Below are 72,089 nucleotides of genomic sequence, written 5' to 3'. Positions count from 1 at the left end.
AATTTTTTCACATGGAGAAATTATTAAATCTGGCAACAACATTTGTCACACAATTTCTGCTGACTGTATAGTACCCCATTTGTGGCTGTACAGAACTGCTTAGCGAAACGGCAAGACTCAGGAGATGAGCGCTATTTTACTCATGGAGAACAAATTATACAAGAATAGTTTGCAGACTCTATATACAGAGATCATAAGTGCCAGAGCAGAATCCACCCTCAAGCAACCCCATTTTGAAAATTACACCCCTCTGAGAATTTATCAAAAAGTGTAGTGACGATTTTGACTTCATGTGTGATCTTCAAAAGCAAGCATCAGTGGATGTTGCTGAGTGGGAGTGCAGAATTAGCTGGATTTCATTTGGGAGGTGAGAAGCAATAGTGCTTTTCCAGAGCCTTTTTTTATTACCAGTAATGTGGAAACCCCCTATATTTCCATTGACAGATGAATGACCTGAGTGGAGACTTGTTTTTTTTGTGGATTGTTTGGCTGCTGTCACACAATAAAAAATGCTTTTCATTGTAAAAACACATTATTACATTGCCATATTTTGAGAGCTCTAATTTTTCTATGTTTCTAGCTACAAAATGATTTAAGGGCCTGTTTTTTTCTATTGGTATTATTTTAGGGCACATAAAAATGTTTGATTGCTTTCTATTCCAGTTTTTCGTAGGCAGAATGTAAAAAATAAAGCATTTCACAAAATGTTTTTTTTTTCATGCAGTTCACCGTATGGTAAAAGTGATGATAGCTTCATTCTTCGGTCTACATTTATATCATTTTGTTATGTTTTAGCACTTTTACACACTAAATTCTATTTTATTTCCATTTGACTTTTTGTTCCACTTTTTGTTCAGTGGTGTGATGAAAAGCATAGGTTTTTTCAACTTTTTTTTGCTCAATTTTTTATGCTGTTTACTGAAGGGATTAACTAGTGTGACAATTTAAAATTAGTGCACCAGCACTGCAAAGAATTATGCCTGTCAATTCTTCACTTACAGAAGTCTCTTAGACCATGCTCTGAGCTTGGTTTAACAGGCTTGCTGAAGCTGGGTGAATCGGATGTCATCATAAATACCTCAGGTTGCCATGGCAATGTTCAGGCTATCACAATGGCCAAAATCTGGGACATTATGTTTCATTTGCAGAGCCTCAGACATAACAAAACACTTAAAGGGAATCTGTCACCCCATTTTTCGCTTATCAGCTGCCGACACAGACATCAGGGGCTTATCTATAGCATTCTGTAATGCTGTAGATAAGCCCCTGATGTAACCTGAAAGATAAGAAAAAAGATTTAGATTATACTCACCCTGGCATTCGGTCCGGTCCGATGGGTGTCGCCGCCCCGTCCGGTTCCTCCCATCTTCTAACCGTGACATCCCCTTCTTTGCTGCCTGTCATGGCTCCTGCACAGGCACACTGCTTTACCCTATTGAGGGCAGAGCAGAGTCCTGCAGTTCACTGGCGCCAGACAGTGCGCCTGCGCAGGAGCCACGACAGGCAGCAAAGAAGAAGATGTCACCGTTAGAAGAAGGGAGGCACTGAACCGCAACACCTATCAGACCAAGAACGGACCACCCCCCAGTGAGTATAATCTAAGTCTTTTTACTTATCTTTCAGGTTACATTGGGGCTTAACTACAGCATTACAGACTGCTGTAGATAAGCCCCTGATGTCGGTGACGGCAGCTGATAGGCGAAAAATAGGGTGACGGATTCCCTTTAACAAGCGATCTAATTTTAGAAATTATATGCCTCAAGACATTCACTATTTTTGCCTCCTCACCTACTTAAAAAGTGTAATTAAAAGAAACATTGTATGTACCTCCAAATAGTATCAATAAAAACATTAGATCTCCACACAAAAAACATACATCTACAAACATAAAGATTAAAAATGTTGTGGGTTTCAAAATGGCATCAACAAAACAAAATTTTATTTTAACAAATATCTGAATTATTTTTCATTACTAAAATAAAAAAAATCAGAAAGAAGTGATGAGCTGGTGAATTTGCTGTTCTTCCTCCATCTCTTGTAGCATCATTGCATTTTTTCCTTTACAAATACTAGACAAATGATATTGTTGATGACACAGGTGACCTTTGTGAACAATTTGGTAGCTCTTTTGAATGGCCTCAGTAAGTGACTCACATCTATCATCAGGTGAGAATGCCTTATTTTTTAAGTAATCCCAGCTCGACTTTGCCCACTGCATAATAATCAGTCTCTGCTTTACAATGCTAATAAAGAAAGTCCACTATATGCAGCATTGACTTCTATTGTGTTGCAATATTAGAGAACTAGTGGTGCTTGGGCAGATCCCTTTTTGTATAGCTCTTCTGAGTAGTTTAAAAGTGCACCAAAAATTCAGTAGAGCGATCGATAAAGAAAAAAAGGACAAACACTATTCCAATTAATCTCCATACATTGTGCACCTGCCTACCTCCTTTTAGCACAATACCCCATTCAAAAAAAGTCTGACTAAGAAATGTTATATACATGTGCTAGAAGCCAGTAGTGACAATAAGCCTCAGTAATAGATGTGACATGTATAAATGCCAAATTTGACATATTTTGATTTAAATAGATGTACAGAAAACAATAATTTGTGACATATGCTTTGAGAGGTAGTCAGTTGCATTTAAACGTCCGCATAATGTAAGGTATGCAAAAACACAATTTCTCTGACAGACACTGAGTTTAGATTTTTCTTCTTTGGGAATTAATGTGTTGGCTTGATGATACCCTCTGCATAAAAAATCTATATTAAAAAATTGTGTTATTGAAATACAGCAGATGAGAGCTACACTAATTCAAGGTTTGATTAAAGTCAATCTGTCACCTCATTTTTGGCCTATAAGATGCGGCCACCGCCATCAGGGGCTTATCTACAGCATTCTGTAATGCTGTAGATAAGACCCCAATGTAACATGAAAGATAAGAAAAAGGAGTTAGAGTATACTCACCCAGGGGTCCGTTCTGGTCCGATGGGTGTCGCGGTCCGGTCCGGTGCCTCCCATCTTCCAGCGATGACGTCCTCCTTCTTACTTCTGCCGCGGCTACTGCGCAAACGTACTTTATGTTCCCTGTTGAGGGCCGAGTAAAGTACTGCAGTGCGCAGGCACCGGACCTCTCTGACCTTTCCCGGCGCCTGCACACTGCAGTACTCTGCTCTGCCTTCAACAGGGTAGATATAGTACCTTGCCCAGGTGCCACAGCAGAAGTAAGGAGGAATACGTCATCACTAGAAGATGGGAGGCACCGGACCGCGACACCCATCGGACTGGAGCCCCTGGGTGAGTATAATATAACTCGTTTTTCTTATCTTTCAGGTTACATAGGGGGCTTATCTACAGAATTACAGAATTTGCATTTCTATATTAAATGCAAACTACTGCAGTAATTTTCTTCAGTGCAACAGTTGTACAACACACATTTGTTTGTCAAATGTTTCATGGCTTTCTCTCCATATTTGGATTGCTAAGCTGTGAGCTATGACATCCTCTCAATTCCTGGATTCATCTCAAATTAGCTGTGATTGTTTTTAATTCAATCTATTATAGCTCCTCTTGATTGGTTGTGCTATAACAGCTTAAATACGTTATGCAGAAGCTCATTATGCCAGGCTTGTGAGCCTTCTCTTGCTGCTTTTGCAATCTCTGTATTTGTGTAAAATCACATTTCTGCCTACTCCAGTGAATCAAATCGAAAATTGTGAGATTCCGCAGGGTCTAGAGAATTTTAAAAAATTCAATATGATTTTGCTTTGCATTCAATTCATTTGCTCATTACTAGAGCTATGTAATTGTCACTATCCATTTTCTTATTCTGCCAATTATGTTTTTTCTATAAGTAGATTAAGCATGCCCTATGGGACCCATGTAAACTGTCTTGTCATGTTACCATTATTTTTATTTGAGCTATTTAGGTGGACAATAAAATAGACAGACCTTAAACTAACAGCTTGATGAACTAAAAGTTCACTTAAACTGCCTTGCGCAAACATAAATTGATAGTGATGTAGCAAGCATAAAAAAAATCTCTTTAACTGAGAAAACCTCTGTGAATAGTGGCATGTAGCACTATTTGCAAGATTTGCCTGCTACAAGGGGAATGGACAGACTTGCTATGCAAATTACGGAAGCATCTTTAATCAATTGTGTGCAACTATCATTTATTGCATGCTACTATTACATTGTTAAATGTATGTACCATTCAGCGACTACACAAACGCAATAGAAGAAAAAAATAAGTCTATGCTCAAAAAACATAAACATCTGCACCTAAATGCCCTGTATGAACTTTGCCTTAAATGTAAAAATTATCCATTGGTATTATTAGTTATATCCAAGGTATTTTCAGATCCTTAGCACATGATGCAGTATTCTCTCTCATTTAAATCATTATATTAAAAATGCTTCAGTTGCAAGGCCTTGCCGACCCTTGCAACGCTTATTTACATAGTAAATGTATTAATGCTCCCTTCTCACAACATGTAATTGACTGATATTCCTAGAAAACTTGTGCACTGGGTCATATTCACAGGAAACAACTCTATAAATGTCAAAAATAATTGCCAAATAATTGATTGCTTGAGTGACAAATTCATGAATAGTTTAATTGTATGAAGCCATCAAAAATAGTGCAATAAAGCTATTACTCGGCATCTTGTCTTCTTGTTTTTTAAGCTTAAAAATTCTTGCTCAATTTGTAGAATCATATCCCATTTAGTTAAAGGTGCTTCTTCACATACTCAGATGAAAGTAAAAAAAAAGATCTCCTCAGGTAAATACGCACTGCAAAGAGTTTACTCTTAAGGTCGGGGTCATACTAGCGTATAACACGGCCGAGTGCTATCCAATGTTTTATAGCACTCGACCAATGTTACACTATTGGTCATCTTTTGCTCACTGCCTTATTTCTGTTTTTTTATTTTGTTCACTGGTGCTTTTGTTATTATTTACACACAGGTGTTGTTTCATGGATTATTATTATTGGCATTTTTGTGAACTCTCATTTATTACTGGCATTCTTGGATTTATATTACTTGCCTCCTACCTGCGGTTCCACTCATTTGGTGACGTTCATTGTCGGTTTACCCTCTCTCAGGTTTATACTATGTATCTTGTATTTGACATTTAATTATGTTTTAACCATTGATAATAAATATAATCTTTTATGACTACTTTTTGGTTCTAGTAGTGTTTTTTCCTCTATATGGTACTATGGGGAAGAGCAGATCATTTTCTCATGCTGATTCGGCATGAAAGAATAATCGCAGCATGCAGCAATTGACTGCAAGACTTGGTTCACACATACTCAAACAAGTCTATGAGTGCGTGTGAAACATTGGACTGCACTTGTCATCCCAGTGCGAATTCCACTAAGACAGGCAATGGAGGAGATGGAGAAATCACTTTCTCCATCTCGTACAAACCTGTGTTGCGATTCCCTCATGCAAGAGGATCAGAGCACAGAGCACTGACACTCGGTTCCCGCTCTCAGCAGAGCTGGAGCCGAGTGCCATTAGCCTATTGCATCCGATGCGCTTACATCGGATGCCATATGCTAGTGTGATTCCAGCCTAAGTGGATTTATTTTCTCAATTTTGTAACTCACTGGAAGAAAGTAGGATAGATTTCTCTCTTAAAACACGGCATACTCAGTTTTTATGCATTTTTCCATAGATTTCTCTCTAGGCACTAAAACAGAAAATTTTCAATTAAAAATATCAATAAACAAAGTATTCTTACTCTAAACAAGGTCTTCTAAAAAATGCTTCAAAACAATGACAATTTTACAGCCTCAAAAATTAAAGCCACAGTCTAATAGACATTGGTCAGAGAGGTGTACTGGTTTCCTTCATCATAAAGCTCCCTTTTATTTAGGGCCCACCTGACCTCTTCCTAAATCCTAGGTCAGGTGAGGAAGAGGCCATGTCATTGTGCTATCATCTTCAATGCCTTTACTTCTTAACCAAGCACTGAAGTACTTCGAAGCATATAGTGGAGCATTATCCTCATAAAAAAATCATGATTTTATTGAAAAGATGCAGACATTTTCTTTCTGCCACTGTTTGAAGAAATTGACTACTAGAAGTAGGGTTGAGACTTGATTTTCAATCCATATTCAATTCCAAAATGTTCAGCTAGCTCATATTTAATAATATCAGTTGATAGCAGTACCTCACCAGTTGAAGTAAAGTTCACTGCCCATTATTAAACCAGCCCCAAGTGCATCCACCTGGCCCATCAACAGTCAAACTCACCTCTTAAATCCACAAAAATGTAGTAAAATCAAATTTCAAGTATTTCTAGGCTCATTCTTGACATTTTAACTTATGTGTCTTGTTCAGCGGTGGTTAGGTTTTAGGCTTCCATGCGTTGGCTATGTCTCTGAGCATTGAACAAATTGTATTCCTGGCCACTCCATGAAAGTTTCTTTTTTGGAATATGACAGCACTGGAGGATGGCGAATTCCTGGTCATTCCACGTTTAGTTCAAAAGTATTGATACCCCTGCAATTCTGTCAGATAATACTCAGTTTCTTCCTGAAAATGATTGCAAACACAAATTCTTTGGTATTATTATCTTCATTTAATTTGTCTTAAACGAAAAAACACAAAAGAAAATGAAGCAAAACATTGATCATTTCACACAAAACTCCAAAAATGGTCCAGACAAAAGTATTGGCACCCTCAGGCTAATACTTGGTTGCACAACGTTTAGCCAAAATTACTGCGACCAACCGCTTCCGGTAACCATCAATGAGTATCTTACAATGCTCTGCTGGAATTTTAGACCATTCTTCTTTGGCAAACTGCTCCAGGTCCCTGATATTAGAAGGGTGCCTTCTCCAAACTGCCATTTTTAGATCTCTCCACAGGTGTTCTATGGGATTCAGGTCTGGACTCATTGCTGACCACCTTAGAAGTCTCCAGTGCTTTCTCTCAAACCATTTTCTAGTGCTTTTGGAAGTGTGTTTTGGGTCATTGTCCTGCTGGAAGACCCATGACCTCTGAGGGAGACCCAGCTTTCTCACACTGGGCCCTACATTATGCTGCAAAATTTGTTGGTAGTCTTCAGACTTCATATAGCCATGCACACGGTCAAGCAGTCCAGTGCCAGAGGCAGCAAAGCAACCCCAAAACATCAGGGAACCTCCGCAATGTTTGACTGTAGGGACCATGTTCTTTTCTTTGAATGCCTCTTTTTTTCCTCCTGTAAACTCTATGTTGATGCCTTTGCCCAAAAAGCTCTACTTTTGTCTCATCTGACCAGAGAACATTCTTCCAAAACGTTTTAGGCTTTTTCATGTAAGTTTTGGCAAACTCCAGCCTGGCTTTTTTATGTCTCGCTGTAAGAAGTGGGGTCTTCCTGGGTCTCCTACCATACAGTCCCTTTTCATTCAGACGCCGACGGATAGTATGGGTTGACACTGTTGTACCCTCGGACTGCAGGGCAGCTTGAACTTGTTTGGATGTTAGTCAAGCTTCTTTTTCCAACATCCGCATAATCTTGAGTTGAAATCTCTTGTCAATTTTTCTTTTCCGTCCACATCTAGGGAGGTTAGCCACTGTGCCATGGGCTTTAAACTTCTTGATGACACTGCGCACGATAGACACAGGAACATTCAGGTCTTTGGAGATGAACTTGTAGCTTGAGATTGCTCATGCTTCCTCACAATTTGGTTTCTCAAGTCCTCAGACAATTCTCTGGTCTTCTTTCTTTTCTCCATGCTCAATGTGGTACACACAGGGACACAGGACAGAGGTTGAGTTAACTTTAATCCACGTCAACTGGCTGCAAGTGTGATTTAGTTATTGCCAACACCTATTACATGCCACAGGTAAGTTACAGGTGCTATTAATTACACAAATTAGAGAAGCATCACATGATTTTTTGAACAGTGCCAATACTTTTGTCCACCCTCTTTTTTATGTTTGGTGTGGAATTATATCCAATTTTGCTTTAGGACAATTCTTTTTGTGTTTTTTCATTTAAGACAAATTAAATGAAGATAATAATACCAAAGAATTTGTGTTTGCAATCATTTTCAGGAAGAAACTGAGTATTATCTGACAGAATTGCAGGGGTGTCAATACTTTTGGCCACAACTGTAGATTACAGAGCATCCTCCAAAATCGAGATGCGAACTGGGGACCTCGGTCACTGACAATCTTGTCATGCATCCCATGCAGGCAGAAAATATATTTTAAAACCAATGCCGCCAAGTCTCATTCAGAAGGTAGGCGCAGAAGGGGGACCAAATGCACCATTTTAGAAAAAGGATTGGAGATGTCACAGATGACTGTATTATTACAGGACTTAGGCAGGTCCACAATGAAGTCCATCCCGACCATCTCCCAGGGCCTGTCCGCTACTGGGAAAGGATAAAGCATGTCCACGGGTCTCTGCCTGGATGACCAATTCCTGGCACATGAGACACAGGCTTGCACATAGTCCCTTATGTCCCGCCCCATCTGAGGCCACCAATACGACCTCACCAGTAGTTCAGTAGTCCTTTTGGTGCTGAAATGACCACCTAATTTGGACATGTGTGCCCACGAGAGAACCTCCGACTGCAGATCAGGGGGAACATAAGACTTGCCATGGGGTACCTGCTCTAACTACACTTGTGCCACAGTCTGAAGACTCTCCAATGGGACAATGAGACGTGGCTTGTCCCAATCCTCACATAAGACTACCGAACAGGAGAGAGCATCAACACATACGTTCTTCTCCCCAGACAGAAAATGGATGGAGAAATTAAACCGGGAGAAGAACAAGGGCCATCTAGCCTGGCAAGAGAATGTTTTTATGGTCTGTGAAAACCTTGAAGGGATGCAGAGCTCCTTCTAGGAGGTGTCTCCACTCTGAGAAGGTCAACTTCATGGCCAGTAACTCCCTGGCTGGTTGGCTGGTCATAGAGGGGTACAGAAGACACATGAGTTCCTGAGCTGTTACTTTTGGTGGCCTACCTGTCTGAGGGATGTGAAGAGCTACGTTCTGTCTTGTGAGGTAAGTGCACATTTAAGACTCCTTGTGTATCACTGGATTGCTACAACCACTACCTGTCTCCTCTTGTCCTTAGGGTCTATTTCGATGGACTTTATAGTGGAATTGCCCACCTCTGGGGGAAGGAATTCTATTCTGGTCATGATAGATCATCTTACTAAAGCTGCCCACTTCATTCTGTTCACTGAACTTCCCTCAGCCAAGGATGAGGGAGTGCAGTTTATGTCCAGGTTCTGGAAGGGATTCTGTTCTGTGCTTGCTGTTAATGTTTTTCTGTCTTCTGTGTATCATTCTCAGACTAATGGGCAGATGGAACAGACTAATCAGACTCTGGAACACTATCTTCGATGCTATATTAGTCATTCGCAGGATAACTGGTTGGAGCTGTTTCCCCTAGCAGAATTTTGTTACAACAACTCACAGAGTTCATCTACTAAGGTAACACCCTTCTTTGCCAACCTTGGTTATCATCCCAGTATTCTTCCCAGATCCCTGATTCATGCACCGTTGTCTGCAGTTCATGAATGGTTGTCTGCAATGAGATAGAATATGGAGACCCTGAAGGAATCACTATCCACTACACAGGAGAGTTATAAAAGTTCTTTCGATAGGTTTCGGAGGCCTACGCCTATGTTCAAGTTATCCACAAAAAATTTGAGATTGAACTTTCCGTCACAGAAACTGGGACAAAAATTCATAGGCCCTTTTCAGATCTCTGGGATCATGAGTTCCGTTGCCTGTCATCTGAAGTTACCAAGGACCTTGAAGGTACATCCTGTGTTTCATGTCTCCCTATTAAAACCATTGTCTCCACATACTTTTCAGGGTCGTAATATGTCTCCTCCTCAGCCTGTGTCGGTGGAGAGACAAGAACAATTTGTCATTGAGAAGATTCTGGACTCCAGGATCTGCTGGAGTCAGCGCAGTGTCTTATCAAGTGGCAATGATATCCTTCTCAGGAGAACTCTTGGAAGCTAGTGAGTAATATCTGTGCTCCTCAAAAATTACTCTATTCCATTACTCTATTATTACTCTTGGATCATCCTGAGGCTACTTCTGAGGTGGGAGTAATATAAGGAATCCTTAGCTTCCTTTGTGCCTGTTTGCCCGTATTCGAGATGGAGTCTTGCATCTCGTCCTGTCAAGGAACTTCCTGTCTGTTTTGTGATTTAAGTCTGGGTTGTGTGTTCCTCTTTGCCTGATGAGTATTTTGTTGCTGTTGGCTCTTGAGCTCCTGTCTACTGGTGGACTCCCTGCTTCTGCTGCTCATTCTTCGGTGCTTCACCTCTCCATGCTGTGCTGCCTACAGTCCCCTGTTCGTCTCCCCTATAAACTGCTATTTGGACTTCTAGTGAGGAGCTGCTCACTTCTGGAACTGCTGTGGCCAGCATGGAATTCTGACATCACCATCTCCTCTAGGTCTGTGTTTGTGTGAACTGCGGTGCTGGACTTTCAGCTCAAAAGGTACATGTGGTGACCTTCCGCTGTTAATGCTACTCCTGTGAATTGCTGGTCTTCTACATCTTGGTGCTGCTTGCATTTTCACCTATATGATTGCTGGACTTCTACACGTTTGTGCAGTGTTCGTGCTCATCTATAATATCGCTGGACTTCCTCATTAAGGGCCATGTGCTTCCTCTCGTATATACTGCTGGACTCTCATGTTTTGTGCCTAGTGCACAGCTGCGTCACATTACAGTTGAACTTGTTCTTATTAGCGGTCGTGCCCCGCTCTTCAGTTTCACTGGACATTACTATATTGTTCTGTGCTTTCATTACTATTCTTAATATACTTATTTACATCAGCATTAGTCTCAGTCTTGTGTTATCACACGCAATCAGATTCCGTAGTAGCCTTATAATGGTTACAATGTGCTCCAATCAATTTCAAAATGCGATCTCCCCTACTGTATGACGTTAGTAACAGAAAAAAAATGTATTTTTGCGTGGATGAGGCCTGTCTAAAATAGACTAGATGCTCCAAACTATTTCAAAGTAAGATGTACCCTAATGTATGATGTTAGTAACAAAAGAATCTTTCTTTGGTTTGTGAATGAGGCCTGTATAACATACACTGGATGTTACAAGCAATTTAAAAGTGAGAGCTCCACTACTGTAGAATGTTAGTAACGGAACAAATTTGTTTTTAGCGTGAATGAGGCCTGTATAACCTAGAAGATATGCTCCGAACAATTTTAAACTCGGATCTAGCCTGCTGTATCACGTTTGTAAAAAAAAAAAAAAAAATTGATGTGCAACAGCTCTGCACACACAACAACTTCACCTCCACAAAATTACAAAGTGAGATATGGCAGGCTCTATCAGATTTAGCAACAGATTTTTTTTAATGTGCATGAGCACTGCAGACAGATTCTTTCTACTGCCACAAAATTACAACATGAGAAATGGCGGACTGTATCACGTTTAACAACAGATTTTTTTTAATCTGCATGAGCTATGCAGTCAGTTAAATTTCACCGCCACTAAATGACAAGGTGATATATGATGTGCTGAATCACGTTAGCAACTGTCAAAAAAAGTTTTACTCTACAACAGCTCTTCAAACAGAACAATATTACTGCCACAAAATTACAACTTGGATATGACGGCCTGTATCATGCTTAGCAACAGAAAAAAATATTTATTTTAACGTGCATGAGCTCAGCAGACAGCTTCATTTCACCGCCACAAAATTACAATGTGGGATATGACATTTAGCAACTGAATTTTTTTTTATCTGCAATTCTGCATAAGCTATGCAGTTTCATTTCACCACCATTAAATAACAAAGTGAGTGATGACATCCTGAATCATGGTAGCAAATGCCAAAAAAAATGTTTTCATGGCCAAAAGCTCAAATCACAGTACAATATCACCACACCACTAAATGACAGGGTGACATATGCCTTGCTGTAACACATTTAGCAACTGAAAAAATAAGATTTAGAACAGTCTACTTGTGCATGGAGCATAATAGAAGCAGAGCACAACAGACTTGTATGGAATTTGCCCTGCTGTCTTTGTCTGTGGACCTCAGTAATGGCACAAAAAAATCTGTGGAAGAATGATTTCACAGCCACACAGGACACTAGCTACCTACACTATCTGACTAAGAAACAACCGCCTAGCTAGTAACTAGCTAAAATTGAGCAGCAAACAGTCCCAGCTTCAGGAGCAGCCTCTCTGCACTGTTACAGTGTCCAAATCTTGCTAAAACAAGATGTCCACTCTTAATATGGAGAGGGACATGTGATCTCAGCAGCCAATGATACAAGCTGCTGTGTCAGGACATTGTGGATATTTCCTGTGCCCTGATTGGCTAACCGCAATGTGAGCACTTAAGGTTAAAAAAAAAGTTTACAAGCATGCTGCTTCTCTGATAAATGTGAGCTAGATCCTTGACTAGCTTTGATCTGTATGCTATCAAGTTTGCATACAGATAGCACAGAGACATATAATACGCTCATCTAAACAGACCCTGAGAGAAAAGCACAGTTTTTTCCAATGAAGCTAACATTAAATAAGTCAGAAATACACTCTGTACATTGTTAATGTGGTAAATGACTATTCTAGCTGCCAATGTCTGGTATGTAATGCAATATCTTCATAGGTGTATAGAGGCCCATTTCCAACAACCATCATTCCAGTGTTCTTATGGTACTTTGTGTTTGCTAACTGTGTAAGAAGGCTAATGGATGGTTATAATACCCTTGAAAACCCTTGTGCAAGTATGTTAGCACAGCTGAAAACATTTTGGTTGCTTAGAGAAGCTATAAACCTGACTTCCTTTGAGCTAGTTGAGAATCTGGAGCATTACATTTGGTGGTTCCATTAAATTCTCAAAATGGCCAGAAAAAAAGAACTTTCATGTGAAACTTGACAGTCTCTTCTTGTTCTTTGAAATGAAGGCTATTCCATGCGAGAGATTGCCAAGAAACTGAAGATTTCCTACAATGGTGTGTACTACTCCCTTCAGAGGAGAGCACAAACAGGCTCTAACCAGAGTAGAAAGAGAAGTGGGAGGCCCCGCTGCACAACAGAACAACAAGATAAGTACAATAGAGTCTGTAGTTTGAGAAATCAATGCCTCACCGGTCCTTCATTAAATAGTACACGCAAAACGCCAGTGTCAATGTCTACAGTGAAGTGGCAACTCTGGGATGATGGCCTTCAGGGCAGAGTGGCAAAGAAAAAGCCATATATGAGACTGGCTAATAAGCGGAAAAGATTAATATGGGCAAAAGAACACAGACATTGTACAGAGGAAGATTGGTAAAAAGTGTTATTGACAGACGAACCCAAGTTTGAGGTGTTTCAATCACACAGAACATTTGTGAGATGCAGAACAACTGAAAAGATGCTGGAAGAGTGCCTGACACCATCTGTCAAGCATGGTGGAGGTAATGTGATGGTCTGGGGTTGCTTTGATGCTGGTAAAGTGGGAGATTTGTACAAAGTAAAAGGGATTTTGAATAAGGAAGGCTATCACTCCATTTTGCAATGCCATGCAATACCCTGTGGACAGAGCTTGATTGGAGTCAATTTCATCCCACAACAGGACCCAAAGCACACCTCCAAATTATGCAAGAACTATTTAGGGAAGAAGCAGGCAGCTGGTGTTCAATCTGTAATTGAGTGGCCAGCGCAGTCACCAGATCTCAACCCCATTGAGCTGTTGTGGGAGCAGCTTGACCGTATGGCACACAAAAGGTGCCCATCAAGCCAAACCAACTTGTGGAAGGGGCTTCTGGAAGCATGGGGTGAAATTTCTCCAGATTACCTCAGCAGATTAACTGCTAGAATACCAAAGGTCTGCAATGCTGTAATTGCTGAAAAATGAACATTTTTTGACGAACACAAAGTTTGAAGGAGAAAGTTATTATTTCAAATAAAAATCTTTTTTTAGAACTTTGTCAATGTCTGGAAGAGATTTTCATGGAAAACTCAAAATTGTCTGGGTGACCCCAAACTTTTGAACGGTAGTGTAGGTGAATTAAGTGCTGCATGGCATATAAGTCTTATGAGTGACATATTCACTACTTATCGGATTAGTTTTTGCTTTTTTTCTTTTGTCAAATAATTATATTAAAATGGTATTAACATTTCACAATTGTTGCATACGATGATTATTATTAACCAACAGGCAGTTTTAACATCCTATGATAATGTTAGAAGTTTTCTCAAAGCATTTACGGTACTTTATTGTTCAGTGAATTTTATTGAATGCAATTATGCCACCCTTTTCTTCTAAGAAATTTGTACAGACATCATGCAAGATTCTTAATGTATATTAAGAGGATCAGCAGCTGGGATGTTACCATGTGAACCTAACTAGAACATTTATTGCAGTACATTTTTCTCTTCAGGGTGGTTAATTATTTTAATTACTTGCATTATCTGCCTAGATCCAAAAGTATTTATTTCTTTATGTGTTGACAAAAGTAGGATTTTTCAGAAAGATCATGCTAAGAAAAGGTGCTGGTGGATTGCTAACAGTTTATTTGCTGCTTTTGTTTCATCTAAAACAGGGATTGTCTACTTAAATTTTCTAATAAATTTGGCTACAGAGCAACCATGGAGACTTTAGTCCCATACAATTAGTATTAGGCTGGAGTCACACTACTGTAGAATACGTCTGATTACTATGCAAGAAAACATTGCATAGCACTTGGCCCAGTGTTAATCTATGGGGCAGCTTGCATCAGTGTTTATTTTCTCAGGCATATTTGGTGTGCATGTGAAATCGCAGCAGGCTGTGATTGACACCGAGATTCGGCAGAGACTTGCCAATGCAAGCCTATGGGTGAAGCCTATGGGTGCAAGAAAAAAATCATACAACATTCGGACCATGGAGGTGCTGTACAATTTTTAAGCACCAAAATAAGAAGAGGAAGGCTAAGTGTCAGAATTGAGATGCTCCTTTTCTGGAGTGGATGAGAGCTGATGTTTTTATCCTGGGGGTCAGTATCCACGGCCCCTTCCTAGGCTATTAATATCAGCCCTCAGCTGCCTGCATAGCCTTTGCTCGTTATTAATTATAGGGGACCCTACATCATTGTTTGGGGGGTCCTCCATTTCAATAGCCAGTAAAGGCTAAGTATACAGTTGTGAGGTGATATTAATAACCTGGGAAGCTCCATGGGTATTACCCCCTTCCCAGGATATAAACAGCGGCCTCAGCCATCGGCTTTCCCTCTGCTGGGTAAGATAATTACATGGGAGCTCATGCCATTTTTTTCAGAAAAATAATAATTTATTAATTAATTACATGTACAGTAAGCTGCACACATATTGCACTAATTGTATGTCACTGACATCTATATTCAGTATCTACCTATTCTATTTGTATTACCTGTTTATAATGCATCTATTCAATGCTGTTTGCTCCTGCTGCAATTTTACATTATGCGGCTGCTGAATTGCGGGCTTTTCTTGTATCTATCTATGTAATACACAGTGGACATGGAAAGTATTCAAACCCCTTCAATTTTTTCACTCTTTGTTTCATTGCAGACATTTGGTAAATTCAAAAAAGCTAATTTTTTCTCATTAATGTACATTCTGCACCTCATCTTGGCTGAAAAAAACAGAAATGTAGAAATTTTTGAAAATTTATTAAAAAAGAATAACAGAAATATCACATGGTCATAAGAATTCAGAACCTTTGCTCAAACACTCATAATTAAGTCACATGCTTTTCATTTCCTTGTGATCCTCCTTGAGATGGTTCTACTCCTTCACTTGAGTCCAGCTGTGTTTAATTAAACTGATAGGACTTGATTAGTAAAGGCACATACATGTTTATATAAGACCTCACAGCTCACAGTGCATGTCAGACCAAATGAGAATCATGAGGTCAAAAGGAACCGCCAAGGAGCTCAGAGACAGAACTGTGGCAAATCACAAATCTGGCCAAGATTACAAAAGAATTTCTGCAGTACTCAAGGTTCCTAAGAGCACAGTGGCCTTCATAATCCTTAAATAGAAGAAGTTTGGGACCACCAGAAGTCTTCCTAGATCTAGCTGTCCAGCCAAACTGAGCAATCGTGGGAGAAGAGCTTTGGTGAGAGAGGTAAAGAAGAACCGCAAGATCACTGTTGCTGAGCTCCAGAGATGCTGTAGGGAGATGGGAGAAAGTTCCACAAAGTCAACTATCATTGCAGTCCTCCAGCAGTAGGGCCTTAATGGCAGAGTGGCCCGACGGAAGCCTCTCTTCAGTGTCAAACATATGAAAGCCTGCATAGAGTTTGCTGAAAAACACATGAAGGACTTCCAGACTATGAGAGCTAAGATTCTTCTGTCTGATGAGATGAAGATAGAACTTTTTGGTGAAAATTCTAAGCGGTATGCGTGGAGATAACCAGGTACTCCTCCTCACCTGCCCAACTGTCAGAGAAAGTGTGCAGTCCAGATATGAATACAGTCATGGTCCAGTCAAAGTATAAACAAAGCTGGTTGTCATGGTGGTGTTTGTGCAAACATGCATCTGCTTTAATGTTCGTCAGATTGATGCTGGGACTAGATAAAAAATCTGATCCATCAAGTCATATATTCTTTCATCACTGCCAACTGCTTTGTGTAACATATCCATATATACAAAAAAATTAAAAGAACAGGGATTTCCACTATACTTTCACAATCATAGAGGGTGACCGCATGCCAGAAACACGTCAAATATTTCCTATGCAGTATATGCAATAATACTTTAGGCTGCTTTTTATTTCTTAAAACAAGATGGAATAAAGTTTGGATTTTTTTTATACCAGGAATTGGGACATGCCATTTTCTCTGCCTTTTTGTTAAGTTTTATGGTAGTTTCACTGGCACAGAAGGAATATATCAGACAAATTTACATGTCAAAGAGCAATCGCAATTACAATATTTTTATCCATTACATAATGTTGTTTCACCATAAAGCATATTTATCACCAAAATACAAAAATCTCATTTAATAAATAAGAAAATATATTTGAACTATGTTAATTTACTGTTACCTACTCTCGCAACCAAATTCGACAGTGCCTAAAATCAATTAAGGTGCAGACACTCGAACATATGAATTCACCACAATGCAATGTCAGAATTTAGGTGGCTCTCAGGTAGACAATTGCTATTTATGTCTGAATCCCTCGCTTTGCCACTTCAGTAAAGTTTAAATGTCCAGACACTCACATGGCTATGGACAACACCTTCTTCAAGTGGGTATGTCAGTTAAAAAAAAATTAGCATGTTAAAATTTGAAGGGAATTTATTCTGATTGTAAATGGAATTAAATTGCTGCCAAGATGCCTCCTTAAAATACAGTGACTGGGAGAAAAATAACTTATTTCCTCTCCAGAGCCACTAGTTTTCTGTCATATGAGCGTGACCGGAGCAGTTACAATCACTGCACACAGCATCACTCACCATACTGTGACCAGCAGCTTTAAGCACTTTAATTGACTGCACATTCTGCAACATGTATGCACCAAACAAGCTGTCAATAAAAGTGGTGGGACGTGCTTACAGCCATAGGACTGTGAGCAGTGACTATAAGTGTTCCATGCACAGCCCTATGACTAAAAACTGGTGGCTTTCAGGAGAAAATAAGTATTTTTTCCTCGGTATCACTTTCAGTAAGGCCGCCAGGCAGCACTGTAAGAATATCTAACTGTAGATTAACCGAATATATGCAGGTAAATAGTTTTTTGTTAAGTGACATGATCCCAATATATTTGATCCAAAGGCACAGGATCCCATGAAGACCTGTGTTAGGCGGGGAGCATGTTTTTCTTTGCTTATAGACAGTTCTGGGAATTCTTGATTACTAGCTAAAAATGCTGAGTTTCAGTTGATGAGGAATGATCACGACAACTCTTGTTAGCTGGCAATTGTGCAACTACTCCTAGATTATTGAAACTGATTACAATCCCTTAATATACATCTCTCACTCTTGAATAGTCACCTAAACCTGCCGGCCCGACACTAAAGTTTGCCTCAAAAGCTTAAGTTACTCTTACTTCTCAACACACAATCAAGCATAGTACATTAATTTGTTTAAAGGGGTTGTCCACTACTAGGACAACCCCTCCTTAAGGTAAATGTTTTTCTAAACTAAATATTCTGCTGTGATAAAATAATAAAGCATACACTTACCTCCTGTGCCGGTGCTGTTCCCGTGGTATCGGCACTCACTATCCCTGAAACTGTGATGCGGTGCTATGGCACATGATGCCGGCACCCAATCAGCACTGTCACCACTTTCTCCACTTCGGACAAACTGAACATGAAGAGGAGGTCCGGGATCAACTGCAGCCCTGACTTTCTCTTCATGTTCAGTTTGTCCAAAAGGCAGAAACAGTAATGTCATCACTGATTGGGTGCCAGACATCACTTGTCATTCCACTTCATCACAGCCTTAGGACCGCTAATGCTGACTCCACTGGAGCTGGCATGGGAGATGAGGACATACTTTATTATTTTATCATGGTCGAACAGTTAGCTTAAGATGGAGATGTCCTAGTAGTGAACAATCACTTTAACATCAAAAGGCAGAACTTATTAAATGTAGCTAATATGACAAAAACAGTTACATTACTTTACCAATATTAAAAAAGATAGTAAATAACCAACAGAAAAATAGGTGCAAACAAATCTAAAACTAAAAAAAATTATGATTTGAAATCAATATTAAAAATCAGCAAAAAATAATTAACTTCCAAAGTGTTACTCATATTTTAAAACTAGGTATTTTAGTGCTCATTCCCCTATCCTGTGATGACACTGATAGGATCTGGGTCTAATTCCCTTTAATTTCTCTTGTTGTTGATGCTGTATTATTAAGCTATCAGTTGTGATGCTTAATTATAAAAACAAACAATTCCCAGACCCAGTGTGAAAAGCAAATATTATTATTATTTACAACATTATTACAGTTCAATTATATCAGTGTCAGTTCACAGCAAGGAAAAGTTTGAAGTGCGGGGAGTAGATGCAGCAAATTATGTGGCTTAGGGAGCAAGGCATCTAACTAGACTTAAGAAAAGGCAGAGATGTCATTGATGGAATTAAACTTACACATTCAAAAAGTTTCATTGAAGTGATGGAGGAGGAGGAATACTAACTTAAACCAAAGGTGTCACTGTCAGAAGTAACATCATCCTATTGTTACTGAAATTAGTAAAAAAATACTTCAAATAGACTTATGAAACAGATGTACAATTAATCAATAAAGTGTGTAATGCATACTTTTTGATGCAGTCAGCGTTAAGTTTATTTTTTTAGATTTATTTTTTATTTTCTAACACAATTTTCTATGTGCATCAAATTAGATTAAGAAATCATTTATGTAAAAAATAAATACTATTTGTGACAAGCACACTGTGAAGGAGTCAAGAGTTAAACTACTGTGTTTTTTTTACTTCTTTTATTTTTTTACACAATTTCTGATAGTCCATCCTAATTGACTGTGTTATACCATGTGATGTGATAATTGAAAAGGCAAAATGGGGAAGCCTGCCCATTACAAAATAGCAAATATATTCAAGTGAAATTAAATCCTAATCAAATATTATAAAAAAATCTGCATTTGCCAAATGCATGATTCAGCGCATGTGTGTACAAGGTATTGGGGTACATTGTGACGTTATGAATTTGTGACCTTGCTACCACTTGCACCTCATAGTCTTAGGCTTAGCGTGACGAGTCTTGAGAATTAAGTGCTCATGGTGAAGATTATAAGATGTACTGAGGACTGGACATATGATGTTGATATGTGAAGGGACTGGAAAGGTGAGCAAAAAATGAGTGTAAGGACTGGTGGAATGCATCAAATAGGAAATAATAATAAGGTGCATTTGCAACCCGGGGTCCACCGTGCGGTGATGGAGAACCCGCAGCTAGCACAATGGTGGGGCAAGGTTGTGAGAAAATACTTTCAGCGCACTGAGTTAAATGTCACTCAGTGTGCACAAAGCGCAAAGTGCCAAGCTCTGTTACACCACAGAGCCTTACTAAAATGCAACACACAAAGGACTATACCCTATTAGACTGCACAGGCTTACAGAAAAAATACTAATTGGGGTTCCTATAACTTAACCCCCCAAGGAAGACAGCTGATGGTTGAACCTGTTCTGACACACAGTGTGCTTTAGCATGCATGCCTGTGGACACCCGATGCAGATGCTAAGTTCAAGTGGGAGTTCCCATCCTACACTGCCTGTCAAGAAAAACACTTGCAGTGCTATTATTAGTACACGTGCACACGGTGGCAAAGCAACCACCAACACAACAAACACACATGATACTAGCGCACAGGCATGCACCATTGAGAGCTTTTTATTCCTTGCTCAAGTCCAGACAGACAGGACCTTGCCTGTGGACCAATCTGAAGCTGCCACATCACCAGAGCACCTAACGTCTGAGCACCAATGGGAAAGCGGCATATCATGGACATGCTCAGTAGGATGAGATCTGGACTTAGGCTCCATAGCACAGCACTGCACGTGTAAACTAAACACCTTTAAACAAATCTTTATGCATTGCTATGTGGCACAATACTTTTTTTTAGTTTTAATACTGAAATATTATAGTTGCTGCAGCAGAACCTCTTGATTATTATAACTATTTCTTCGTTATTTCTTATTAAATAACATTTTCTAAAGTTATTTTTACCCAAGAAGCAAAGTGTTGATTGACAGCTGACTTTTTAAATATGGCATTGATGGTATCAGATTTTTCATATGATAGACAAGGAGACTTAATGAAACATTTTTTCCATACCAGCCTTTATGTAGATAATATAACATGCTCATTGTTTCCATCTGAAGTATTTGCAACTTTTCTCGCACAGTATTTTACTTATTACCATTACAATGTGTAATAAAACCGCTGTCTGCATAAATGTTTTAGAAATTGCAATATCTATTTAGAAGGAGCAAGAAGGAATCACCACAATACCTGTTTTACGTACAGTGGGGAAAAAACTATTTAGTCAGCCACCAATTGTGCAAGTTCTCCCACTTAAAAAGATGAGAAGAAGAAAGAGGCCTCTAATTGACATCACAGGTAGACCACAACTATGATAGTCAAAATGAGAAAGCAAATCCAGAAAATCACCTTGTCTGGGGTATAATAAGTTAGATCTATACAGTTAAAATCTGTCTTGACAGCTTTCCTGCAAAACATTCTTAACCCCTTCTATATAAGTTCATTTTCTTTTTCTTGCTTTTGTTGAGTGCAGTGAGGGTTTCATTTAATTGTGAAGAAGCAACTAAATGCATCATTTATCTCAATAACATAGCTTAATAACTAAGGATTTCCTTTATATGTTTTTGCATTCTTGATATTGTCTGTTTAGTTTGTCTCCATTTAATATGTATTCCATGGACAATGCAACTGATTGTGTATGTTGAAATTATAAAGACTTAAAAAGTTTTTATCAATTACACAATAAAAGAAAAACCAGACAAATAGGACATAATACAATACCATAAAATGTCATAATGTAAGAAGGTAGTTACATAGTGAACACATAAGCCATGAGTAATTATGGTGATCATAAAAATTCCATCCGCAAAAAAGTGCAAATAGTGAGCAGACACAGAGTCCGAAAACTCAAATAAAGTGCATAGGAGATGTAATAAGATCATAAATACCCGTGATTAATGGCTCAATGCGTCTCCAGCTCCCTCCATCGTACGTTTCGCCTACCGTGGCTTTCTCAAGGAGTGAGGTAATGGTGCAAAAGGGGAAGCATTTATGTGTAAACCAAACCAATAGAAACTCTTGGTTCCCATATGCAAGTAATCAAAAGAATAAATAGAAATAATAGTGATGAAACCCCGTATTCAATGTAATATCTCCCAACCTAATCGCATATATCAGAGATCAAAAAGAAAAAATAACTACTTGAGATAATAACCATGTGCGTTCCAACCTGGAACACACGCCGCAGCCGCCATAAAAATGGCCGGAAATGCAGCAAATAATGCGCCCAATTATGGAGTGTGTACTGCCGACAAGAAGCCGGACCAGGAAGTGACGCGTCCAGACCCAACCGCTCAGATAGATCAACAGAGCGGAGATAACTACGCCCCTTCAGCAGGGAACAGTGCGTCACCATCCACGTGCTACAGCACCAAATATAAACAAGGATAACTCCTCCCCTACAAAGGGAGGGGGAGTGAGATGTCACAGAAGCACGCTCCAGCATGGCAAATGCAGAAAAATATACATATTCCATTATGGCGATCATTATATGCTCTAATTGGAAATGCAAACACCATAATATAACAAAGAATAATTATAACAATTAATAACATATCCATAAATGATGTATACAGCCCAAATATAAATATTGCAAGCATAATATAAATGACCGCGGCAAACGACAATTTATATTGAAAAAAATGGGGGACTATAGAATATACAAAATCCAATCACAATATATATCAATAAAATAAATCATTAACATATATACATACAACCATATGAATACATCCATACATTATAATAATAATAATAAAACGTAAAAGTGCAGTGAGACACATGTGCGATCGAGTGAAAAAAGTGAAAAAATATATATATAAATACATATATGTATATAAATGTATACAGATATCCCATATTATAAATAGTGAAAATTATGTAAAAATATAGTAAGATCTAGGTAATCAGATGGATGATCAGATGGATGAAAGAATTCCAAGGATCGGGTACAAACTAAAAGCAAAAAGAGAGAAAGAAAATAAATCTAAATAATAAAACGTTTATAAAAACGCATTAAAAGATAACTGTTCGTTGAGGCCCTTGGGTGCAACAGTGTCCAATCTAAAAATCCACTTGGACTCAATTTGCGCGAGACATTTCTTAATGTCACCTCCTCTAGAGTTCAGTATAACATGATCAATCCCTCGCACCATTAATAATGATTCATTACATTGGTGGAATAACTTAAAATGCTTTGGTAATGTCTTGAGAGAGTCGACATCAGAGACATTTTTGGCTGCTTTAATATCCAAAACATGTTCTCTCACCCTACGCCTAAACTCCCTAGATGTTAGGCCAACATATTTTAGGTTACAAGGGCAGCTCGCACAATAAATTACTGCAGTGGTAGTACATGATATATGATGCAAAATTTAAAAAGATCTACTCTCATCAGCATTAGAGAAATCCTCACACCTCTCTATATTCGGACATAGAATCATAGAATCGTAGAGTTGGAAGAGACCTCCTGGGCCATCTGGTCCAACCCCCTGCTCAAAGCAGGATTCGCTAAATCATCCCAGTCAGTTGTCTGTCCAGCCTCTGTTTGAAGACTTCCATTGAAGGAGAACTCACCACTTCTCGTGGCAGCCTGTTCCACTCATTGATCACTCTAACTGTCAAAGAGTTTTTTCTAATATCTAATCTGTGTCTCCTCCCATTCAGTTTCATCCCATTGCTTCTAGTCTTTCCTTGTGCAAATGAGAATAAAGTTGATCCTTCTACAATGTGACAGCCCTTTAGATATTTGTAGACAGCTATTAAGTCTCCTCTCAGTCTTCTCTTTTGCAAACTAAACATTCCCAAATCCTGCAACCTTTCCTCATAAGACAGGGTTTGCAGACCGGTCACCATTCTGGTCGCTCTTTTCTGAACTTGCTCCAGTTTGTTGATGTCTTTTTTAAAATGTGGTGCCCAAAACTGGACACAATATTCCAGATGAGGTCTGACCAAAGAGGAGTAGAGGGAAATAATGACTTCACGTGATCTAGACTGTATGCTTCTGTTAATACATCCTAGAATTGCATTTGCCTTTTTTGCTGCTGCATCACACTGTTGACTCATATTCAGTCTGTGATCTATTAGTATACCCAAGTCTTTTTCACATGTGCTGTCACTTAGCCCTATTCCTCCCATTCTATATATGCTTTTTTCATTTTTATTGCCCAGATGTAGTACTTTGCATTTCTCCCTGTTAAAAACCATTCTGTTAGTTGCTGCCCACTTCTCCAGTTTATTTAAATCTTTTTGAATCCTCTCTCTCTCTTCTCTAGTATTAGCTATCCCTCCTAGCTTTGTGTCATCAGCAAATTTAATCAGTTTACCCTCAATTCCTTCATCTAAATCGTTGATAAAGATGTTGAACAATACAGGGCCCAGGACAGAGCCCTGTGGTACCCCACTTGAGACATTCTTCCAACTGGATGTGCAGCCATTTATGACCACTCTTTGGGTCCGATCACTAAGCCAGTTATGAATCCACCTAACAGTTGCCTTGTCCATTCCATACTTAGTCATTTTTTCAATAAGGATTGTATGAGAGACTTTGTCAAATGCTTTGCTGAAGTCAAGATATACTATATCTACAGCATTTCCTTGATCCACCCAATCAGTGATACCGTCATAGAAGGAAATTAAGTTAGTCTGACATGACTTATTAGTTACAAACCCATGCTGACTCTGTTTGATCACTTCATTCTTATCCAGGTATTGACATACATGTTGTTTAATAATTTGTTCAAAGATCTTTCCTGGTATAGAAGTCAGACTCACCGGCCTATAGTTGCCTGGGTCCACCTTCTTCCCCTTTTTGAAGATAGGAACAACATTTGCTCTTCTCCAGTCTTCTGGCACTTCTCCTGTTCTCCAAGAATTTTCAAAGATTATGGAGAGGGGTTCAAAAATTTCTTCTGCTATCTCCTTCAGTACTCTGGGGTGTAATTCATCTGGACCTGGAGACTTGAATTCATTTAGGTTAGCTAAGTGTTTCCTCACTATCTTTCTGTTTATAGATATCCTGGATTCTTCTATTCCCTTAATAGGACAGTGAATAACAGTTGGTGTTACATTTCCTTTCTGAGAGAAAACAGATGCAAAATAGGAATTTAAAAGTTCAGCCTTCTCAACATCCTGTCTTACCATTTCATCATTTTCATCCTGTAAAAATCCTATAGCATCTTTGACTTTTCTTTTACTTTTGACATATCCCCAAAATCCTTTATTATTGCTTTTGACATCTCTTGCAAGCCTCAATTCATTTTCAGCTTTAGCTAATCTGATTTGTGCCCTGCAGGTTCTGCAGACAGCATTATATTCTTCTTTAGATATGCCTCCCTCTTTCCATTTTATAAACATTTTTTTCTTCCTTTTTAGCATGTGCTTAAGTTCTGTGTTCACCCATCCTGGTTTCCTTAAATGCTTCCTATTCTTCCCTCTTTTCGGAATTGTTAACAACTGTGCTTTGAGAATTTCATTTTTCAAGATTTCCCATCCTTCCTGGACATTTTTGTCTTTAAGGATATCCAGCCATTGGATCCCTCCAATTATCTTTCTGAATCCCTTAAAATCTGCCTTTCTGAAATCTAACCTTGACGTCTGAGTCTTCACAGGTCTTCCGCCTCTAGTTATCCAAAATTCTAAAATAGCATGGTCGCTACCTCCTAGGGTTCCAGCCACTTTTACCTCCTCAACCATTTCCTCCCTGTTTATAAGGATTAGATCCAAGGTAGCAGTTCCCCTTGTTTTCTCCCCTACCTTTTGGAAGATAAAGTTGTCAGCAAGAGAGGATAAGAATTTCCTTGACCTGTTAGTTTTGCCTGAGAGAGATTCCCAACAAATGTCTGGATAGTTGAAATCTCCCATAACAACTATGTCATATTTTTTGGAGAACTTGGCCATTTGATGCATAAAGAGTTCATCCATATCTTCAGCTTGCACAGGCGGCCTGTAGTAAATGCCTACAATGGTGTCCTTTCCATTGTTCTGTCCTTGTATTCTTACCCAAACAGTTTCCACAGAACTCCCAGTCTCTGAAGCTTCAATCTCTGTGCAGATATACGCGTTTCTAACATACAATGCAACACCCCCTCCTCGTTTATCAAGTCTGTTTCTTGCAAATAAGTTGTATCCTTCTAGTCTTGTATTCCAATCATGTGTATTGTCCCACCAAGTTTCAGTGATTCCAATGACATCATATTTCTTTTCCTGTGTTAGTAGTTCCAATTCTCCTTGTTTGTTGCCCATGCTTTGTGCATTAGTATAGAAACATTTTAGTTTGTGATTGGTTTCTCTTTCTCCAATATTTTTATTTATTAGATTCTTTCGTCTTTGTTCTTCCTTTCCACTTCTAATAGCAGAGTTCTCAATAGCATTTGTCAGGTGTATGGCTTTTTCTGGTCTTTTGCTTCCCTTCCCATGTTGTTCTAGTTTAAAGCTCTCCTTACAAGTGTAGCAAGGCGACTTCCAAATACATGCTTTCCAGTCTTCGTAAGGTGCACCCCATCTCTAGCAAGTAGTCCATCGTATAAGTAGTTCACTCCGTGATCCAGAAATCCAAATCGTTGCTGACGGCACCATCGACGTAGCCAGTTGTTCACCTGCAGAATCTTATTCCACCTCCTTGTTCCATGGCCATCCACTGGGAGGATGGAAGAGAAGACCACCTGCGCTCCCAGTTCTTTCACTTCCTTGCCTAAGTCTTCAAAGTCTCTGCAGATGGTTTCCAGGTCGTGTCTTGCGGTGTCATTTGTCCCCACATGTAGTAGCAGGAATGGGTAGTCATCTGTAGGTCTGAATAGTCCTGATATCCTGTCAGACACATCTTTAATTTTTGCACCTGGAAGACAGCACATTTCTCTTGAAGTTATATCCGGTCTGCAGATAGCGGCCTCTGTTCCTCTCAACAGGGAATCCCCCATGACCACCACTCTCCGTTTCTTCTTCACAACATTTTTCTTTCTCCATCCAGGAGGACTCTGAAGGCGTACAAGGTTGCTGTTTGTTGGCAAAGTCTTATCCTGATGTATTTCTTCATCGTTTTCCTGCGTGAGAGCCTGGTACTGGTTTCTGAGCAGTATGGGTGCTGACTGCCTCCTGATCCTCCTGCTTCTCTGGGTCACATGTCTCCATTCCTCTGTTTCTTCAGGTGCACTTCGAATTTCTTCTCTTTCTGTAACATGAAGAGATAATTCTGCTCTGTCCAAGAACTCTTCACCTTCCTTAATGATCTTCAACATAGCTAACCTCTCTTCGAGATTTTGCAACTTTTCCTCCAACAGGGACACAAGCTTGCATTTGTGGCATGTGAAGTTTGGCTTTTCCACTGGTAAATCTGTGAACATGTAGCAAGAAATGCAGCTCACCAAATGGCTCCTGGCCTCTTCCATCTTGAGATTTCTTAGAAACGATGAAAGATGAGCCAAAATTCGCGCGCCGAGAGGCGCGCGGTTTTTCCGATTTCCTCTTTTCAGCTGCAACAGCCAAAACCCAGTGATCGTTGAGCTCGCGGAGACTCTTCACTTATCCCAGAAGGCACTGGGAATATGCAAATGATCTCCTCAAGACTCTTCCCCTGGTTTTCCGATTTCCTCTTTTCAGCTGCAACAGCCAAAACCCAGTGATCGTTGAGCTCGCGGAGACTCTTCACTTATCCCAGAAGGCACTGGGAATATGCAAATGATCTCCTCAAGACTCTTCCCCTGGTTTTCCGATTTCCTCTTTTCAGCTGCAACAGCCAAAACCCAGTGATCGTTGAGCTCGCGGAGACTCTTCACTTATCCCAGAAGGCACTGGGAATATGCAAATGATCTCCTCAAGACTCTTCCCCTGGTTTTCCGATTTCCTCTTTTCAGCTGCAACAGCCAAAACCCAGTGATCGTTGAGCTCGCGGAGACTCTTCACTTATCCCAGAAGGCACTGGGAATATGCAAATGATCTCCTCAAGACTCTTCCCCTGGTTTTCCGATTTCCTCTTTTCAGCTGCAACAGCCAAAACCCAGTGATCGTTGAGCTCGCGGAGACTCTTCACTTATCCCAGAAGGCACTGGGAATATGCAAATGATCTCCTCAAGACTCTTCCCCTGGTTTTCCGATTTCCTCTTTTCAGCTGCAACAGCCAAAACCCAGTGATCGTTGAGCTCGCGGAGACTCTTCACTTATCCCAGAAGGCACTGGGAATATGCAAATGATCTCCTCAAGACTCTTCCCCTGGTTTTCTGATTTCCTCTTTTCAGCTGCAACAGCCAAAACCCAGTGATCGTTGAGCTCGCGGAGACTCTTCACTTATCCCAGAAGGCACTGGGAATATGCAAATGATCTCCTCAAGACTCTTCCCCTGGTTTTCCGATTTCCTCTTTTCAGCTGCAACAGCCAAAACCCAGTGATCGTTGAGCTCGCGGAGACTCTTCACTTATCCCAGAAGGCACTGGGAATATGCAAATGATCTCCTCAAGACTCTTCCCCTGGTTTTCCGATTTCCTCTTTTCAGCTGCAACAGCCAAAACCCAGTGATCGTTGAGCTCGCGGAGACTCTTCACTTATCCCAGAAGGCACTGGGAATATGCAAATGATCTCCTCAAGACTCTTCCCCTGGTTTTCCGATTTCCTCTTTTCAGCTGCAACAGCCAAAACCCAGTGATCGTTGAGCTCGCGGAGACTCTTCACTTATCCCAGAAGGCACTGGGAATATGCAAATGATCTCCTCAAGACTCTTCCCCTGGTTTTCCATGCTACACATGATCCACAAGGACGACAGCCCCATTTCGGGCCTCGTGATCCAAACGCATTAACCTCCTTCTTCTTGTAATGACTTTGTACAAGTGTATCACGAACATTCCTTGATCTCCTAAATGTGATGGCAGACCTTGGAGGTAAATATTGTGCAAGGACCGAATCCAACTGAAGAACCTTCCAATGTTTTGTCAGAATGATACTGACTTCGCACCACTTACAATTAAAAGTTTGAATATAGCGTACCTTATCCAAGGGCTGAATGCTGGATTTGCGTTTATGAAGTGCCGATAGACGTTCGGTTCTTTTCGCTCGCCAACAGCCTTGCTCAATATATGCATCAGGATATCCTCTTTCCCTAAATCTCTTACTTAGATCTCTGTTCTGCTTTTCAAACAATTCTTCCTTTGAACAAATATACGTAGCATACGTAAAAATTGTCCCACAGGTATACCACGAATAAGACTACGTTGATGGGAAGAAGAAAAATGTAAGAGACTATTTGTCGAGGTAGGTTTGCGGAACACATCAGAATAGACAAAACCAGCATCATCAACTTGGAACAAAATGTCCAAAAATTCAACATTGGATCTTCCCGCTTTATAGGTCAGACGCAGATTCAGATCATTTTCATTTAAATGGTCCATAAATGTGTGTAGTTCATCCAAGGAACCCTGCCAAATGCAAAGGATATCATCAATATATCTCACCCAGTATTGCACTCTATTCACCATAGGTGTAGAGTCAGTCGTAAAAATTCTTCTCTCCCACAGCCCCAGGAACAAGTTAGCATACGAGGGCGCGAAAGCTGCCCCCATAGCTGTGCCCTGGAGCTGTAGGAAAAACTGATCAGAAAAAATAATAAAATTATGGGTTAGTGCAAACTGGAGGAGACACATGATGAATTCGCAAAACTCACCATCTTCATTGGACATCAACAGAAATTGATTGACAGCAAACAGTCCATCCTCATGTCGTATGGATGTATAAAGGGATTCGATGTCACAAGTCACCAGGATCATATCCTCTTCCAATTGTAAACCATCCATTTTTCGTAAAACATAATTTGTATCCTTCAAATAAGAAGGTAGGGTTTCTACCAAAGGATGGAGAACATAATCAATTAGTTTACAAATAGGTTCACAAAAATTATTATTGCCTGCCACAATCAGGCGGCCAGGTGGACACAAGGCATTTTTGTGTACCTTGGGAAGTATGTAAAATGTCGCAATAGTTGGATGTTCCATAGTCAAATATTCCATCTGTTTTTTAGTAATGACTGAGGAGTCAGCTGCTTGAGTCAAAATATCTTTTAACTGTAAACAGAAAGAATTAAGGGGATTAAAAGTAAGTCTCCTATAACACTTGGTATCCCTCAATAGTTTATACACCTCCTTCTCATACATAGTGCATGGCCAGATTACAGTATTACCACCTTTATCTGATGGTTTTATAACCACATCTGTTCTTGTGGAAAGTTCTTTGATTGCTTTCATCTGAGCCAAGGTGCAATTGTAAACAGGAATACTAGTTGGTACATTTTTCAAATCCAAACTAACCAATTTAGCAAATAGATCAATATTTGCATTTAAAGTAAGAGGTGGAAATTTTTTGGATTTGGGAACCAGAGCTCTAGGGAACTTACCCTTTTCTGTGGGCCCTTGTTCCAAAAGTAGTTCATTTAAAGTTTCCAACGCCTCTAACTCTTCCTCAGTTTCAAAGTCCTTATCCATCTTATCATTTGTCCTATGATGTAATTTTTTAAGAAGGAGTCTACGAGCAAAAAGATGTAAATCTTTTATTGCTGAGAACGTATCAAATTTAGCAGTAGGTGAAAAATTAAGCCCCAGTTCTAAAACTTCCATCTGCTGTGGCGTCAAATCAATGTTGGATAGGTTTATTACCTTATTAGACGACACACCACTCGAACCTAGGGTATCTTTTTTTCGGATCGGGGACACCCGTGTAGGGTTGTTCTTCCGCTTACGATTCCTTGTGTTATAGGTTCTTCCAAAGCCAGAATCAGAGGATTCCATAGATGTAGATGAAGTCATAGAGGTACTCCTCTTCCTATTCTGTCTTGAAGGGAGCTTCCATTTATACACCCTATTGTTCTCCGCATCTGATAGGTCCCTAGTGTATTTTTTTGTTTTAATCTCTTTAATTTGTTTTTCCCAGGTTAAATGTAAATCCTCCAATTCTTTTCTAAATTTCTCAGTCTCAACAGGTGTAATCAATTTACTGAGGTCCATATTAAGACCCTCAATCTCAAGTATAGGTAAAGACTGAGAATTATACTCAATTATCAATGACAAAAAGGAACGAGAGCAGGTATTACAAATATTCTCCCATGCTGATGAGAATTTAGCATCATCTCTTCCATAAGAAGGAAACATCTGCACCCTTAAACCTCTAGGAATAAGATTTTTACTTAAATAATTTTCTAAAAAAACTTTATTCCACCAAATTTTTATTCTACGGTGGAAACAATTCTTGAGTTTGCTTTTAAGCTCACGTATATTATTATGGTTAGAATTGTCCTGTACTGGTTCCCCTTTGAAAACATTTTCTGCCTGTAAGAGCCAATTGGCCTTAAGAGAACGGAGATCCATCTTAAAGAAAGCAGAAAAAACACAACTTAGTGGTTAAATTACCCCAGAAAACTAGGGTATATAAACAAGCCAACAACCAGTGAGAAACACTCACTATATAGCATTTACGGATATTCATGAAAGACAATAGAAACCTTCTCAACTTATGAATAAACCAAATTAAAGTCCAAATTATAAAGACTTAAAAAGTTTTTATTAATTACACGATAAAAGAAAAACCAGACAAATAGGACATAATACAATATCATAAAATGTCATAATGTAAGAAGGTAGTTACATAGTGAACACATAAGCCATGAGTAATTATGGTGATCATAAAAATTCCATCCGCAAAAAAGTGCATATAGTGAGCAGACACAGAGTCTGAAAACTCAAATAAAGTGCATAGGAGATGTAATAAGATCATAAATACCCGTGATCAATGGCTCAATGCGTCTCCAGCTCCCTCCAACATACATTTCGCCTACCGTGGCTTTCTCAAAGAGTGAGGTAATGGTGCAAAAGGGGAAGTATTTATGTGTAACCCAAACCAATAGAAACTCTTGGTTCCCATATACAAGTAATCAAAAGAATAAATAGAAATAATAGTGATGAAACCCCGTATTCAATGTAATATCTCCCAACCTCATCGCATATATCAGAGATCAAAAAGAAAAAATAACTACTTGAGATAATAACCATGTGCGTTCCAACCTGGAACGCACGCCGCAGCCGCCAAAAAAATGGCCGGAAATGCAGCAAATAATGCGCCCAATTATGGAGTGTGTACTGCCGACAAGAAGCCGGACCAGGAAGTGACACGTCCGGACCCGACCGCTCAGATAGATCAACAGAGCGGAGATAACTACGACCCGTCAGCAGGGAACAGCGCGTCACCATCCACGTGCTACAGCACCAAATATAAACAAGGATAACTCCTCCCCTACAAAGGGAGGGGGAGTGAGATGTCACAGAAGCATGCTCCAGCATGGCAAATGCAGAAAAATATGCATATTCCATTATGGCGATCATTATATGCTCTAATTGGAAATGCAAACACCATAATATAACAAAGAATAATTATAACAATTAATAACATATCCATAAATGATGTACACAGCCCAAATATAAATATTGCAAGCATAATATAAATGACCGCGGCAAACGACAATTTATATTGAAAAAAATGGGGGACTATAGAATATACAAAATCCAATCACAATATATATCAATAAAATAAATCATTAACATATATACATACAACCATATGAATACATCCATACATTATAATAATAATAATAATAAAACGTAAAAGTGCAGTGAGACACACGTGCGATCGAGTGAAAAAAGTGAAAAAATATATATATAAATACATATATGTATATAAATGTATACAGATATCCCATATTATAAATAGTGAAAAATTATGTAAAAATATAATAAGATCTAGGTAATCAGATGGATGATCAGATGGATGAAAGAATTCCAAGGATCGGGTACAAACTAAAAGCAAAAAGAGAGAAAGAAAATAAATCTAATTAATAAAACATTTATAAATGATTTATTTTATTGATATATATTGTGATTGGATTTTGTATATGCGATTAGGTTGGGAGATATTACATTGAATACGGGGTTTCATCACTATTATTTCTATTTATTCTTTTGATTACTTGTATATGGGAACCAAGAGTTTCTATTGGTTTGGGTTACACATAAATACTTCCCCTTTTGCACCATTACCTCACTCCTTGAGAAAGCCATGGTAGGCGAAACGTACGTTGGAGGGAGCTGAAGACGCATTGAGCCACTGATCACGGGTATTTATGATCTTATTGCATCTCCTATGCACTTTATTTGAGTTTTCAGACTCTGTGTCTGCTCACTATATGCACTTTTTTGCGGATGGATTTTTTATGATCACCATAATCACAGTGCCAAGCGGGTATCCGTGTACCCAAGAACTGTGAGTAAAGCATTAGAAACTGCACCCAGATGTGTCCTCTGAATTCTTTCTGCAACCACCACTCTGCACTGCTACATCCTTTGCCAAATACTATATCATTACCATCTTCGATATATTACATCTGCCCTGGGACTAAGCTCTGCCTGTGGAGAGCTGCACCAACTCTGCTGCATCATCATCAGTCCAAGAGGATCTGCTCTGCAGCGCTTTTCACCTCTGACCAGAAACCACAGGTGGCATCACAAATACTTTTTTATAAATTTTATTACAAACTTTATTATTCCCCTGTAAATAACCCCATTTATTAGACACCCATGGCCACAGACCAGGTCACTGCCTCTGTGACACATCCCCTTAAGAAGCGGCCCAGTACCGAGTATCCCCACTGCCCTGGTGGGTGATCCATATGCAAGCCTTGAATGTCCATTTTAGCATAAGTAAATTTGCAATAGATGTATCTAAATATGCAGCTTGAAACAATTAGGGACACTGCAATCTTGGCTGGGGGCCAGTGATGTGGAGAAGGGTAAGATTAGGACACAGTCAAAGATAACTGGAAATCAAGAACAAGAAAAATAAGATGGAAAAGGGCAAGGGAGGCTAGTCCTAAACTGGCAATCCTGCTAAATATTTCTGTTCAGCGGTTATTAGGTACTACTGCAGGATGTTACTCATTGCAACTAGGAAAATGAATTCAGCAAGAATTATAAAAATATGAGTGTAGCCAAGGCCAGACTAATGATGTGATAGGGGACTTTATATTTAGATGGAAAGATAGGGCTATCTGCCACTGAGACCCTTAATGCCAGTGTGTTGTCTACTTGTTTCCTGGTTGTGGCATCCTGCAAATGGGATAAACAGATTGCTATGTGGAGTTAGGGAAAGCCTAGCAGTCATGGTGCTCATTTCTGTCGTGAGATCAACACTGTCTATGAAAGTATAGAAGCTTTGGAAATGTCTGTCACTCTGAATGCTTTTTCTGTTCTGTGTAGACTGGCCGATTCTCTGTGGTGCAGTGGATGTCTGTTATGATTGGGTCACCGAGGAGAGCAAGCCCAAGCTAAGCCACAGAAAAGCAGAGAGGTTGGTAACTAAGCGGATTGTAGACCCCTGATCCTATCCACACGACTAGCAGTAGCCGTGGAGCGTACCTATGATGATCCTAGATGCCTCGGCACAGCCGGAGAGCTAACTAAGCCTAAAGCAAGAAAGGGGAAATATAAACTGCCCTAGAGCAGACCCCAAAGGAATAGACAGCCCCCAAACATATATTGTCGGTGAGACAAGATGAAAACACAAACGCAGGCAGGAAAATAGACTGAGCAAATGATGGGACCCACACTGACTAGACAGGACAGGAAACGAAAGACACTGTCTGCAATCAAGCAAAAAATCCTGCAAAAAGTCCAACACGTCTGATGCAAAAAACACTGAAGTCGCACGACTTCACCTACTATATTAGCACTCTTGTTATGAATGAGTCACCGAAGGAGGAAAAAACAAAAATACAAGCTAAGTCCAGAAAACCGGAGAGGTTGGTAGCTATCGGATTGCAGACCCCTGATCCTATCCACAACAACTAACAGTAGCCGTGGGGGGTTCCTACTATTCCCTAGACCCCTCGATCACAGCCGGAGAACTAAATAGGCCTAAATAAAGAAAGGGGAAATCTAAACTGCCCCAGAGCAGACCCAAAAGCAATAGGCAGCCCACAACATATAATGACGGTGCAGCAAGATGAAAACACTAACACAGATAGAAAGATAGGCTGAGCAAACGATGGGGCCCAAGCTAACTAAAAAGGACAGGACAGAAAAGCTGCTGTCTGCAATCCGTAAAAAATCCTACCAAAAAATGTCCCAACCGTCTGATAGGAAAAACAAGCCCTGAAGTCGCTAGGACTTCAAAAAGACTATATCAGCACTCAGGTAAATTTTGAAGACAGAGCAAAGAGACAAACTGATCAGAGACAAAAATAGAACTCAGCACACCCCCGACCGGGGATGGCTGAACTCCAAAAAACAAGGTAAACAAAACAAAACTAATTAGTTCAAAAGCAGAGCAAAAACTTATCTATGGGAAGCAGGAATCAGACTGGTCTCCAAGAATCCAGCAGAGAAATCACCAGCGACTCAGAAGGGCGTCGGCTGCCTTATATCCAGTCAGAATTTCCTGTTACCCAGTCATCATCTACCAGATCAGGTGTTTGGTAATCAGCCTCACTACCTTCCTTCACCAGAAGAGGGAGTTCATCAGACATCGACGGTGAAGGGGAAAATGAACTCACAACACACTCTGTTATATTCTGAAAGCAGAAAATATAGAGGCCAATCTAATAAGGAACAAAAACAAACTGGCACAAGCAGTAACATATGGACCGTGATTCAGCACAGTCCCAGCCGGAGCTGGCTGACCCACACAAAACTGAGATAGACAAAAGTAGATGAAATGCAAACAGAATAGCAAATGAACACTTAGCTGAACATGCAGGGACTGAGCCGGAAACATCAGACCTCAGGAGGCAAGAAGAAAATCACCAGCAGGGATAGAGGGAGTCGGTTGTCTTAAATCCCAATCTGAAACCCCAGATCTCCAATCATCGTCCTCATTATCAGGTGGCAAGCCTCTGTTAATCAGATCAGCTCCATTACCTCCAGTAACCACCAGAGGGAGCCCAGAAATAGAACTCGCAACCCCTCTGTCAATCTGACCAGCTCCACTACCTTCAGTAATAACCAGAGGGAGGCCAGAAAGCAAATTCACAACAGTACCCCCCCTTGAGGAGGGGTCACCGAACCCTCATCCAGGCCACCAGGCCGATCAGGATGGGCCCGGTGAAAAGCACGAACCAATCTATTGGCATGAATGTCAGAAGCAGAGACCTCCTCGCCATAACCCTTCCATTTGACCATGTACTGGAGTCTCCGTCTAGCCAAATGAGAATCCAATATTTTCTCTACCTCATATTCCAAATTGCCTTTAAACAATACAGGGTCAGGAGGCGCCGCCATAGGAACTACTGGCTCCACAAACCTCTTCAACAAAGATTTATGAAACACGTTATGGATCTTAAACGTAACTGGAAGAGCCAATCGGAAACATATGGGATTAAAGATCTCCAAAATCTTATAAGGTCCAATGAATCTTGGCTTGAATTTTGGAGACGCAACCTTCATAGGAATATTCTTTGAAGACAACCAAACCATGTCACCCACTTTAAACCGGGGACCAATGGTCCTATGCCGGTTGGAAAACCGTTGGGCTTTTTCCTGAGAGTGGGACAACTTATCCACCACTTGGTCCCAAATCTGCTGCATTCTCTCTACCACAGTGTCCACACTTGGATTTCACCTGCCCTGAAGAAAATCGAGCATGAAACCCAAAGTTACAGAAAAAGGGCGACATCAAAGTGGCAGAACTAGCTCTACTGTTTAGCGCGAATTCGGCCAAGGGCAAATATAAGACCCAGTCATCCTGATCAGCAGATATGAAACATCTCAAATAGGGCTCCAAAGTCTGGTTTGTTCTCACAGTCTGCCCATTGGTCTGAGGGTGAAATGCAGGTGAGAAAGATAACTGAATTCCCAGTTTGGAACAAAAAGCTCTCCAAAATCTGGAAACAAACTGAACTCCTCTGTCCGACACAATGTTCTCAGGAATCCCGTGCAACCGAACCAACTGTTGTAAAAACAAAGGCACCAACTCAGAAGAAGATGGCAACTTTGGGAGTGGTACAAGATGGATCATCTTAGAAAATCTATCACAAATCACCCAGATAACAGTCATTCTCTGAGAGACAGGAAAATCGGAAATAAAATCCATTGAGATATGGGTCCATGGCCCCCTGGGCACCGGCAGGTGCATCAACAACCCAATAGAACGAGAACAGGGCTTGGACCGAGAACAAGTCCCACAGGACTGCACAAAATTCCTGACATCACGAGATAAGACAGGCCAAAAAGACTGACTCACCAAATCTCTGGTACCAAAAATACCTGGATGACCAGCCAACGCTGAACAATGAATTTCAGACATTACTCTCTTCCTCCACTCGTCAGGGACATACATTTTTCCCATAGGGCAACGTTCAGGTTTGTCCTCCTGAAATTCCTCCAAGGGCACGTCTCAAATCGAGTAAGATGGCGGAAAGAACTACACCCTCATAGAGTATGGTAGTAGGTTCAGTCACATGAAGAGAATCCGCAAAGAGACTCCTAGAAAGGGCGTCCGCCTTAACATTCTTAGTGCCCGGAAGAAAAGAGACCACAAAATTAAAATGCATGAAAAACAAGGCCCACCTAGCCTGTCTAGGATTCTAGTGATTGGCTGATTCAAGATAAATCAAATTCTTGAGGTCGATGAGGACCACAACTTGATGTCTAGTTCCCTCCAACAAATGTCTCCAATCTTCAAATGTCCATTTCATAGCCAACAATTCTCGATTCCCCACGTCATAGTTAAGTTCAGATGGGGAGAATTTTTGAGAAAAGAAGGCACAGGGATTCATCTTAGAAGTCACGGGATCCTTTTGGGACAAAACGGCTCCTGCACCAATCTCAGAAGCATCTACCTCCTCCTGAAATGGGAGTGAGACATCAGGTTGCCATACAACCGGAGCAGAAGTGAATCTCCACTTAAGCTCCTGAAATGCCAAGACTGCCTATGGAGACCAATTCACCACATCAGTGCCCTTTTTGGTCAGATCAGTCAGTGGTTACCAGAAAAATTACTTATAAATTTACGGTAGAAATTAGCAAAACCCAAAAACTTCAGGAGAGCCTTCAAAGAAGTGGGCTGAACCCAATCATATATGGCCTGTATCTTGGCCGGGTCCATTTCAATAGCACATGGGGACAAAATGAATCCCAAAAATGAAATCCTCTGTTCACCAAAAAGGCACTTCGATCCCTTAACAATCAGAGAATTTTCCCTCAAAATTCGGAACACAGTCCGGACATGTTCCACATGAGAATCCCAATCACTGGAAAAGATCAAAATATCATCCAGATAAATGATCAAAAACTTATCCACAAAGTCCGGGAAAATATCGCTCATTAAAGATTGGAATACAGAAGAGGCATTAGTGAGCACAAAAGGCATCACCAGGTACTCAAAATGTCCCTCTGGAGTATTAAACGCTGTCTTACATTCATCCCCGTGCTTGATGCGAATAAGATTATACTCCCCCTGAGGTCAAGCTTGGTAAACCAACAGGCACTTTTAACTCTGGAAAATAAATCAGAAATCTGAGGTAACGGATTCTGATATTTAACAGTGATTTTGTTAAGGGAACAATAGTCAATATATGGCCTTAATGAACCATCTTTCTTGGCCACAAAAAAAACCCAGCACCTAAAGGTGAAGAGGATGGTCTAATATGACCCTTCTCCAACGACTCCTTGATATAAGATCGCATAGCATCATGTTCGGGTTCTGATAAGTTGAAAAGCCGACCCTTGGGAAATTTACACCCAGGCATTAACTCAGTTGCACAGTCATAACTCCTATGAGGAGGCAAAGACGCAGGCTAAGGCTATGCGCAAACACTGCGGAATCACCTGCGGGTTTTTCCCCACGGAACCGCAGGTAAAACCGCAGGTAAAGTGACCTGCGGTTTTCCTGCGGTTTGGCCTGCGGTTTCACACCTCTACTATGTTAAAGGTGTGAAACCGCAGCTGAATCCGCAGAAACAATTGACATGCTGCGGTTTATAAACCGCAGCAAAAACTGCAGCGTGTGCACATAGCCTTACTCTCATTAAATACATCAGAGAAATCAGCCAAATAGTCAGAAATATCATGAGACTGGGGAGAGGTGGAGAAAACAGGAGTGTCACAAAGAACACATTGACAACCCCAACTCACCACAGACACAGATTTCCAATCCAAAACAAGATTATGAGTCTGCAACCAAAGAAAACCCAGAACAATAGTATTATGCAAATTGTGCAACACCAAAAATTTACAATTTTCTTGGTGGTCCTGGGTGACCCGCATTATCACCTGGGTCCAAAACTGAGGTTTATTGTCTGCCAAAGGGGTAGCATCAATACCCCTCAAAGGGATAGGAGTCTGCAGGGGTATCATAGCAAAACCACAATGTTTAGCAAAGTCTAAATCCATCAGATTCAAAGCTGCTCCTGAATCTACAAAAGCCTTAGCAGAAAATGTAGACAAGGAGCAGATCAGGTTAATTGCCAAAAGGAACTTAGGCTGTACACTGCCCACAGCAAATGTGTGAGCAAAACGCTTTTCTCATTTAGGGCAGCTAGAAATAGTATGAGAGGCGTCCCCGCAGAAAAAGCACAGCTTATTACGCTTTCTAAACTCCTGACTTTGCGCCCTAGACAGAACCATATCACATTGCATGGGTTCAGACGTTTGATCAAAAGGCGGCAACGCCTCTCGTGTAGTTTTATATTGACGTAAACGCCGATCAACTTGAATGGCCAATGACATAGAGTCATCTAGACCAGAGGGAACAGGAAATCCCACCATAACATCTTTTACGGTTTCTGCCAAACCCTTCCGAAAGAGAGCTGCTAGGGCATCGTCATTCCATTTAGTAAGGACCGCCCACTTTCGGAAATTTTGACAATATAACTCTGCAGAATCCTGACCCTGGTTCAATGCCAATAAGGTTTTCTCAGCTTGATCAATAGCATTAGGTTCATCATACAACAACCCCAAGGCTTGAAAAAATGCGTCCACATTAGGCAGAATAGAATCTCCGGGTGTCAAAGAAAAGGCCCAATCCTGGGGATCGCCGTGCAGCAGGTAGATGACAATCTTAACCTGCTGCACAGAGCTCCCCGATGAGTTAGGTTTCAAAGCAAAAAATAGTTTACAATTATTCTTAAAATTCAAAAATTTAGACTGATCCCCAGAAAACACAACAGGAGTAGCGATTTTTGGCTCAACAGCAGATGATTGAGCGAGATAGGCAGAAATTCCCTGCACTTCAGCAGCGAGCTGCTCAACACGATCAGACAATTGCTTAGTCTCCATTTAGAAACAGAAAAAAAATCTCCTCCTGCAGCCCCAGAAAAAAAAGAGGAAAAAATAAACAAGAAAAAAACAATTCTGACACTTTTTTCTTTTTTTCTAAATTCCTTCCTACTTTAGAGTACCCTAGAGTCTACAGTTAGGCTGGTGATTCTGTTATGATTGGGTCACCGAGGAGGAGAGCAAGCCCAACCTAAGCCACAGAAAACCAGTGAGGTTGGTAACTAAGCGGATTGCAGACCCCTGATCCTATCCACACAACTAGCAGTAGCCGTGGAGCGTACCTATGATGATCCTAGACGCCTCGGCACAGCCGGAGAGCGAACTAAGCCTAAAGCAAGAAAGGGGAAATCTAAACTGACCCAGAGCAGACCCCAAAGGAATAGATAGCCCCCAAACACATATTCTTGGTGAGACAAGATGAAAACACAAACGCAGGTAGGAAGATAGGCTGAGCAAACGATGGGGCCCAAACTAACTAGACAGGACAGGAAAGGAAAGACACTGTCTGCAACCACGAAAAAACCCTGCAATAAGTCCAACACGTCTGTTGCAAAAAACACTGAAGTCGCACGGCTTTGCCCACTATATCAGCACTCTGGTATATTCTGAAAGCAGAGCAAAAAGAGACCAATCTAATAAGGGACAAAAAAAACTGGCACAAGCAGCAACATATGGACGGTGATTCAGCACAGCCCCAGCCGGAGCTGGCTGACCCACACAAAACTGAGATAGACAAAACCAGATCAAATGCAAACAGAATAGCAAATGTTCACTTAGCTGAACATGCAGGGACTGAGCTGGAAACATCAGACCTCAGGAGTCTTAAATCCCAATCTGAAACCCCAGATCTCCAATTGTCATCCTCCTTATCAGGTGGCAAGCTTCTGTTAATCAGCTCAGCTCCATTACCTCCAGTAACCACCAGAGGGAGCCCAGAAAGAGAACTCGCAACCCCTCTGTCATTCTGACCAGCTCCACTGCCTTCAGTAATAACCAGAGGGAGGCCAGAAAGCGAATTCACAACAGATGTCTCTCCTGGTGCAGTGGTTTTCCTGTGGTCGTCTCTGGGTGCTGTGGTTGGCTCCTGTTGCTGCCGTCTGTCCCTGGCCTGTGTTGACGGCTGTGGTGTTGGACTACTGCCTGTAATGTAAGTGTTGTTGTCCATTATTTTTTTGGTCTACATTGTTTTTGGCTCTTTAAAAGTTTAATTTTTCTTCTGTTTTTATCTGTAGTGTTTCACGTGGCTGCTGCCTGCTCATCAATCATGTCCTCCACTGAAGAACAGACTTCTTCCCAGGGTGGACTGGACAAAGATTATGTAATCACATTCACTTTACTGTTTGGAATGTATTGACTAGCAATACTCCACATGTGTTAAATCATGCAATTGGTCCATTGGAGAGGAATTTTCCCTTGGTCGTCGGGGTCATGTGTCATAGGAGGAAAGATGGGGTGTAAGTATTTGTTTCATCAGAGTTGGAATACAATTTTTTCAGTTTTACTTAAAATTCATTTTTTCTATTTTACCTATAGGTTTCACAACAGGAACAAGCTGTTAGGGGCTTGCGGAACACACCAAATAATAAAGATGGTATAAGGTGCATTTGCAGCCCGGGGTCCACCATGCAGAGATGGTAAACTGCTGCTCGCTAATGGCGGAGAACTAAGTGAACACCGGCGGGATATCCGCTGACCCGGTGTGCACAGGAGCAAACTCTGTTACCTCACAGAGCCACTGAAACAACTGCCGGAGCCTGTTTATATTCACAGAACTCGGCTAGGCGAGCACTAGCTAACAGTCACAGAACTCTGCCCCAGAGACACAGGGCTAGAGTCCTTCTAGACCACTAGCGCTCGGTACCGCAGCTGCCATGCCAGCAAAAGAACAGACTAATGTTAATTGCACTGAGTGCGCACTGCACTGCTTCGACGGACGCCACTAACCACCCAGAGCAGGGAGGAAAGCGCTTAACTAGCGCATGGCGCCGCTGTAAGGAAAGCTGCTGCTCGTGCGGTGCAGCGGTGCCTTGTGCTAGATGGCACAATATGACACTAACGCTCATTTGGAGAGTGGGATGCCCTGTGGCACATAGACTATGCCACTACTGGCGCTGACTCTGACTCCATAACCCCTATAACATACACAACCAAAGGGAGGGGAACATAATGTGTCAGTCACCAGTCTCATGCATCCATCTTCACACACACAACTACCTATAAGTGTCTATACTAGAGCACGGCGTCCTTCCGGGACCTTCCTAGTAGACCAATTAGAGCAGGAACGGGACCTGCGCATGTGACCTCCGACCTCCAATGAGAAGTCGTCCTACGGGGAATGCTCAGTAGGCAAAAGACAGGACTTAAGGGGGCTTTACACATAGCGATATCACTAGCAATATCGCTAAAGCATCACCAATTTTGTGACGCAGCAGCGATATTGCTAGCGATATCACTACATGTGATACTTACCCCCGACCGGCTCCCCCGCTGGTTATCGCTGATTTCGCGAGAATGTCCTGGGCCGTTTCTTGTCATCGGCTTCCTGCTGGCACTGATGAGTGATGTGTGGATGCGGGCGGATGATGTCATCATCGCTGATTCTGATGGTTAAGTAACGACCGCTGCTGCATTGCTGCGTCGCTGCTGAGATCTGCCTGTTTGGCAGCTCACTAGCGACCATTTAGCGATGAAACAGCGATCCTGATTGGGTCATATCGTGGGCGGGATCGCTGGTGCATCGCTTAATGTAACGGGGTCCTTAGTCCCAGGAGTGTCTGCTTGCTGCTGACTCAAGCATGGTGTTATAGCAGAGCCTGAAGGAGCAACCAGATGTCTACTATTAGCCTGGGCAAGACGCCAGGACTGACGTCTCTGCTGAGCAGGAATCTCTGCAGCTGCAGAGGAATGGGAGACTGCAGAGGACATGGGTTGAGATTCCCCCTGTTCAGTGGGGGAAACTCAACGCCTAACACAAGCCACACTGGACATAGATACCAAACAACTCATCCACCTAGTGCATGAGCGAGTATCATTGTGGGACATCCGTGACTGTCAGCACTCTAACAATGTGGTGATTCAACGACTCTGGGAAGAAGTGGCAACATCACTGCTGCCTGGTAGGGACCATGCCACGCTGTGAGCCAGAAGTGATTTTGATAAGTATTGAATGTGGTCTGAAACAGCAGTGAACCTGTGAATGGATGTGCATTGTCTACTAATATTTTTCTTTCCCCCTTCACAGTAAAGAGAATCAAAATCCGTTGGTGCTCGATGAAGGGCCGCTTCATCAAGGACATAAGAGAGGAGCTTCGGGTTCGAAGTGGTTCTGCTGCAAGGTTCAGAAAATACAAATACAACTGGGATCTTGCCTTTCTGAGGCCTGCGCTTGCTCAGCGACAGATAAGTATATATATTTTTTTCTTTTTTCTTTTGACTAATGTTTAATTTTTCCCCCACATAGAACCAGGAGCAGTACAGCACAAACTTTTTTTTTCACTCACATTTTTCTCTTTTTTTCACAGAACCTGGTGCAACACCACACAACCTGGAGCCTCCTCAGTTGAAGTGGCCCCTCATCTACCAGTCAGGGAACAGGCGCAGTCCCAGTCATCCACCAGCGATGGAGCAACTTTGCAGGCTTCACAAGCTGAGGAAGAGGCAGCCGGTCCATCAGGTTTTCCCCTCTCCCAGCAATCTGCCTCTGCTTTTGCTGGGTCTTCTCATCAGTGGCAGAGGGTCTGGGAGAGATCAGGCATGTCTGAGTTTCTTCAATTAAGCTCAGACTTCCAGTATGGGGTTAGGTTGATTGCTGACAGAGTGAAGAGTGGGTTCAAGGAAGTCAAAAAACGCCTAGACTGCTTGGAAGCCGAACTTAATAGACCGGTGCAATATTTTTTTCTGCAATTGAGTGGAGGGTGTCGGAAAACCTTATGCCCCGACTCCAGCTGTCTGTCATGCAGGTCTGCCAGGTTGCTTACAGCCATGCATTACAGCAGCAGCAGTCCCAGCAGCAGTCACAATCATACACCCAACAGGCCGGAGGATACTACCAGCAGCATGTACTATCCGGTTCCCACAGCACCGAAATATCAGCCACCACCACCTCCTCCAGTTCACCGAGCGACCACGCTGCCAATTCCTTCAACCCTGCAGCCGGCACCATCCACCATGCCCCAGAGTACAGCACCCCTGTAGCCATCAGGATGTATGATGCTGACCAGTCCACCACTCCTGCCCAGTCCACCACCCCTGCCCACTACAGCACCCCTGCCCACTACAGCACCCCTGCCCACTATGGCACTCCTGCCCACTACAGCACCCCTAATGCGGCCCAGTCCAGCACCATGCCAGAGTACTGGTACAGAGCCCAGCACTCCCACTCGGCCAAGAAAAGCAAAGTCCAAAAAAAAAAATCTTGCCCTCAGGACCAAATCCAGGAGCCAAAAAATTCTTCCCACCTTGAACCCACCACCTCCACCCTCACCTACCAATTTGTCACAACCTTCCCTTGCTTCTCTGTCAGTTCCTTCCTATTCCCATGATTCCACTTTGTCATCTATACCCAATGTCTCCACTGCCATCCCTGATCCAATCCTTCAATTGGTTGCCACTTCCCCTGTAGAGTCTTCCCCTGTAACTTGATCTTCATCAACTATCACTGAATTCTCACAGCTCCACACCCCCAAGGTCCTACCTTCACGTAAACCCTGAAGAAAAAATAAATCACCCCAACTTTAACTTTTTTATGTTTGCTAAGAATGTTGTAAATAAAAGTTGTTGTATTTTTTTACCACTATACCGTGTTTTTTTCTTTATCCTTCTGCTCCACCACCAGCACAAACACACTTTTTTAGGTAAAATATAACACAAACACACTTTTTTGGGAGAGAAAGTAGTTTATATTTAAATCACAAAACATTAGGGGTAAGTTAATGCATGTACATGTTAACATCACAGGTATATTTAAACATAAAAGGTATGTAATATTTGACCTTACAGGTACATAACAGGTACAAAACAATTGCGTACATTTAACTTAGCGGCTTAAATCATTTCGTCTTGCCAGGCCACACATCCGTTATCTGAAACAAAGTAAGCGGCAATCTTATCCCTCATCTGGGCAACTTCAACAGTGGTTCTCAGAGGGTGAAATTGGTAGTCATGCAAAGTAACAGGTTCCTCAGCTTGTAAGCTTGGTTGCTCTTTTAAGAATATGTAGTTATGCAGAAGAACACATGCTTTCACGACCTCATCAATAGTGTCAATTTTTAGGCTAATGGATGTGCACAAAATGCTCCATTTCAATACCAGCAATCCAAATACACACTCCACGGTTCTTAGTGCCCTTGTCAGTCTGTAGATGAAAATTTTTTGGTGTGATTTAAGTTTCTACTAGAGTATGGTTTAATGAGGTTGGCACACATTTGGAAGGCCTCATCACCAACAACAACAAAAGGCATTGGCGGTCCATCAGTGTTGGGCAGAAGTCGTGGCTGCGCAAAATGAAAATCATTCCCATACAGACGTTGGCCCATGTCTGAGTTTTTAAACGTCTGTGAGTCATTGCCTCTTCCAAAAGAGCCAATGTCTATGGCAACGAATTTACAATCGGCATCCGCAATAGCCATTAGAACTATGGAAAAATATTTTTTAGAATTGAAATACTCTGTTCCACTTCCAGCTGGTTTCATAATCCTAATGTGTTTGCCATCCACAGCCCACACAAAATTAGGAAAATTGCAAATTTCCTGGAATTTGGAAGCATTTTCAATCCAGAGTTCACTTGTGGGTTCGGGAAGGAATTCTTGCTGCAGACTGCCAACTAAAGAATGACAAGTTTCTACAATAATCCCAGAAAGGGTCGATACCCCAATCTGGAATTGGAAATGTAACGAGGACAATGTCTCTCCAGTAGCCAGGAATCTGCGGAAAAGAAAATGAAAAACAAAAATCAGTACACTGCTTAGGGTTAGGGATAGGGTTAGGGATAGCATTAGGGATAGGGTTAGGGAAAGGGCAGGGTTAGATTTCAACACTACATACCTCAGGGTGACCAAGAGACGTTCCTCAGCAGGAATTGCTTGCCGGAGCTGTGTGTCCGGTGTGACAGTGGATCCTTGGACACATAGCAGCAACTCATGGAAGCTCTGTTGCCACATCCTCATGTAGTCAAAAAACTTCACCGGGTTTTGCTGCAGCTTGGTGTACAAGGAGTGGTAGGTTCCATGGCTCTCTTGGATTTCAAGGATGGGGTGTTACCAATAGCAACGACATCTTCTCAGTCTTTCTCTTCTTCTGTGTTCTTAACAAGCAAAAGCAAAGGCAACAGCCAACTTCAATTGTAAAACCAGATCTTCTAGGAAGCTGTCCAGGTCAAGATCCATCGTTCAGGTAGATACAGCAGCCAAAGATGAGGATGTCCTCAGTGCATTGTTTATATATATAGAAATTCCATGAGACACGCCTACTGGGTGTCTGATGTCAAGGTAAAGCTACTGGAAAAAATGGAAATTTCTAACGATTGCGCATAAAAAACGCAAACGCATGCAAAAGCGCATACACACGCATGTAAATGCTGCATTTTTTTACATCATGCGTAAGATGTAAACGTTGCATAAACATGCATTTGCATGTGTTTTTGCATGCGTTTGGGGATGCGGATGATACGCTGTGGACTCAACCGCAAAGATGAACCTAGTCTTATGTAGGCTGCCTAATGCTGCGCATATCCACTGCTATTATCCTGTGTTTCTTCAATAGAGTGTATTGTCCTTTGCATGGCTATCCTATAATTATGTTGTCTGCCTAGTGCTGTGTAAAGTTGTTTTTGTTGTTTTGCACTCTTGTGTGTGTACTTGTCTCCTACAGTGCCACCATTTAACCAGTGCTTGTCAATAAAGGTTTTATTTTTACTTATGGTTGTTTCCTTTTATGACCTCCTGTTCGGCTGCCTTCTTTGGGTATCTATAGCTTGAATATAAGCTAAAGTTCAGGAGCTCCAAGGTGTTTTTTTTCAGAAGTGCCAGTTCCAAAAGTGTTTCTAGATAGAAAGCAGTTGCTGAAGGAGTTAAATTAGTGACTTATGAACTGGTGTAGGAAGAGATTGGATTCATGGAGAACTGGGATGAATTCTCAGTTGCCTACAAGGCTTTTCAGTAGGGATGGGCTGCACCCATGTATGCAGCTGTGCTGGGGAAAAAATGCTAAGGCTGTAAGAGTACCTATTAAACTACATTAAAGGGGTAGAGTAATTATACAAAAAGGTAACATATAAAGCCTATGGAATATGTTACTCAGAAAGCGATAATAAGAATAAGGATGGCTGGGTCTAGCCAAGAAAATAGGGAGGTGACTAGAAATAATAAAGGTATCAAATATCTGCTGGAAAATGCTAGCTGTTATGAAAACAAAATTCATGTTTGCAATCTGTAATGTTGACCACAGGTTATGATGTAGCAGGCATTACAAAAACTTGTCTGGATGAGATCACTGACTGGGTGACAAATCTGGAAGGATCTGCCAAATTCAAAAAGGAGAGGAAGGATTAAAAAAGGAGTATCAATATTTTTCTGAAATCCAACTATGGACCTGTACTCAATGAGGGGGTTCGGTAAATCTCAATCAGGCTGATAATAATAAGCTACTAATTTGGGTTTTCTGTAACATAGCTGAATAGGTGGAGAGTAGAGATGAGGGACTTTGCCATTTTTAGGGTCGAGTCGGATTTCATGAAACCCGACTTTGTCAAAAGTCGGGTCGAACGAAATTGGCCGACTATAGGGAAAAGTCGGAGGCCGACTGAAACACGAAACCCAATGCAAGTAAATGGGGAAGCAAAGTCCGCAGGGAGTGGAGGACAATAAGCACACCTACAGTGCCCATTTCAATGCCAACAACATCAATTCTTATTACTGAAGCTTGTCAACCGTAATTTACTTTGTAATAATAGTTACGCATTGAAAACTGGGGGTTATTTGACTAGTTGTGGGGGGTAGGGCTGGCTCCAGGTTTTGGTGTGTCCTGGGCCAAAGAGTGTCAGTGCACCCCTTTATCACATACCACAACTCATGATGCTCTGATACAGCACAGAAATATAGGTATAGTACAATGACAAATACTTCACTGCTTACATGACATGACTGATCTATTTTAAATTCTACAATAGCTCAAAAAAAGGACAGTATATTACCCAATACAGTATTATGGCCACCACATTGTGCGCCATACAGAATAATGAGCCCCATATATTTCTCCATACAGAATAATTGGTTACATATAATGTTCCATATAGTATATGATGAGCTCCACATAATGCTACAGTATATGATGTTCCCCATGGATGGTGCTCCAGTGTGTTATGGGCCCAAATAATGCTCCATATATAATGGGCCCTATTTCTAATGCTCCAGTGTATCATGTGCCCCATAGGTGCTGCTCCAGTGTCTGATCTGCCCCATTTGGAATGCTCCAGTATATGATGGGCCTCATGGATGATGCCCCAGTGTCTTATGGGCCCTAATAATGCTCCATATATAATGGGCCCCATTTCTAATGCTCCAGAGTATCATGTGCCCCATAGGTGCTGCTTCAGTGTCTGATCTGCCCCATTTGGAATGCTCCAGTATATGATGGGCCTCATGGATGATGCTCCATTGTCTTATGGGCCCTAATAATGCTCCATATATAATGGGTCTCATTTGTAATGCTCCAGTGTATCATGTGCCCCATAGATGCTGCTCCAGTGTCTGATCTGCCCCATTTAGAATGCTCCAGTATATGATGGGCCTCATGGATGATGCTCCAGTGTCAAATGTCCCCCATTTTGAATGCTCCAGTATATGATGGGCCCCATTTTTAATTAACCCAGGCATGGTATGTGAAAAGAGCTCCATGGAGTAATCTGAAGAGTGTGCTGCCACTTCCTTCACTTTTGGTGTGGTTGAAGTACTCAAGGAAAGTGGTTGCTCCTGACCAGAAGCCTGCACTTACGACTCAGTACTTGCATTTTTTTAAACTTCAGAAGAGGAGGCTATAGAGCTGGAGGCTGTTTCAGCAATGTAAGCCAAAAACAGTTCCTGATGCTCCGGCTTTAAAAGCAGTCTACCTACTCCCATAAAACGGCGCCTTAAAGGCCTTCCAGAGCTACACCATGACGCAGGCTCAACACCTCCTGCCTTAGCTGCTATTGTGTTTTTGACACTACCAGCAGATACTCCACCACCACCATCAGTACCAGGTGGCCCCCCGCGTCCGCGTCCTCTTCCACCATACTTCCTCATGTTTTAGAAAATTGACCCAAAATACCAGCAGATATATGGTACTGTATCAGAAGCGTACAGCTCTATACAGTCTAGGCATAACAGTAAATCTCCGCATATATTTCATGAGTCATACACAGACGCTCACAGGCTCAGTATGGATTACCCAATAAAATAAAAAGGTGAAAAAGGGTACAGTATCACCAGATACAAGGTATATATAGTATATTGTAAACATTCCGAATCTCCATTTACATTTCAGGAGGCAGACACAAATGCTCCCAGGCCAAGTATGGATTACACAAGAATATGAAAAGCTGTAATTGGGTGATGTAACACAAGTGTACAGCTGTATACAGTGTTGGGGTAATCTTAAAGCTCCAAATATATTGCCGGAGTAACAGACAGACATTCACATGCTCATTATGGATTACACCAGAATCTAAATAGCTAAAAAGGTTACTGAATCAGAAGCGTACAGCTGTATATAGTGTTGGCCAAATTTGAAATCTCAGTATATATTTCCGGAGTCACCCTCAGACGCTCACTCAGTCTGGGTTTGACCATAATAAAAAATATTGTAAAAAAGGTACTGGATAACAAGATAGCAAGTATATATATTATAGGGTACAATTGAAATCTCCGTATATATAGTCCCGTAGTCACTCTCAGACGCTTACTCAGTATGGATTTGACCGTAATACTAAATGTCGAACAAAGGTGCTGTATAACAAGATACAAGCTGTATCGAGTATAGGGTAAAAATTGGTATCTCCGATTCACCGTATATATAGAAGGCGTAAACTACACAAGCTCCCTCATTATGGATGATACCGTAATAAAAATTTTGAACAAAGGTACTGTATCACCACATACCAGGTGTATCCAGTCTAGGGGTGATTGTAAATTTGGTAATGTAGCGGGATTATAAATCCACCAAATTGTTGTAGTAGATAGCAATGGATAAAATATAACTTTTAATCAAAGTCTCATAAAATAACAATAATCACCCAGTGAAAAAGCAACAAAAAACAAAAACCACAAAACCATGAAGACACTCAGGTAAAAATGCTCGCAGGTTTAATCTGCCTGTATTGAGTATAGGCCTCTTGGCAATACTGAATAGTTTATCTGTAGTATATCAAAAAAGGCCATAGTATATTCAATATGAATGCTTCAATGGTTAATTAATCGTGCAGCCTAATGTAGCTTTACCAGGAAAACATATCAATTCTTATGCCAATAGGAGATGATTATACCATTGAAGCAAATGGTGATAATGAACCAATGGAACATGTATTTACATATGCAACCAGTTCCTAATTGGCCACTGCTATTTGTAATAGGAATCAAACAATGGATATCAGGAGGCCAATGTTATTTATAAAATTGCAGCTAATAAGGCAGTGATGAAAGCAATATGTTATGACAAATCACATTAGAGGAACAAAGCTACCTCACTATATCAGTGAGCATTCCAAGTGGCCATAACAAGCTCAAAAACAACAATGCCGCGTTATCACATACTAGTGCGGCTCTTATCTTGTTAGAACTCACCCAGTCTTGGGGAGGTCATTCATTCCTGTATCCTCTATCGTTACCACACAGTCATGGTGGATGATACCAGGTGTGCCTGCCTTGAAGGTTGAGTCTCCCGACGCATTTCGTTAGATTATACTCATCAGGGGAGCTATAGCAAAGTGTGTGCCTTACCATCATCCCCCCGCTCTTGTGGTTCATATAAACTTCACTGGAAGTCACGTCCATTATTAACCACGACCCTGACGTGTGGCGCGCTTCTACTGGGACGGCGCGGTGATTGTAAATTTCTGTCTATACTTCCGGAGTCAGACACAGACACTCACAGGCTCACTATGTATTACACCAGAAATTAAAAAGTAGAAAAAGGGAAAGGTAGACGAAGCGTACAACATTGTACAGTGTTGTGGTACTTTTAAATCTTCGCATATATTTCAATCTCAGTAAGCCAGTCCAGACTCTCCGCTACTGGAAACTAAATGGATACAAGTACAGATGGAAAGTCGAGTGTTAGCAGAAATTTGGGAATTACTCATCGCGGGAAAACCTCCAGGTAGATGTTGCAGAGGCGATGCAGACCTTCAATTACTGTGTCTGTGGAGACAGCAAAAACGATTCTTTGCGAAGAAAGGATTGTTTTATCGCAGAAGCGTGGATCACATCACCGTTACTCGTTTCCATTAAATTGTGATCACAGGGAGAGATGTAGACATGGTCCTCACTGCCTATCGTGATGTGTCTGGTCATTTTGGAGTGCAAAAGACAGAAGCCACAGGCCGTAGGCGATTCTTTTTGATTAGCATGAGAGGAGACATTGAAAAATGGTGGCAGGAATGTCACACGTCTGTGACTATCACAACTGTGAAAGGTGATCATAAAGCACCACTGCATCCGCTTGTAAGTTGACATCCATTTCAAATGGTAGTCATTGATCATCTGAAGGTAGAGGCCAGCAGGACAGGCTATAGCTACATCTTAACCATCATCGATCAATACACCAAATTTCTCATGGCCATCCCTGTGAAGGATTTAACTGCTCAGACTACACAGCGGTGGAGCAGGGAGAAGTAAGTATTGCAACTTGCAAGTGCTGTGGCCATGATAAAGCAGGGGGGGCACACTCGTGGTCGACGGTACTGGCACAGGGCCCCTCATAGTACACTGGTGTGTCTGACGGCGAGTGGGCCCCTCCACCGTCAGAGACACTGTATTGTACTATGAGGGGCCCATCCACCTGTTCAGAGCAGTGGCACTTGCCCGGGTGTGCCAGGTGTTGACCTCAGCCCTTGGGGGGGTGGGCAGCCCAGTTAGTGAGGTTTAAAAAATGGCATATGCTGATGTGTTGGCTGGACATTCAGCTGCTGCAAAGTGCGGCATTGGGCAAGTCCGAGGAAGAGGAGGACAAAAGCGAGGCAGTTTTCTGGCAACCTATGTGTCATCAGGGGAAGGTGGGACAAAATCCTTTGAAACCCATGCATTGTTCATTTTAATGAAGGTTAGATCATCAACATATTGGGTAGACAGACGGGTCCTTTTTTCTGTCAGGATTGATCCAGCAGCACTGAAGACTCTTTCAGATAACACACTAGCAGCAGGGCAAGCGAGCTCCTGTAAGGCATATTGTGCCAATTCAGGCCAGGTGTCCAGTTTAGAGGCCCGATAGTCAAACGGGAATGACCTGTGAGGGAGAACATCGATATTTGAGGAGAAGTAGTTTGTAACCATAGTTGACAACTGCTGTCTCCTGTCACTTTTAATCGATGCAGTATTAGCAGTCATGTGAGCGGTACTTGAGAAATCATTCCACAACATGGTCATTAAACCCCTGTCGCCATCGCCACTTCGACTGTGTGCACCATGAATACCTATTCCATTGTGCCCACTATGGCTCGTGGGAGAACCATCACCACTGCTGTGTGCTGGGAAAGCCTCAAACAAACGGTTTACCAGAGTTGCTTGTTTGTTAGCCAATATTATCTCTAGGTTCTCCTGTGGCATGATGTTGTGTAATTTGCCTTTGTAGCGTGGATTGAGGATGCTTGCCAGCCAGTAGTCAGCATCCCTCATCAATTTGGCAATGTGGGGGTACCATTTTAGGATCCGCAAGGTATAAAAGCACATGTGGGCCAATGTTCCAGGTGTCATTGATGCACTGCCACTGCTGGGTGGAGTAGCACTTTCTGGCAAATCCACATCCCTACAGTCTTGCACAAACACTGAACCTGACCTTGTAACGCCAACTGTTGTGAATTCACTTTCTGGCCTACCTCTGGTTACTACTGAAGGTAGTGGAGCTGGTTATATTTACAGAGGGGTCGCGAGTTCTCTTTCCGGGCTCCCTCTGGTGGTTACAGGAGGTAATGCAGCTGATCTAATAAATAGAGGCCCGCCACCTGATAATGAGGAGGACGATTGGACATTTGGAGTTTCTGACTGGATTTAAGACAGCCGACTCCCTCTATCCCTCCTGGTGATTTTCTCGTGCCTTCTGAGGTCTCAGTTTCCAGCTCAGTCCCTGCATGCTCAATCTAAGTGTTCTTTTGCTATTGTTCACATTTGATTTGGATTTGTCTATTTCAGGTTTGTGTAGTCAGCTAGCCCCGGCTGGGGCAGTGCTGAATTTCCATCCTTATATTACTGTTTGTGCCAGTTTGTTTTTGTCCCTTATTAGATTGGCCTATCTTTGCTCTGCTTTCAGAATATACCAGAGTGCTTATATAGTGAGCGAAGTCTAGTGACTTCGGTATTTTTTCTATCAGACGTGTTGGGCATTTTTTGCAGGGCTTCTTGCGTGATTGCAGACTGTGTCTTTCCTTTCCTGTCCTGTCTAGTTAGTTTGGGTCCCATTGTTTGCTCAGCCTATTTTCCTACCTGTGTTTGTGTTTTCATCTTGTCTCACGACAATATATGTTTGGGGGCTATCTATTACTTTGGGGTCTGCTCTGGGGCAGTTTAGATTTCCCCTTTCTTGCTTTAGGCTTATTTAGTTCTCCGGCTGTGTCGAGGTGTCTAGAATCATCGTAGGTATGCTCCACGGCTACTGCTAGTTGTGTGGATAGGATCAGGGGTCTGCAATCCTCTTAGTTACCAACCTCTCTGGTTTTCTGTGGCTTTGCTTGGTCTTGCTTTCCTCTTCGGTGACCCAATCATAACAGCCAACATTTTCTCTTGCCCCCTGAAAAGCATCCTCCTGCCAAAAATAATCATCCCCTCATCATCCTCCTCCTCTTCCTCTTCTTCCTCCACCTCGTCTAGGACAGTTCCCTGACCAGACAATGGCTGACTGTCATCAAGGCTTCCCTCCTCCTTCTCCTCCACTGTAGACGCCTGATCCTTAATGTGGGTCAAACTTTGCATGCGCAGACGCATAAGTGGGATGGTCATACTTATGATGGCGTCGTCTGCGCTTGCCAGCTGTGAGCATTCCTCAAAACACTGAAGGACTTTACAGAGGTCTTTCAGCTTTGACCACAGCACACCTGACAATTCCATGTCTTCCCTCAAACTGCCTGCCCGTGTATCCTCCCACAAATGCATTACAGCCTGCCTCTGTTCACACAGCCTCTCAACCATGTGCAGGGTGGAGTTCCACCTTGTTGCAATGTCTATGATTAGGCGGTGCTTTGGGAGGTGGAGCAATCGCTGCAACTTCTGCATACGAGTGTAGTGGACGTTTGAGTGACAGATGTGCGAGCACAGTCTTCGCACTTTATGGAGCAGGTATGTTAACTCCGGATAATTATTAAGAAAGCACTGCACCACCAGGTTCAAAGTGTGAGCCAGTCAAGGTATGTGTGTGAGTTTTGAACGGGCTATGGCTGCCACAAAATTCCGGCCGTTATCACTGACTACCTTGCCTATCTCAAGATGTAGACTGCCCAGCCATGACTCAGTTTGTCACTGAAAGTAGTCGGCCAGTACCTCCGTGGTGTGTCTGTTGTCGCCCAAAGACATCATCTTTAACACAGCCTGCTGATGCTTACCACTAGCTGTTCAATAGTGGGACATCTTGTGTGCAACACTGCCAGCTGCGGATGGAGTGCTCATGCGACTGCGCTCTGTGGACGAGCTTTCGCTGATGGAGGAGGAGGGTCGAAAGCCTACAGCCAACTGTTTCCTATACCGTGGGCTAGGCAGCACTGTTTCACCGTCGCTGTCCCCTGTGGAGCCTGCATCCACCACATTAACCCAGTGCGCAGTGATGGACACGTAATGGCCTTGGCCATGCCTACTGGTCCATGCATCTGTTTTAGTGCATGGACAATGTGGTCTTTCACATGCTGGTGTAGGGCAGGGATGGCTTTTCGAGAAAAAAAGTGCCAACTGGGTTGGTCATAGCATGGGACAGCGTAGGCCAAGAGGTCGTGGAAAGCTTCGCTTTCAACCAAACGGTAGGGCATCAGCTCTAATGAGATTATTTTGGCAATGTAGGCGTTCAAACACAGTGCACGTGGATGAGAGGATGAGTACTTTCTTGTCCTACTCAGAGTATCTGGTAGGGTGAGCTGGACTGGAGAGCTGCATATGTGGGAAGTAATGGTGGAGTGGACGGAGTGAGAGGGGGTTGGTAATGGTATTGGTGGTGATGGCCTAGATTCAGTGTTGTGTTGCAAAACCATTGTGATTCCCTGAGTGCTTTGGCCTTGCAACGACACCTCCACATGTAGTGCTGGTGGTGTGCTTAACGGTGGCAGTGGTCTTACAGTGGGGGAAGCGATGGATCGTTGCTGGCTACCTTCAGTCGGAGCAGGTGCACATGTGCTACCTGAGGTTTTGTAGTCCGTACACGCTTGCAAGTGCATGTTGATTAAATGTCTAAGCATGCAACTGGTATTCAAATTTCGGAATTGTTTACCTCGGCTAAAGGTCCTTCCGCACTTCTTACAGGTAACCTTTGCCTCATCAGTAGGATTTTGGACAAAGAAGTGCCACACTGCACTCTTCCTACTATGGTATACATTTTCTGGCCTTGCACGCTGTGCTAAGTTGACCGTCTGGCCAAGCTGTCCTGCAACTCTTTTAGTTTTTGTTAAACGTTTTTGGACATCTACTGGCCTGCCAGATAACCGCTGCTGTGATGTCAATGCCTGCTGCGAATCCTTCTCCTTATCTGAACTATTGCCAGCGCCACCTTCCTCCCCCAATGGATGCCAATCCGGGTCAAGAACTGGGTCATCCATCACCTCCTCTTCAAAGTCATCTGCACCTTCCTCTTTACCTTCCTCTGTGTCACCATGTAAGGTCGTATAGTATGCGGGAAGGGGCACCTGAGTTTCATCAGGGTCAGATTCTGGCTCAGTAGACTGCAAGGGCAATGTAGTGCTCTGGGTGAATGTACCAGCAGAATCATCTGGCAGTGGCTGTGCATCAGTGCACTCCTTGTCAGATTCATCTTGTACTGGGGTATTCAGGATTTGACTGGATAACCCAGGCATGGTATGTGAAAAGAGCTCCATAGAGTAATCTGCAGTGTGGGCTGCCGCATCCTTAACTTTTGGTGGGGGTGAAGGACACAAGGAAAAGTGTTTTTCCTGGCCAGAACCCTGCACTGACAACTCCGTGCTTGCAGGTTTCAAACGTTCAGAAGATGAGGCAATAGAGCTGGTGGCTGTTTCGGCAATGTACGCCAAAACCTGTTCCTGATGCTCCGGCTTTTAAAGTGGTTTTCCTACTCCAAGAAAAGGGAACCTTACAGGTCTTCTTGGGCCAGATGATGACGCAGGATCAACACCTCCTGCCTTAGCTGCTATTGTGCTTTTGCCAGAACCAGCCAATGCACCACCACCATCAGTACCAGCTGTGCCCCCCTGCCCACGTCCACGGCCTCTTCCAACATACTTACTCATGTTTGGGAAAATGTACCAAAAATACCAGCAGAGAGATGGTACTGTATGACAAGCGTCCAACTGTGTAAGGTGTATTAAAAAAATAAATCTACGTATATATTTTGTTAGTCACAGATGCTCTCACAGTATGTACTTGACCGTAATCCAACAAGCAGATATACGGAACTGTATCAGAAGTGTACAGCTGTTTTCTTTCTTTGTTTAACTAACAATCTCTGTATATGTATTTACAAGTGTCATACACACACGCTGACTCTGTATAGATGTGACTGTAATGCGAACGGCAGATATACAATACTGTATGAGAAACGGACAGCTCTATATGGTGTCTGTATGGAAAATTGTCAATCTCGGTCTATTTTTATACCGACTTACGCGCGCTGTCTCTGTCTATTTTTGACCGTAATCAAACAGCAGATGTACAAAACTGTTTGAAAAGCAGACAGCTCTCTAAGGTGTAGGTCTGGAAAAATGGAAAATCTCCTCGGCTTGTTTTTCCAGAGTCACACCCAGATAACTTCAATTTGTCCGTGATACCAGCCGGTACACAGTAGTGTGTGAGGAGCGTACACCGCTATACGGTGTCTGTATGGAAAATTGTCAATCTCCGTCAATATGTATACGGACTGACACACGCTGTCTCTGTCTAGTTTTGACCGTAATCAAACAGCAGATATACAAAACTGTTTGAAAAGCTGACAGCTATCTAAGGTGTATGTCTGGAAAAATGGAAAATCTCCTTGGTTTGTTTTTCCAGAGTCACACACAGATAACTTCTATTTGTCCGTGATACAAGGTGGTACACGGTAGTGTGTGAGGAGCGTACACCGCTATACGGTGTCTGTATGGAAAATTGTCAATCTCCGTCTATTTGTATACGGACTGACACACGCTGTCTCTGTCTAATTTTGACCATAATCAAACAGCAGATATACAAAACTGTTTGACAAGCGGACAGCTATCTAAGGTGTAGGTCTGGAAAAATGGAAAATCTCCTTGGCTTGTTTTTCCAGAGTCACACCCAGATAGCTTCTATTTGTCCGTGATAACAGCCGGTACACGGTAGTGTGTGAGGAGCGTACACCGCTATACGGTGTGTGAAAAAATGAATGCTCGGTAACTCACCAGAAAAAAATAATAAAAGTTGGAGTGCTTTGAAAAAAGCAGTTTGAACAGCAGTATGCACACAGCAATGCAGCTAGCAGGTAGCCTTAAAAGGCAGCCTAATCACCACCAGCGCTGCTGCACACAACAAAAAATCCTCCCCTTTCACTGTACACTAGCTGTACAGTGAAAAGCGCTATCAGCAGAAGCAATTTTTTTTTCTTCTTCCCTGCCTAATGCTCACCCTATTCCGAATCAGCAGCAGCACCTCTCATTCTAAGATCGGCAGAAGTAAGATGGCGGTCAGCGGTCACGGCCTTTTATACCCACTGTGACGCAACACAAAGCCAGCCAATCACTTCAATGCCCTACTCTAAGATGGTGGTGGCTGCTGCCCATGTCATCGCATTGCCCACATTGTGCATCCTCCATCATTGGCTGAGAAAAGGCGCTGGAAGCATTATTTGAAACCCGTCTTTGGCGCTTGGCTCGGCGACCTCATGACTGACCTCACGCTAAAATCGGTGGTTTTTTAATTTGACCGACCCGTTTCACTCAACTCTACTTACTACTAATGTGGACAACATTAAATTATCTGATCACTTAAATTGAGTGCCGAGTCTTTTAATATATGAACTGCATTTCCAGAGATGTTTTGCAGATGTTTCTGCTATTTATGTGTGCCTCTTCTTTTCTTGCTGTGGGTATTTACATGTTTATATATGTGGATATCTGTGCGTGTGTGTGTGTGTGTGCGTGAGCTTCCAATTCTCCCCATTACTATATACACACCTTGTACTTTGTCATACACCTGCCTATTTCAGCCTGTTAAATTGAGGTGTAATCTATAGTGGGCCTGAGATACTAGTTCAGTCTCCTAAAATCTCTAGGGAGCTTCCAATTCTCCCCAATACTATATACACACCTTGTGCCTGGTCATACACCTGCCAATTTCAGCCTGTTAAATGGAGGTGTAATCTATATTGGGCCTGAGATAATAGTTCAACCTCCTAAAATCTCTAGGGAGCTTCCAATTCTCCCCAATACTATATACACACCTTGTACTTTCTCATACACCAGCCAATTTCAGCCTGTTAAATGGAGGTGTAATCTATAGTGGGCCTGAGATAATAGTTCAGCCTCCTAAAATCTCTAGGGAGCTTCCAATTCTCCCCAATACTATATACAAACCTTGCACTTTGTCATACACCTGCCAATTTCAGCCTGTTAAATTGAGGTGAAATCTATAGTGGGCCTGAGATAATAGTTCAGCCTCCTAAAATCTCTAGGGAGCTTCCAATTCTCCCCAATACTATATACACACCTTGTACTTTGTCATACACCTGCCAATTTCAGCCTGTTAAATTGAGGTGTAATTTATTGTGGGCCTAAGATAATAGTTCAGCCTCCTAAAATCTCTAGGGAGCTTCCAATTCTCTACAATACTATATACACCTAGTACTTTGTCATACACCAGCCAATTTCAGCCTGTTACATTGAGGTGTAATCTATAGTGGGCCTGAGATAATAGTTCAGCCTCCTAAAATCTCTAGGGAGATTCAAATTCTCTCCAATACTATATACACCTTGTACCTTGTTTTACAGTACCATATAGCTGGTGGAATTTTGGGTACATTTTTCCAAAAATGAGGAAGTATGGTGGAAGAGGCCTTGGAAGTGGGCGGGGGTTGCCAGCTGGTACTGGTGGTGGTGGGGGTGGTGGTGCATCTGCTGGCAGTGGCAAAAGCACAATAGCACCTACGGCAGGAGGTGTTGAGTCTGCGTCATCGTCTGGCTCCACAAAGCCTCGAAGGCTCCCTTTTCTGGGAGTAGGTAAACCGCTTTTAAAGCCGGAGCTTCAGGAACAAGTTTTGACTTACATTGCTGACACAGCCTCCAGCTCTATCGCCTCTTCTGAAGTTTCAAAAAATAAAAGCACTGAATCGTCAGTGGAGGCTCCTGGTCAGGAACAACACCTTTCCTTGTGTCCTTCACCCCTACAAAAAATGAAGGATGCGGCAGGCCACACTACCGATTACTCCATGGAGCTCTTTTCACAAACCATGCCTGGGTTATCAAGTCAAATCGTGAATTCCCCAGTCCAAGATGAATCGGACATGGAGTGCACTGATGAACAACCACTGCTAGATTTTTCTGCTGGTACATTCACTCAGAGCACTACATTGTCCTCGCAGTGTACTGAGCCAGAATCTGACCCTGATGAAACTCAGGTGCCCCTTCCCGCATACTATACCACCTTACACGGTGACACAGAGGAAGGTGCACATGAAATTGAAGAGGAGGTGATGGATGACCCAGTTGTTGACCCAGATTGGCATCCATTGGGGAAGAGGGTGCCGCTCCCAATAGCTCAGAAGAGGAGGAGGAGGATCCACAGCAGGCATCGACATCACAGCAGCTGTTATCTGGCAGGCCCATAGAAGTCCAAAAACGGTTTACAAAAACCCAAAGAGTTGCAGGACAGCTTGGCCAGACAGTCAAATTAGCACAGTGTGCAAGGCCGCAAAATGTCTTCCATAGTAGGAAGTGCAGTGTGGCACTTTTTTGAACAAAATCCTAATGATCAGCAAAGGTTATCTGTAAGAAGTGCGCAAATACCTTTAGCCGAGGGAAAATTCTTTGAAATTTGAATACCAGTTGCATACTTAGACATTTAACCACTATGCACTTGCAAGCATGGACGGACTCCCAAACCTCACGTACCACATGTGCACCTGCTCCGAATGAAGGTAGTCAGCAACGCTACATCGCTTCCCCCACTGTAAGCCTACCGGTTAGCACACCACCAGCAGGAAATGTTGAGGTGTCGTCGCAAGGCCAAAGCAGTCAGGGAATCACAATGTTATTGCTACTGTGGTACAGTAAAGGGTGTTTTACTAGATGGAAGATATGTTTCTCCTAGCAGATTAATGTTTGGCCGGGTTTTTCCTTAAAGAAGGGACCTGCGTTGATGTCAGGGTCACGTAATCAGCCCATGTGATGTCTACCTCACTGGTGGGAGGGGTTAGGCCCTATGTAATGGAGGTTGGTAAATGCCACAGTGTGAGTGTGTTTCTGGAAACTACAGGGACTTGTGTGGATGCAGCCTGCAACTTGTATATAGGATTCCCGTGCTGCAGGACTGTTGCAGCAAGACTCGGATGAACCCCGGGAATGGCACCTGGCGGATGCCGCAGGACCTAGCAGCTGCTTAGTTACGCCCGTCCCGTGCAAGGGGTGAGTCTGGGACCAGAGGTTCTCCAAGCTGGAGTATGTGTTTTATTTCCCTCTTGTTTTGTTAAGCTGCTGGTTACTGAGTGACATTAAAACCACTGAAATTGGACTTTATGCCTGTGTGTTGCCTCGTTACTGCCGCCCAGCTATTGCCTACCAGAGCGAATCCCTACACTACGAAAGACTGAATCTAGGCCATCAGCAAGACCACCAACACCATCACCATCACCAACCCTCTCTCAGTCGGCCATGTCCACCGCTAGTTCCACCATATGCAGTTCTAAAGTCCAGCTCACCCTACCAGAGACTCTCAGTAGGACATGAAAGTACTCATCCTCTCATCCGTGTACACAGTGTTTGAACATCCACATTGCCAAACTAATCTTGTTAGAGATGATGCCCTACCGGTTGGTTGAAAGCGAAGCTTTCCGCGAGCTCATGGCCTAAGCAGTACCACGCTATGACCTACCCAGTCGGCACTTCTTTTCTCGAAAAGCCATCCCAGCCCTCCACCTGCATGTGAAAGACCGCATTGTCCATGCACTCAAGCAATCAGTGAGTGGAAAGGTGCACCTCACAACAGATGCATGGTCCAGTAGGCATGGCCAGGGCCGTTACGTGTCCATCACTGCGCACTGAGTTAATGTGATGGATGCAGGGTCCACAGTGGACAGCGGCGGTGGGACAGTGCTGCCTAGCCCACGGTATAGGAAACAGTTGGCTGTAGGTGTTCGACCCTCCTTCTCCTCCTTCTTCAGAAGCAAAAGCTCGTCCACGGAGCGCAGTCGCAAGAGCACTCCATCTGCAGCTGCCAGTGTTCCACACGAGGTGTCCCACTATCGAACAGCTAGTGGTAAGCGTCAGCAGGCTGTGTTGAAGATGATGTGTTTGGGCGACAACAGACACACCGCGGAGGTACTGGCCGACTACATACAGCGACAAACTGAGTCATGGCTGGGTAGTCTACATCTTGAGAAAGGCAAGATAGTTAGTGATAACGGCCGTAATTTTGTGGCAGCCATAGCCCTTTCAAAACTCAGACACATACCTTGCCTGGCTCACACCTTGAACCTGGTGGTGCAGTGCTTCCTCAATAATTATCTGGAGTTAACACCCCTGCTCCATAAGGTGCGAAGACTGTGCTCGCACATCCACCGGTCGCTCGTACACTCCAGTCGTATGCAGAAGCTGCAGCGATTGCTCCACCTTCCCAAGCACCGCCTAATTATCGATGTTGCAACAAGGTGGAACTCCACCCTGCACATGGTTCAGAGGCTGTGCGAACAGAGGCAGGCTGTAATGCATTTGTGGGAGGATACACGGGCAGACAGTTTGAAGGCAGACATGGAGTTGTCTGGTGTGCAGTGGTCGAAGCTGAAAGACCTCTGTAAAGTCCTTCAGTGTTTTGAGGAATGCACACAGCTGGTAAGCGCAGACGACGCCATCATAAGCATGAGCATCCCACTTATGTGTCTGCTCATGCAAACTTTGATGCACACTAAGGAGCAGGCATCTGCAGCCGAGGAGGAAGAGGAGGAGGGAAGCCTTGATGACAGTCAGCCATTGTCTGCTCAGGGAACTCTCCTGGACGAGGTGGAGGAAGAAGAGGAAGAGGAGGAGGATGATGGGGATGATTATTTAGGGGAGGAGGATGCTTCTCAGGGGGCAAGAGAAAATGTTGGCATGGCAAGGTCAGGTACAGGGTTTGTGCATGACTGGAGGGATGTTGATTTGCCAGAAAGTGCTTCTCCACCCAGCACTCACAGTGCATCATTGACAGCTAGAACATTGGCCCACATGTGTGATTATGCCTTGCAGATCCTAAAAAGGGACCCCCCACATTGCCAAAATGATGAACGATGACGACTACTGGTTGGCCAGCATCCTGGATCCACACTATACAGGCAAAACATCATGCCACAGGAGAACCTAGAGCTAATATTGGCTAACACACAAGCAACTCTGGTAAATCGCTTGTTTGAGGCATTCCCAGCACACAGCAGCGGTGATGGTTCTCCCAGGAGCCGTAGGGGGCAACATGGAAGAGGTGTTTGTGGTGCACACTAGGGTGACCGCAAAAAATCGATGTCGGAATTTTGTCCGTCTGAACCCCACAAAACGATTCCCCTTTCCAGGTATTGAGATAGCCAAAATTTGAGCTCGATCAAACGACGTTAACCCGTGCCGCTCGTCGCTCAAAGTTTGAAAAAATCCAAATTGAGGTATTTTAAGATTTAGGTATTTTGCATAGTCTGTTAGACTATAAAGAATGTGACAACAACATTGCAGAAATAGCCCTGACCAAATTTTCGAACCATTTGTGGTATTTGAATGCAGAGTTGGTGGGATTATCGTTTTTTGATCCCACCATTACAGACAATGAAAAGTTGTTAATGGCTAATAAATTGCTCAGTAGCACAGATGAACCATCAGAGCACGCTAGGGTTGTAAATCCAAAAGTTAGGAAAGAAAAATTAAAAGAGGTAGGAAGTAACCGACTTTAACGACCTTCTGACAAAAGATGAAAAACAAAAGCAATTTGTCCTGCAAGTTGTAAGCAAATGCCGAGCATTATATTCTGACGTTTCAAAAACTACTTTAACAAAAGCTCTAGAATAGATTAGATAACTATGTAAAATTATCAACTCATGTAGGTTAGCGTGCTCTGATGGTTCATCTGTGCTACTGAGCAATTTATTAGCCATTAACAACTTTTCATTGTCTGTAATGGTGGGATCAAAAAACGATAATCCCACCAACTCTGCATTCAAATACCACAAATGGTTCGAAAATGTGGTCAGGGCTATTTCTGCAATGTTGTTGTCACATTCTTTATAGTCTAACAGACTATGCAAAATACCTAAATCTTAAAATACCTCAATTTGGATTTTTTCAAACTTTGAGCGACGAGCGGCACGGGTTAACGTCGTTTGATCGAGCTCAAATTTTGGCTCTCTCAATATCTGGAAAGGGGAATCGTTTTGTGGGGTCCAGACGAACAAGATTCTGACATTTTTCCCCCCCATATGAGATCCGGTCACCCTAGTGCACACAGCCAAAGTGGCGTTGGACACAGGGGTTTCATGACCATGTTGTGGACTGATTTTTCATGTACCGCTCGCACGACTGGTAATACTGCATCGATTGAAAGTGACAGGAGACAGCAGTTGTCAGCTATGGTTACAAACTACTTCTCCCATATCGATGTTCTCCCTCACAGGTCATTCCCCTTTGACTAGTGGGCCTGTAAACTGGACACCTAGCCTGTATTGGCACAATATGTCTTACAGGAGCTCTCTTGCCCTGCTGCTAGTGTGCTATCTGAAAGAGTCTTCAGTGCTGCTGGATCAATCCTGACAGAAAAAAGGACCCATCTGCGGACCCAAAATGTTGATGATCTAACCTTCATTAAAATGAACCATGCATGGGTTTCAAAGGATTTTGTCCCACCTTTCCCTGCTGACACATAGGTTGCCCGAAAAATGGATCTCTTTTGTCCTCCTCTTCCTCGGACATTTACAGTTCCTCCATTTTCAGCTGCTGAATGTCCAACCTCAACATATGCCATTATTTCAACCTCCCTAACTGGGCTGCCTCCCCGCCAGGGCTGGGGTCACCACTTGGCGCACACACCCGTGCGCGTGTCGTTTCCCTGGACAGGTGGGTGGGCCCACTCTTGGGCGATGGCACTGGCACAGGGTCCCTCATAGTACAATCAAGTGTCTCTGATGGTGGGGGTGCCCACCCGCCATCAGACACACCGGCGTACTATGAGGGGCCCTGTGCCAGTACCACCGCCCACGAGTGGGCCCCCCTGCTTGCTCAGGGCCCCAGCACTTGCAATACTTACCTCTCCCTGCTCCACAACTGTGTAGTCTGGGCTGTTAAATCCTTCACTGGGACTGCCAATACAAATTTGGTGAACTGATAGAGGATGGTTAGGATGTAGCTATGCCCTGACCTGCTGGGCTCTATCTTCAGATGATCAATGGCTTCCATTTGTTATGGACGTCGACTCACAATGAGATGCAGTGGTGGTTTATCATCAGCTTTCTCGGTTTTCCGACTCACAGACGTGTGACATTCCTGCCCACATTTTTAAATGTGTCCTCTCATGCCAATCCAATAGAATCGCCTATGGCCTGTGGCTTCTGTCTTTTGCACTCCAAAGTTACCTGACAGATCATGATAGGCAGTGAGGACAATGTCTACATCTCTCCTTGTGATCACAATTTGATGGAGATGAGTAACGGTAATGGAATCCACGGTACTGCGATACAGCAAACCTTTCTTCACAAGAACTGTTTTTGCTGTCTCCACAGGCAAAGTAATTGAGGGTCAGCATCGCCTCTGAGAATTCTCCCGGGAGTTTTTCCCATGATTAGTAATTCCCAAATTTATGCAATCACTCGACTTTCCGTCTGTACTTGTATCCATCTCGTTTCCTCTTGTGGAGAGTCTGGACTGTCTTACTGAGACTGAAATATATATGAAGATTGAAAAATACCCCAACAGTGTATACTGGTGAACGCGTTGAATACATTACCCTTTTTCTACTTTTTAGATTCTTGTCTAATCCATACTGAGGCTGTGAGTGTCTTTGTCGGACTACAGAAAAATATACACAGAGATTTTTAATGTTTAAACTATGCTATATATACCTGGTATCCAGTGATACTGTACCCTTTCTCAGCTTTCTACAATCTTGTCGAATCCTTACTGGGCCTGAAACCATCAGAGTCTGCCTCATGATTAGAGATGAGCTGTGTTCGACTCAACCTGTTCGCCAAGTTCAAATTCGAGCTGTTTTGGGCGGTGTTCGAGCCGTTCGTCGAACTCGAACACTTTGCTTAAAATTCGGCTGTTAGGGGTTCCGTTCGAGAACGGTTCATTCACCAAAAGTGTAACTTTATTTTCACATTAATAATGGTTTTAAATGTTAATAGACAGTTTCATGGCATAGTAGCAGTGTCTGGTAGCCAGCGGTGTAGTGCACCTGTCAAGGAGCTAAACCGTGTGTGTTTCTAATAATTTTTTACCGCATCTTGTCCAGAAAATCTTTTTGGGCCTTGTAGCACTGTCTGTTACTCAGCAGAGGAGCCCACCCGTGATCTTAGCTGTGCCGCCTGTTTATGAAAGAACCAGTTTTTGACTGCATTTAGCCCAGTTAATACTTTGGACCTAGTAACTGTGTCTGCTTCTCAGCAGAGGAGCCCACCCGTGAACCAAGCTGTGCCGCCTGTTTATGTAAGAACCATTTTTTAACTCCATTTAGCCCAGTGAATACTTTGGGCCTAGTACCTGTGTCTACTGCTCAGCAGAGGAGCCCACCCAAGAACCTAGCTATGCCGCCTGTTTATGTAAGAACTGCGTGCTACTCAGCAGAGGAGCCCAGCTGCTAAGCAAGCTACAGCACCTGTGGTTTGGACAATTAGTTTTTTCACATTCTTTCTGGAATGCCGGTTAGGCCTAATTCCGGAATTCTGGTTGACCTGCACTTACTGGGAAATGCTTGTTTGCGGGGAAGGATTGTAATCCCAGATAACGGGGTTCAGCGGGTTATCCGCACCTGTAAGTGACACACGCTGGTCCTTTCAGTGTAGCGCGCATGCAGCCCCGGACATGTAAGGGCATGACAGACCTGTTATTGCTTGATCTCGCATGCCAGAGCCTCGCATGTCCCTCTAGTAAGCTGGATGCGTACCACGAGGTCATGCCGGAGTCTCGTTCGTTAACGGAATTAAGCTGACAAATCGCTAGCACAACTAAAAATGGCTATGCACCACCACCCACAGAATCGACAAAGCTTGCAATCTGTCCATCTTTTCCGTAGCTGGCATGGTTCAGGTTGCCCGTGTGGAGTCCAATTAAGCTGCAGGCTCCACTCCTGGTGGTGCCCTTCTGGACATTCCTTGAAGCTTCAGCTTTGCAACCATACTGCCCCGGAAAGCAAACACCTTGCCTTCATGGACGCTGTTCGGAGGGTCATGGGAATAACCCCGACAGATCGGCAGTTGGCATAATTTATGGTGGGAAGTCCAACGGTATATGATCATCTTCGATTTTAGAATTTTAGCTTTTTTTTATTTTAGATTTTTAGTCCAGCCTTTCTTGACTTTATAAGGGCATGACATGCCTGTTTCTGTGTCTCCTCCTCCTCCTTTTACTCCTCCACCTCTTTTCTATAAGTAGTTGCCCTTTTCCATATGTTATTTTTGTCTTCTGAGCATTGTGTCTGCTTTGGGACACCTTTTAAGGTGTTTTGTAATTGTTTTCTATGTGTTTGTGTTTGCCTGCCATTGTTTTCAATGGGGCTCGACGGTGTTCGTCGAACGTTCGACGAACATTCGACGAACTTGCCTCCTGTTCGAAGAACCGAACCGAACTCGAACACGAGCGGGGTGGCTCAACTACTCCTGATATATAGAAGTACATTTTTAATGTTTAAACTATGCTATATACCTGGTATCTGGTGATACTGTACCCTTTCTGCCAGGAAGTCCTCCTCCACCCACCACTCTAAGTGTATCATTGACACGTGGAACATTGGAGCACATGTGTGATCATTTCTTGCGGATCTTCTTTTTATATTGTGGTGTGATCCATCCTGAGCATGTGAGAGTCTGTGGGTTACTACTGCAATTTATATGTATATTTATAAATTACCCCAACACTGTATGCAGCTCTACGCTTGTGATACATTACCCATTTACTGCTTTTTATATTCTGGTCTAATCCAAACTGACCAAGTGAGAGTCTGTTTCTGACTGTGGAAATAAATACTGAGATTGACAATGACCCCTACACTGTGTACAGCTGAACGCTTCAGATCCATTACCGTTTTACGACTTTTTATATTGTGTTGTAATCCATACTGAGCCTTAGAGCGTCTGTGTCTGCCTCCTGAAATATCTACAGAGATTTAGAATGTTTAAACTATACTATATATACCTGCTATCTAATAATACTGTACCCTTTTTCTACTTTTTACATTCTTGTCTAATCCAAACTGAACCTGTGAGCGTCTCTGTGTGACTCATGAAATATATAGGGAGATTGACAATTATCCTTTGACCGTATAGAGCTGTACGCTTCTGATACAGTACCATATATCTGATGTTATTTTGGGTACATTTTCTCCAAAATGTGGAAGTATGGTGGAAGAGGCCGCGGACGGGGGCGTGGGGGGGTCAGCTGGTACTGTTGGTGGTGGTGCATCTTCTGGTAGTGGCAAAAGCACAATAGCAGCTAAGGCAGGAGGTCTTGCGCCTGCGTCATGGTCTGGCTCCTGATTGCCAAATGGCTACCTTTTCTGGGAGTAGGCTAACCGCTTTTAAAGCCGGAGCATCAGAAACTGGTTTTGGCTTACAATGCCGATACAGACTCCAGCAAATATGCCCCCCTTTTCTGAAGTTTCAAAAAAGACAAGCACTGAGTCGTCAAGTGCTGGCTCCTGGTCAGGAAGAAACCCTTTCCTTCTGTCCTTCACCCCCACCAAAAGTGAATGATGCAGCAGGCCACACTTCACATTAGTCCATGTAGCTCTTTCCCACATAACATGCCTGGGTTATCAAGTCAAAGCGTGAATTCCCCAGTCCAATATGAATCTGACATCGAGTGTGGGTGGCCAGACAGGGCAGTGGGGTTAATCGGTACCGGGCCAGTGTCTCAGAGGGATGTGTCACGGTGGTGGTGACCCTGTCCGTGGGCCTGGGCATCCATGCAAAGGGGTGAATAACGTTTATAGGTGAATGATACGTGACGCCACCTGTGGTTTCTGATCAGATTGACCAATGCTGCAGTGTCGCTTCTCTGGGACAGATGTTGTGGTGCAGCTAAGATGTAGAAGCCCAGCACAGGTAGGGCCGTAGTCGCAGGGCAGATGAAAGAGTTGGTAGATGGTGTGCAGTGCAGGATGTAGCAGAGCCGTGCGACAGGCGCAGGAGAAAGATGACAGACACAGTCGTGCAGTTCCTTTACCTGTACTTGGTAAGTGTCGTCCAGGACGCAGAGTACAGATGGAGAAGGAGTTGGTCAGCCTGGAAGTAAATTAGGAATACTGTCGCTGCAGATAGGTAGTGTGGCCTCCGTTCTAGCGCTTATCTGAGGTACTCGCAGTCAACTGAAGTTCCCCCTGTTGACTCTCTTTTGAAACTTTCTCATATGGCAGGCAGCTGTAGCCTCCGAGCCTTAGTTGGGAACAGAGCATTTACCGCTGTTACTTCCTCCGGTTTCTGCTGCAGGACCGTCAGTGTCCCATCAAACTCGGAGACCGGAATCCGGACCATGCGCTACAGCTAAGAGTGAGCCTTAACTCTGCTCATCCTCCAGCTCCCCTTCTCACATCCACACACTTCCCCTTCTCTTCACAGACTGCCCTAACTTCCCTCCTCCCAACCACAGAGAGCAGCTCCTCAGCAGTCAGGTTCAGAGCTCTCCCTGCTGGCCTGGAGTGGGAACTGTGTTGTGTGTTGGCTTAACTGCTAGAGAGATCCTTCGTTGCTCCCAAGCATGACATCACACTCCCTAGGAGGAAGGTAATGCCACTGTGGCGACCGTACTCCTGGGGGCGCCACAAGTGCACTGATGCCCAGCCACTGCTAGATGATTCTGCTGGTACATTGATCCAGACCACTATATTCCCGTTGCACTCTACACAGCCAGAACCTGACCCTGATGAAACTCAGGTTCCCCTTCCCGCGTGCTATACCACCTTACACGGTGACAAAGAGGAAGATGCAGATGAAAGTGCAGCTTCCTTGAGAAGGTGGGGGCATACTCATGGGTGATGGCACTGGCACAGGGCCCCTCAAAGTACGCAAAAGTGTCTCTGCCGGTGGGAGGACTCACCCGCCATCAGACCCACCGCCGTACTATGAGGGGCCCTGTGCCAGTGCCATCGCCAAAGAGTGGGCCCCCCTGCTTGCTCAGGATCACAGCACTTGCAAAGTTGAAATACTTACCTCTCCCTGCTCCACCGCCGTGGTGTCTTCCGCGTTTCTTGACAGTGACATTCTGGTCAGAGAGCGCGATGACATCACATCTATACACCCTCTGCCTTAACAATCCAAGTGCAGAGAGATGGAAGATGGGGACGACGAGGAGTCCAGACTAGTACAGGGATTCCCTGGTGAGGAGACTTATTTCATTGTTTTAAAGTTTGGGAGCAATTTTTGGGGAGCACTATACTCTGGAGAATGATATATAGGGCCCACCATACACTGGAGCATTCCAAAGGTGGACATCAGACACTGGAGCAGCATTTACAGGGCCCATTATACACTGGAGCATTAGAAATGGGGCCCATTATATATAGAGCATTATTTGGGCCCATAAGGCTGGTTTCACATTTGCGTTTTTTAGCGCTGGAAAAAAACGCATACCTGCGCATGCGTTTTTTCCCCTATATTTAACATGGGTGCGCATACCTGCGCGCTGGTAAGCGCATGTATGCGATTTTCATGCGCTGCGTTTTTTTGGGGTGTGCGTTTGGATTTTCCAGACGCAGCATGTTGCATTTTTTGGCCCTGCAAAAAAGCGCATGCGCACATATGCGCACGTTTTGCGCTAAAAATGGCCATTATAGCCTATGGATGCGCATACATGCGCACTGGCATGCTCATGTATGCGTTTTTTTGCACATGCGTTTTTTTTTTTAACCATGGAATTTAGGGGTTTAGGGTTAGGGTTAGGGTCAGGGTCAGGGTTAGGGTTGGGGTTAGGGTCAGGGTTAGGGTTAAGTATGGTTTGGTTAAGGGTTAGGGTCAGGGTTAGGGTTAGGGTTAGGGTCAGGGTTAGGGTTAAGTATGGTTTGGTTAAGGGTTAGGGTCAGGGTTAGGGTTGGGGTTAGGGTCAGGGTTAGGGTTAAGTATGGTTTGGTTAAGGGTTAGGGTCAGGGTTAGGGTTAGGGTTAGGGTCAGGGTTAGGGTCAGGGTTAGGGTTAAGTATGGTTTGGTTAAGGGTTAGGGTCAGGGTTAGGGTTAGGGTTAGGGTCAGTGTTAGGGTTAAGTATGGTTTGGTTAAGGGTTAGGGTCAGGGTTAGGGTTAGGGTTAGGGTCAGGGTTAGGGTTAGGGTTAGGGTTAGTTAGGGTTTAGGGTTTGGGTTAGGGTTAAGTATGGTTTGGTTAAGGGTTAGGGTCAGGGTTAGGGTTAGGGTCAGGGTCAGGGTTAGGGTTAGGGTTAGGGTCAGGGTTAGGGTTAGTAAAGTCATGGTTTGGGTTAGTGTGAGGGGCCAACTAATGTTGTAAAAAAACGCTAACGCGGTAAAAACGCACTAAAAACGCATACAAACGCATAAAAACGCTGCGTTTTTTTCATGCATGCTCATAAAAATGCTTGAAAAAAACGCAGCAGTTGTATGCTTTTGTATGCGTTTTTTCAATGCGTTTTTTTGCGGGAAAAACGCGCTGCAAAAAAAAGCAAGTGTGAAACTAGCCTAAGACAGTGGAGCTTCATCCATGGGGACCAACATATACTGTAGCATTATGTGGAGCTCATCATATGCTGTATGGAACATTGTATGGGACCAATGATTCTGTATGGAGAAATATATGGGCCTCATTACTCTGTATAGTGCACTATGCGGTGGCCATAATACTGTATGGAGTAATATACTGTCCGTTTTTGGAGCTATTAGAGAATTTAAAATGGATATCAGTCATGTGATGTAAGAAGTGAAGTATTTTTCATTGTACTATACCGCTATTTCTCTGCCGTATCAGAGGATCATGAATTGTGGCATATGTTAAAGGAGCCCATTGACACTCTTTGGCCCTGAGCCCACGGAAATCTGGAGCCAGCCCTACCCCTTCCCACAACTTTAGCCAAAGGTTGACAAGCTTAAGTAATAAGAATTGATGTTTTTGGCATTAAAATGGACACTGTAGGTGTGTTTCCTGTCCTCCACTCACTGCCGACTTTTCTTCCCCATTGACTTGCATTGAGTTTCGTGTTCCAGTCGGCATTCGACTTTTCACGATAATCGGCCGATTGCGTTCTACCCGACTTTGCGAAAGTCGGGTTTCATGAAACCCGACTCGACCCGAAAAAAGG

Source organism: Dendrobates tinctorius, unplaced genomic scaffold (assembly GCF_039654945.1).
Source record: "Dendrobates tinctorius isolate UK_male_01 unplaced genomic scaffold, ASM3965494v1 ptg000073l, whole genome shotgun sequence".
Taxonomy (NCBI): Eukaryota; Metazoa; Chordata; class Amphibia; order Anura; family Dendrobatidae; genus Dendrobates; species Dendrobates tinctorius.
The sequence above is the reverse complement of the archived record's forward strand: the minus strand, read 5'-3'. Positions refer to the sequence as shown.